Source organism: Triticum aestivum, chromosome 7B, assembly GCF_018294505.1.
Source record: "Triticum aestivum cultivar Chinese Spring chromosome 7B, IWGSC CS RefSeq v2.1, whole genome shotgun sequence".
NCBI lineage: Eukaryota > Viridiplantae > Streptophyta > Magnoliopsida > Poales > Poaceae > Triticum > Triticum aestivum.
The window spans coordinates 150,562,258-150,634,346 of record NC_057813.1 but is presented as its reverse complement, the minus strand read 5'-3'; the positions used below and the strand labels follow the sequence as shown (position 1 = coordinate 150,634,346).

Genomic DNA, 72,089 nt, shown 5'->3' with positions numbered 1-72,089 from the left:
GGATGCTAGTTTAACATCATTGGCCCTACATCCTTGTCAGTCTGCCTTGCTATACTATTGGGCCGTGATCACTCGGGAGGTGATCACGGGTATATACTATACTTACATACATACTATACAGATGGTGACTAAAGTCGGGTCAGCTCATTGAGTACCCGCAAGTGATTCTGACGAGGGGGCTGAAAGGACAGGTGGCTCCATCCCGGTAGAGGTGGGCCTGGGTTCCCGACGGCCCTCGACTGTTACTTTGTGGCGGAGCGACAGGGCAGGTTGAGACCACCTAGGAGACAGGTGGGCCTGGCCCTGTTCGGCGTTCGCGGATACTTAACACGCTTAACGAGATCTTGGTATTTGATCTGAGTCTGGCTACGAGCCTATACGCACTAACCATCTACGTGGGAGTAGTTATGGGTATCCCGACGTCGTGGTATCAGCCGAAGCACTTCAGACGTCAGCGACGGAGCGGCGCGCGCCGAATTGGACTGGAACGCCACTAGGCTAGGTCTGCTTTCGGCCGCCCTCGCAACGTGCAGGTGTGCTCAGGGCGATGGGCCCAGACCCCTGCGCGCTTAGGTTTAGACCGGCGTGCTGGCCTCTCTGTTTTGCCTAGGTGGGGCTGCGACGTGTTGATCTTCCGAGGCCGGGCATGACCCAGGAAAGTGTGTCCGGCCAAATGGGATCGAGCGTGTTGGGTTATGTGGTGCACCCCTGCAGGGAAGTTTAATCTATTCGAATAGTCGTGATCTTCGGTAACAGGACGACTTGGAGTTTTACCTTGACCTTATGACAACTAGAACCGGATACTTAATAAAACACACCCTTCCAAGTGCCAGATACAACCGGTGGTCGCTCTACCTCAGGGATATGAGGAGGGGATCGCCGGGTAGGATTATGCTATTTGGAGATGCTACTTGGAGGACTTCAATCTACTCTCTTCTACTTGATGCAAGACGGTGGCTGCGAGAAGCGTAGTCTTCGACAGGATTAGTTATCCCCCTCTTATTCTGGCATTCTGCAGTTCAGTCCACTGATATGGCCTCTTTACACATATACCCATGCATTTGTAGTGTAGCTCCTTGCTTGCGAGTACTTTGGATGAGTACTCACGGTTGCTTTCTCCCCCCTTTTTCCCCTTTCCCTTCTTTCTGGTTGTCGCAACCAGAGGCTGGAGTCCAGGAGCCAGACGCCACCGTCGACGACGACCCCTACTACACCGGAGGTGCCTACTACTACGTGCTGCCCGCTGACGACGACCTGGAGTAGTTTAGGAGGATCCCAGGCAGGAGGCCTGCGCCTCTTTCGATCTGTATCCCAGTTTGTGCTAGCTATCTTATGGCAACTTGTTAACTTATGTCTGTACTCAGATATTGTTGCTTCCGCTGACTCGTCTATGATCGAGCACTTGTATTCTAGCCCTCGAGGCCCCTGGCTTGTATTATGATGCTTGTATGACTTATTTTATTTGTAGAGTTGTGTTGTGATATCTTCCCGTGAGTCCCTGATCTTGATCATACACATTTGCGTGCATGATTAGTGTACGATTGAATCGGGGGCGTCACAAGTTGGTATCAGAGCCGACTGCCTGTAGGAATCCCCCTTCCACACTCCTTGGCCGAAGTCGAGTCTAGTCGTTGAAAAAAAAAAACTTTTACTAACATGGCGGTGTGGCCCATGGGCCCACGTCGCCATCGGGAGGTATTAGGATCTTTTACTCCTCGACCTTTACTCTGGGACTCTGAGCTCTCTTCTATTCGGGTTAAATGATTTTGCTAAAAACAAAACTAACTTTAGGTTCTCGCAAGTACTTTCTCCCGGAGAGCCACTTGTTACCGATGACCGCCTGCTGCCCCAGAAGATTCCGAAGATACTCTACGATGTGCTCTCGAGACTATGTGCCATCGCTTTTGCAATTCACTTCCATCGATAAATCCCTCTGGATAACTACTTACACCTATCGTTCATATTGTCATCCCCAGTTGCTCTTGTTATTACCAGATGTCCTGAAATACTCTTCGGTATACCGAGAATTCTTTACGCTTACTGCCCTGCAGTTCCTTGCTGCATGAATACCCCTACGGATAATTACTCGCGCTTGCCGAGTATCCGCTCATCCCCAGTTGTTCTTGTGTTTCACAAAAGTCTTCAAAATAATATTCGATCTTCCGAAAATCCTCTGGAGCCTTTGGCTCTTGAAATTCTTGCTTGCTTGCCTTATGGTTAATCCCATAACTCTCGTAGTCTTATTGACATTCCTTGTCATTATCATTTTTGAGTCTGTTGACTCAATATGTTTGCGAATGCACGCAATCATCTTTGATCCTTATAAGTTACTTTTCCGGCTGAGCTGCCATTCTTTTAACTGGAATTGGTTCTCGGCCAATCCAATTGTCGTTGATTGTACCATAAGGCTATTCAACTTATCCATCCCTAATCAGAGCATTGCTTCTGATCCCTTGATTTGGAAATCATATTTCCTTTGCATTTGACAAATGAGTTAGTCAGTTGTTTCTATAATCTGATCTCCTTGCATTCTTCTTCCTCTAGTTGAGTACCGATACTCGTATCAGATCCTTTGTGGACCATCAAGTCCTTTGTTGGATTGTTATCCGCCAGTGTCCTTCACATTTGATCACTTTGTGAGTTCTTCCCCTGATACATAATGCCTTTGTTAAGTTGTATCCTCTGCTTGGCCAACCATGCTCTGCTTTCGGGCTTGTGTTATTTCCTCTTGAAACTTGTGGTATATGCTTCTAAGAAGCCCCTATGGATTGAACATATGCCTTCTCTAAACCGTGTGAACCCGAAAGTTTTCACGAGTCATACTCTTCTGGTGCTTCACCAGATAAAATTTCAACACTGCAACTTCATCGAACGTGAGAAGTGAATGAAAGGTTATGCATTGGAGAAGTGGGAGTCGACCTTGAACTTTGTGTTCATGCCCATGGACACGATGTAGATCTTATCATGGAAGCTTCTCTTAAATTAATTATCCCCTTGGTATAATTTCATCTTATATCTGGGATTTGATGTTTTGCAATCGTGGTTCCGGCCATATTGTTCTTCTTTGATCCCGTTTCTCGGACAAGTTAAATTACTTGTCTTTTGCACATCATTTCACCTGTCAAGCTTCTATTCTACTCTATCTTCGAGTATTACCCCCCTGGTATCTCGAGATTATCATGGAACTGCATAACTTCTTATGAGTTCTTCATCAAGTACTACCTTCCCACTGATTCCAATTTTTCACGGGCTCTGAGTTATTAAACACTCAAAGACACCGATAACTGAACCGAGTCCGCTCTACGGTTCAACAACTCTTCAGTAAGCTTCTATAAGTACGAGTTTGTACCCGATCACGCCATTCCTAGCCTGTTTGGCTATATCATTGTCGTGACGATTCTAACGGTGCTACCTGGTCCTTATTCTCGGAGCACCAATTTTCGACGATGAACTAACCTTACGTCGATTTTCCTCGTCATACCCTTTCACCTTAAACAACAAGCTTGAGATCGAGTTTGTGTCGTAACTGTGGTTCCAATAACCTCTTGCTTCATCATTCCTTTGACTTGATGTCGTCGCTGATTGACTACATCTGCATGAAATCTCTCGACAATTGTGTCGTGGTCATCATCAACCTTATGAGCTCTTCTAGGAATTCAATTGAATTCATGATGGGTAATACCATCCTTGCCCCTCGATGATTCCTGTTCTCATCGACCACTTTATTGCCTTCCGTTCAACACAACTTGTTCGTGTTTTGTGTAAACCTTGAGATCACTGCTACCCAGCAGTTGATCTTCCTTACCTCGGAAGTATTACCATCTCTTTTTGTCAAGAATGTGGTGAGAATTTCACCACCTCTTAATAATTCTTGATATCATAATACTTCTTGCCATCTTCGTTCATTCCTTGGTCCCCGTATCGTTTTCAACCGGAATACCGACTATGGAGCTATGACGTGTGAATTCAAAACTTCTAACAACCCTATTGCTTTGAAGTGAATGGGCGATAGTTCATTCTAAGTCCTTCGCTAATTGAATCACCATTCTGACATTGGTCGTGCAACCCAACCCATATTTCGGGCGCACCTTTCAACCAATGTTTAATTGTCTATGTTTTCCTCGAGCATACTTCCTTATATCATTTGATCTGACAAATGTTATCTCCTTGTTCACTTAATGGTGTAAATCCATCTTTTGGGAATCTCGGTGAATTGCCGTTGAGTTCACCAGACACCTCCTTGTCCTCTCCTTGGGTTAATGATGGACTCTTGTTAACAGAAATCACTTCATAGTTCATTTCCCCGAGAATCTTACAATGTCATCTCGTCAATTTGCGTTGCACCTTTTCTTCTCAGGTATCCTAAGTCTGAGGTATCCTGACACCAATCGGATCTGAATCTCGGTCAGATATGATGGTTGGGACAACTTTCTAAGAGTCATGATGTTGATCCTTTGATGACCCGGTAGCATGATGTCATGCCTAGCACCCCCCCCCCGGCTGGAGGACCTATCATTATAGATTCCTTTTCAGCAGGGTTATCCATTCGTCCATGAGGAAATTGTAATACTGTTACTACAAGTTATTCCTGATGGGTCCTTCGTGATTCCAAAGTCTGATCTTCACCTGAAGACCATGTCAATGCTATCTCGAAGCATGTCTGTGGTACTCTGATTTTCAACAAGAACATTCGAAGCCCAATGCTAAATGTTTCTTGCTCAATTATCCAAACACCGTGGTAGGGGTAACGTCATGAAATTCTCTCCCCTCACCGAGAGGATTTTCTACGTTATATACTATCGTGGATATCATGCTCTGCTTGTCCTTGGGAAGGATATGCCCTTGAAATATGTGTTTAAACACATTTTCCTTTCCATTGTTCTGTTTAATATGATAATCATATTTTACTTTCGATTGGTTGTTTGAACCTTTCTTGGGAGATATATAATTTAAGCAGTGATAATCCCCTGCTTAGGTAAGCACCTCGTTGTACCACTCTGTAAGTAAGACCCTATTACTATTGTTGATGACATTCCGGTAACCACCGATGGACGAGAACCTTGCCTATTGGTCCGCCTCGTTCAACGAGCAGGAAAATGGTTCTCTTCGTCCCTCGCCCTTGGTACCGTCGTTGTTGTCGACATAATCGACAGGCTAGCCTCTGACTTGCCTTGCTTGCATGATCACGCAAGACGTCTCCACCCTTCCAACTTTTAACCCACATGGTGGGCCCATAACCCACAGTTCCACAGGATCAAAACCTGACTCTCCTGTACACCCCCGGTTTCCAAAGTTATTCTCCACGCTTGACTTCGTATGTAATTCACGGGTCACCTTCCTAATGCTCAATTCTGGCATCAGACACAATAATTATTCCGTGGCTTTAAAACCACTTTCACCTTCTGACTAGGCATTGAACGATTGCCTGGCTGCCTGAAACTTCTTATTGTACCTTCCAACTTTACTCTCGATGTGTTTATTTGTTCAACTCGAGAGGTACTCATATGCTCATTCATGGGTTAATCCCAGATCATTACCCTTATAACATACTATCGTTGCCAATATGCCTCGTTACCTATTCGTAAATACGATGAAGATCCCGAAGAAAGGATGCCGACTTCATCATGATGACCTAAAGCGGAGAAATGAAGACATCAATGTATTGGACCGATCTCTTCGAGAAGAGCAAGCCAGAATGAGAAGACCAGCTAGATTCGTTACCAAACTTTCCCCCCTTTCACTACCTCTTAAATCTCGGGACGAGATTTCTTGTAGTGGAGGAGAATTGTGACGCCCGGGTAAATAAGCTACAGTGATCCTCTGCTAATGATGCCACGTCACCTCAATTATAGTTGCTAATCTCGAGTTAGTTCGAAACCGATTCAAATTCAAGTTCAAAATCAGGCAAACAATAAAAGTCTTAAAATTTTAAAACTAAAATGTTCGGAGTGAACAAAATAATGCACAGGTAATTATTGTGGAGAAACCACAATTTTATGATATGTTAAAGGCTCTAGGGTAATTAAAACAACAGCTGTGACAATTAATTAAATGCCTTTTATAATTAATAATAATGCAAACTATTTTTATTAGGTGTCAAACTTTTTGGGGCAGTAGAATAAATTATAACATTAATTTAGGAGTTGTATTTATATTTTATAAAACAAAAGTTAAAAGAATAAAATAGAAAAAAAAAAAAAAAAAAGGAAAACAGGAAACAAGAAGAAAAAAAAAGAAAGAAGAAGAACCCCCCCCCTCGCTGGGCCACGGCCCAGCAGACCATCGGGCCGCCAGGCCGGCCCAGCCGCACCCCGCGCCCCAGCCTACTTACCGCCCCGGTCCACCCGACCGAAACCCTAACCGCCCCACTCCCCCCTCGATCCCCTTCTCCCCCCCCCCACCGATCCGGATCGGGATCGGCCCCGATCCCGTCGACCCCGACGCCGGCGCCCCACCCCCACCCGACGCCGCCCCGTCCTTCCCCCCCCCCTCCCCGACCGGCCACTCAGGACGCCGGCGCCCCCCCTCGCCGCACGCCCGACGCCCCCTCATCGCCTCGGATCCGTCCCCGTCTCCCACCTCGCCGGGACCACATCGCCGTCGAGCGCCGCTTCCTCGCCCTCCTCCTCGCCGGTCTTCTCCGGCCGCCCCCGAGCACGCTGCCTAGACCCTACGTGCCCCTTCCCCCCCCGTGAGCTCCCCCTTCGCTCCCCCTCTCCCCCTAGGTCGCCTCGGCCGTCGCCGCTCGACGTGCTCCGGCGCCACCGTCGCCCGTGCCGCGCCGGGCCGTCCCGTCCCCGACCCCTCCCCTCTCCCCCTCGCTCACTCACCGCGCCGTCCGGGCTCCGGCACGCCCGCACCTCGGCGGCGCCCGCACGCGCCCACGCGGCCACAGCCGCGGCCCCGCACGGCCGCGCCGCCCCCCCCCCCCTCGCACGGGCCTCGTCCCGGTTCTTCCCGCCCGCGCGGCTCGCCGTCCGCGCCCGGTGCGCGACCGCACCCCCGGCCTCCTCTCCCTCCGGCGACGCCGGCCCCTCCCCGCTTCCCCGTGCTGCTCCCTTGCCTCGGCCTCGCGCGAGCGCCCCCCCCCGGGAACCCCGGCCCGCGCCGTCCCGCTCAGGCCACGGCCACGCTGCGCCCCGCTCCGGCCATGACCTCGCCGTCGCCACCGGCGCCCCGCGACGCCTTGCTGGGCTGCGCCCGCAGCGCCCACGCCCGTTCGGGCGAGCGCCCGCACCCGCGCCCGGTCGGCCTCCTGGGCCACTGCCGGGTGGGGTCCGATGCCTCTGGGCCACTGACTAGCGGGCCCCAGCCCCAGAAACGTTTAAAAAAAAGGAAGAAAAAAAAATAAAAAAAATAATAATTAAATAAATAATAATTAAATAAATCAATTAATTAAGGAATTAATTAAGTTAATTAATCATAATTAGATTAACCTAATTAACTAATTAGGTTAATTAAACAGTAGTTAGATTAGTTAAACGCTGATTAGGTTAAACAGTCAATGACCAGTGGGACCCACACGTCAGGGTTGACTCAGTCAACCCTGTTGACTGCTGACGTCAGCATGACATCATGCTGATGTCATAAATGCATTTTCGAATTAATTAAATAATTAATTAAATTCCAGAAATTAATAAAATCTTTTAAAAATCATATCTTTTAATCCGTAATCCGGATTAAAATATTTTCAACATGAAAGTTGCTCAGAACGACGAGACGATTCCGGATACGCAGTCCGTTCGTCCGCCACACCCCCCTAACCTATCGAACCCGCAACTTTCCCCCTCCGGCTCCTCTGCCCGAAAACACGAAACACCGGGAATACTTTCCCGGATGATTCCCCCCTTAACCAGTACCACCTTATACCACGTTAGGGCGCGCCTAGCATCGCTTCTTGACATGTCATGCATCGATATGCATCTGTTTACTTGGTATTCATTGTTTCTTCCCCCTCTTCTCTCCGGTAGACTACGAGACCGACGCTGCTGCTGCCCAGTTCGACTACGGAGTTGACGACCCCTCTCTCTTGCCAGAGCAACCAGGCAAGCCCCCCCCCTTTGATCACCAGATATCGCCTACTCTTCTCTATACTGCTTGCATTAGAGTAGTGTAGCATGTTACTGCTTTCCGTTAATCCTATTCTGATGCATAGCCTGACATTGTCGCTACATCTGTTGATACCTTACCTGCAATCCTAAATGCTTAGTATAGGATGCTAGTTTAACATCATTGGCCCTACATCCTTGTCAGTCTGCCTTGCTATACTATTGGGCCGTGATCACTCGGGAGGTGATCACGGGTATATACTATACTTACATACATACTATACAGATGGTGACTAAAGTCGGGTCAGCTCATTGAGTACCCGCAAGTGATTCTGACGAGGGGGCTGAAAGGACAGGTGGCTCCATCCCGGTAGAGGTGGGCCTGGGTTCCCGACGGCCCTCGACTGTTACTTTGTGGCGGAGCGACAGGGCAGGTTGAGACCACCTAGGAGACAGGTGGGCCTGGCCCTGTTCGGCGTTCGCGGATACTTAACACGCTTAACGAGATCTTGGTATTTGATCTGAGTCTGGCTACGAGCCTATACGCACTAACCATCTACGTGGGAGTAGTTATGGGTATCCCGACGTCGTGGTATCAGCCGAAGCACTTCAGACGTCAGCGACGGAGCGGCGCGCGCCGAATTGGACTGGAACGCCACTAGGCTAGGTCTGCTTTCGGCCGCCCTCGCAACGTGCAGGTGTGCTCAGGGCGATGGGCCCAGACCCCTGCGCGCTTAGGTTTAGACCGGCGTGCTGGCCTCTCTGTTTTGCCTAGGTGGGGCTGCGACGTGTTGATCTTCCGAGGCCGGGCATGACCCAGGAAAGTGTGTCCGGCCAAATGGGATCGAGCGTGTTGGGTTATGTGGTGCACCCCTGCAGGGAAGTTTAATCTATTCGAATAGCCGTGATCTTCGGTAACAGGACGACTTGGAGTTTTACCTTGACCTTATGACAACTAGAACCGGATACTTAATAAAACACACCCTTCCAAGTGCCAGATACAACCGGTGGTCGCTCTACCTCAGGGATATGAGGAGGGGATCGCCGGGTAGGATTATGCTATTTGGAGATGCTACTTGGAGGACTTCAATCTACTCTCTTCTACTTGATGCAAGACGGTGGCTGCGAGAAGCGTAGTCTTCGACAGGATTAGTTATCCCCCTCTTATTCTGGCATTCTGCAGTTCAGTCCACTGATATGGCCTCTTTACACATATACCCATGCATTTGTAGTGTAGCTCCTTGCTTGCGAGTACTTTGGATGAGTACTCACGGTTGCTTTCTCCCCCCTTTTTCCCCTTTCCCTTCTTTCTGGTTGTCGCAACCAGAGGCTGGAGTCCAGGAGCCAGACGCCACCGTCGACGACGACCCCTACTACACCGGAGGTGCCTACTACTACGTGCTGCCCGCTGACGACGACCTGGAGTAGTTTAGGAGGATCCCAGGCAGGAGGCCTGCGCCTCTTTCGATCTGTATCCCAGTTTGTGCTAGCCATCTTATGGCAACTTGTTAACTTATGTCTGTACTCAGATATTGTTGCTTCCGCTGACTCGTCTATGATCGAGCACTTGTATTCTAGCCCTCGAGGCCCCTGGCTTGTATTATGATGCTTGTATGACTTATTTTATTTGTAGAGTTGTGTTGTGATATCTTCCCGTGAGTCCGTGATCTTGATCGTACACATTTGCGTGCATGATTAGTGTACGATTGAATCGGGGGCGTCACATCGGGCTGGGCCTCCGGTTAGTAGGTTAGTCCCAAAAATTATATAAATGTGTAGAGTAAATCCCATAAACATCCAAAATGGGTAATATAATAGCATGTAACAATAAAAAATTATAGATACGTTGGAGACGTATCAGCATGAGAAGTTTGAATGAACTCTCACTTCTGCAGGATTTGTCATTAACGAGGCTGATAGGTGTGTTTACTATCGCCATGGTCGGGGCTATAGTGTCATATTATGTTTGTACATGGATGACATACTGATCTTTGGTACAAACATTAATGCGATCAATGAAGTCAAGTCTTTTCTATCAAAAAGTTTTGACATGAAAGATCTGGGAGAAGTTGATGTAATTTTAAACATCAAACGTATTAAAGATGAGAGCCGGATTACTCTTAAAATAATCTCACTATGTTGAGAAGGTCTTGAGCCGGTTCGGCTTTATGGATAGCAAGCCTTCTCCAACACCTTATGATCCCAGTGTGACACTCAGAAAGAACAAAAAAGAAACGAGAGATCAACTAAGATACTCTCAAATTCTCGGTTCACTCATGTACTTAGCTAGCGCTACAACGCTAGATATTTCTTTTGTTGTGAGCAAACTGAGTAGGTTCATATCCAACCCAGGTGATGATCATTGGCATGCACTAGAAAGTGTCTTGCGCTATCTGAGAGGTACCACGAGTTATGGAATTCACTATTCTGGGCATCCCCCTGTGCTAGAAGGATATAGTGATTCGAATTGGATCTCCAATGTTGATGTACTATAAGCCACAAGTGTGTATGTATTTACTCATGGACGTGGCGCAGTGTCATGTAGGTCATGCAAACAAACCATATTGACGAGGTCAGCTATGGAAGCAGAACTAACTTCTTTAGACACAACCATTCTTGAGGTAGAATGGCTGCGTGAGCTCTTGATGGACTTGCATGTGGTTGAAAAACCTATACCGACTATTCTTGTGAATTGTGACAACCAAACGGTTATCACTAAAGTGAACAATTCTAAGGATAATGTGATCATCAAGACATGTGAGGAGACGTTTAAAGTATGTCAGGAAGTTGAGAAACTCCAAAGTAATAACTATTACGTATATTCAAACAGATAAAAACATGGCATAACCCTTTACAAAGGGAATATCACGAAATGTGATAGATATTGCATCAAGGGAGATGGGTTTGAGACCCATAGATGTTACACCATAGTAGTAACCCAACCTTTGTGATCGGAGATCCCATGAATTAGGATCTGGGAAGAACAAGCTATTGGTTAACTGAGGAGAGTAATAAGTGACTGTCTCTAGGTGAAGATGCAAAACTCTCAAAGCTGTAAGGTGGCTTGGCAACATGCCTTAATGTGGTTCTATTGGCTATTATAGCAAAGATGTTGTCCTACAAAGCTGTTTTGAAAGAACGCACCTATATGAGGTTCGATAACGTTGCAGTCTGTGAGACTTGGGTGATCTCTAGTAAGCTCACGAAGAGACCAGGGAGTATGACATATAACCTCCAAACCGCGGGGTAGCCTACTGGCAGCCAGGTACTGGTTAAGACTTTGAGTGAAACCTATTCACAAAAAACTAGCAATTCAAGGCATAGTCCATCATCAAGTTGTGAATGGATGTAGCTTAAAGTTCTAGACAGAAGTTCAACTTAACAGTCTCTGCTGAAACAGTACTATATTAAACAAGTGGTGAGAAAAGATAAAACTCTAAATGGGTATTTGAGATCTGGTGCGGGATTGTTAGAATTAATGGGCCTAGACCATTAAGAAAATCTAAAATCTCAAATGAGCCCATGTGTGAAATGGCAAGTGATGGTGCTAAAGTTTAGTCTCACCCTAGATGTTGAAGAAGAGTTGGACCTCTTCATATGGTGGGTTCTCTCCACCACTCTAAGTGGTGTGTTGAGAAGAGAAAGGGAAGACCACACATGCGCGCTCGCTGGCCTGGCTGGGCTGTGGCGTGGTGAGGCGTCGCATACGTGCGACATGCGTGAATGGTCCACTAAAATCATGTCCTTTGCCTTGCAGGGGCGGGGCTTCCTTTTGCCATTTTATTTGTATGTCTTGGAAGACAAGTTAATGATTTCTTGTCCTGTAAGTATATGACTTAGAGACCAAGTCAGTTTGGGATTGTGGTCGCGACACAATACAACCTCAGGTCTGCTACCACCGCGGCCATAGACATGGGGAAAACATCTAGGGTTTTGCGCCGCTACGGTAGTCTACCCTATTCTGAACGCCGACGTGCATTGGCGTGTGGGAGAGGCCTCCGGAACCGTTCATCTTTGTGATCCTGCACCAGGAGAGGACATATTAGGTTTTTTGGGAAGCGCTCTACACGACTGCTCAAGTTCATCATCACGGGTCGTCTTTCGTCCAAGTTGGGTGGTGCTACTTATCGTCATCTTCATCGTCGTCAACAACATATCATCGCCAAGATCATCATCAACACCGTCGCTCCTGCTGCAACTACCAGACAGTACATCAATCATGATATGTTCATGTCTCTCTCTGAAGTTGCTATTTTGTGGGCGATGTTGCTGTACATGATTTGTTGCTTTGATAGCTTGCTAGATTGTTGCATGCTAGTTTCTGTCTTAGTCATGAATTATTTACAGGAATTGATCATGAACTTGCCTAACATTCCAACAAAATGGAAGAGAGAGATGAAAGCATTTGATACTTTCTAAAGATCTATGATTAATAAGATTGCTTAGCATTTTCATGTTAGGGAGGGCAAGCGGAGACCGTTGAAAGATCTTGCTGCTCAAGAACTTTGTGTTAAGATACAACGGTAAGAGCGCAACCCGGTATGTGTGATATTGTAGTGAAACTATTTTTCTATGTGGTGTTCAAGCTTTGATTTCAGTTTTGGACCACTCAACGGCATTTTGGTTTGCTTTAGCACATGTAAACTTGAATTTGTTTAACCAATCCTTTTTGTTCCAGTTGCTAATAAATCAATGTTGTGACTACAAGTTTTGTGAAGTTGAACTAGAATGATTCTGGAGCTCAGTAAACAACGTTTGATGTTGAGCGCTTGTCTTATTATGAAATTCAAATTGTTTAATTATCATCTATGTGATTAGTCCGTAGCTAATAGTTCACATAGCTACTTGCTAGTAGACTTGCTATTAGGTCTTTATGTGGTTTGTGCACAAAGAAGTGATCTTGACTAATAACAACTTGGGAACACGTAGAAGGGAGGGTCTTGCAAAGGCTACAACAAGGACCACCTTGGAAGGCTAAATACTCCTGGGTGACCGATAGCGGGATATGAAGCTAGTGCTGTGTATTCTTGAAGAACTGTTGGGACTAAAGATTAACTTTCATAAGAGTGAATTGTTTTGCTTTGGTAGGGCCAAAGAGGAACAAGATGCATATCAACAATTGTTCAGATGTGAATTGGAATCCTTAACATTCAGTTATCTAGGTATTATGATTCATCATAGTAAACTAACTAATAAAGAATGAAAATGCATCGAAGATCGATTTGAAAAGAAAATTAAGCTGCTGGAAGGGTAAGCTTATGTCCTATGGAGGTTGGCTGATGCTGATTGAATTCATTACTAACTAGTGTGTCGATGTTCTTGTTATATATTTTTTGAAGTACCCAAAGGGTACGAATGAGACTGGATTTTTACCGATCTCGATTTGGAAATTAGATGATGTTAAGACGAAGTATCGATTAGCAAGATGGGATATTATCTGTTGACCCAAGGACCAGGGGGTCTTGGCATTGAGAACCTGGAGATTAAAAATAAATGCCTTATGAGTAAATGGCTATATAGGTTTATCAGTAGAGACTGGCGGTATGTGGACACGGATTTTACGTAACAAATATTTACATTCAAAATCTCTGGCTCAAGTTACCGTAAGACCTAATGATTCACCATTTTGCAAGGGACTCATGAGGACAAAAGATTCATTCTTCCATAGGGCCAAATTCATTGTTGGTAATCGGCCGACAACAAGATTTTGGGAGGATAGGTAGTTAGGAGAGACGCCTCTAGCCTTACAGTACCCCATCCTATATAATATTGTACAATGTAAGGATGATTACGTGGCTAAAATATTACATGCAATGCCCTTAAATATCCAGTTCAAGAGGTCTTAGTAGGGGAGCGTTGGAGCTCCTAGCTACACTTGGTGTGGAGGTTGATGGATGTTCAACTCTCCGACCAGCCTTATTCCTTTCACTGGAACTTAACTATTAGCGGAGTGTTTATGGTCAAATCTATGTATATGGATCTATTTAAGTCTGGCCCAATCCCGAGATCGATTTATATTTGGAAAGTCAAGGTTCCCTTGCGCATCAAAGTTTTCATGTGGTTTATGTACAAGCAAGCAATCCTGACCAAAGATAATTTACTTAAGCGATGTTGGGTAGGTAGTGCACGATGTTGTTCTTGTGATCAAGACGAAACAATACAACATCTCTTCATAGATTGCCCTCTGGCGAAGTTACTTTGGCGAACCATTCATATAACCTTTAACATTACTCCTCCAGCTAGTATTGATGAGTCATTTGGGGCGTGGCTGACCGGAGTAGAACATATGACTGCGGCTCGTATTCAGATTGGAATATGCACGTTACTTTGGGTTATATGGAACTACAGGAACGATATTATTTTTAACAGAAAAAATATCTTAAATTTCTTGCAGGTTATCTTCAGAGCTATGACATGGATCTGTATGTGGTCGTTACTCATTCCTACGGACTCCAGGGAGCCTTTGGTTACTAGGTGCAACTGGTGGGAGATGGTAGCATGGGGTATCTTTAACCGGTTTGGATGGCGGTCTCATAATAGGATAGGTGTTTAGCGATCTGGTTCTATTATCTTGCCGGTTGTAGCTTTGATGTTATTTTGTTTTCCTTTACTTTTTGCTCCGTTTGCGAGCTGTGCTGGATCACGGACTTTGTATTTTCTTGGCATTTTTAATAGTATGGCCGCATGCATCTCTCGGATGCAGAGGCCAGGGGTAAGCCTCCTTTTACAAAAGAAAAAAAATACGAAGAAGGGAGGGTAGTAAACGGTGTTGTTTTTGTGATCAAGATGAATCAATCCAACATATTTTTCTCAAATGCCCACAAGCCAGGTTATTGTGGCATACAATACATGTGCCATTTAATGTATGTCCTCCTAACAACATCTAAAGTTTATTTGGGACATGGTTAAATGGGGTAGAGCCTAAGGCATGCACATATTCGAGTTGGAGTGTGTGCATTACTTTGGGCCATTTGGAATTGCTTAAATGACGTTATATTTAATCGAAACATCACAATATTTTTTGCAGGTCATGGCATCTGGATGGATTTCCCGATGGTCATTACTCAGCCGTGCGGAAGTCAGGGAGCATATGGCCTATGGGTGCAATCGCTGGGAGACGGTAGCATGGGATACGTACAATTGGTTTGGATGACGGTCCAATAATAAAATATTTGTTTAGTCAGCTGGTCCTATTTTAACTGGTTGTGGCATTTTATTCCTTTACGTTTGAGTTTGCTTGCGAGCATGAGTTGAACTACATACTTTGTTGCTATCTTGCTTAATAAAATGGTTGTGTGTATCACTTGATGCAGAGGCCGAGGGTAATCCTCATTTTCGAAAAAACCTGCTAGTAGACTGAAAATTCATCATCCTTAGTCTAACGCCTCCATGCCAATATTAGTTCTATCCATAACTAGCTTCCATGGCCATTTACAAGAAGCGCAAGAAAGGTTGGGAGAAGAACAAAAAGGAGCAATTCAGGTTCAAATACAAGCACAAGAAGAGAGACAATAAGAAATCTGCTGAAGCCAATGATAAGGACCCCAGTGTCCCAATAGTTCTACTGTATGTAGAAAAATAGAAGTAGTGGGTTAGTATAGTGCTTAACATGGATTTCACGATAGGAATTCTGGATGGAACCATGTGAAAATCAGTATGCTAACCCGGCAGATGAACCATGAACTCCGCCCCAGGACTCCTCCCGACTCCCGACTCCTCCGTGTCGCCCCTGCGCGGCGACCGGGGGGAACCCTAGCGCCGCCGCGTCCTCGTCCCTCCCCCGACCTCTCCTCCTCGCTGCCACCGGGGCGCTCTGCCGGGCAAAGCCCGGTCGGCGTGGGCGGCGGCGGGATCTCTTCTCCCACGGCTCGCTGGATCTGGCGCGGGCAGATCACGGCGGTGGTCGGCGGCGCGCTGGAGGCAGGGCGCGCCGGCGCGGGTTTGGGGGAGACGACAGTTTCCCCTGGTGTGCGTGGAAGTCTGCTCGGGGCGTGCGGCGGCGGCCCTCGGCAAGCGGTGGCGGGCGCTGGGTTCTCGGCGGCGCTCCGACGTGTGCAGGCGGCGGTGGTCCCTGTGCGTGGTCGGCGGCTCCGTCTTTGACCCGGACAGCGCAGGGGATGGCGGCGGCCCCGCGTGGACGACGATCTGATGCGGTGGTGCCGGTGGCTCGCTGATTTGCCGGTGCTGCAGGGTTCTGCCTGGCGGTGCTGGTGGTGACGGCGGCCCGTGCATGAGAGTTGAATCCCTTCGAACTGATCTGGGTGAAAACTTGCCTTCGGCATCTGCTAAGGCCGGCGGTGGCGGCGCAATCTGCGTCGTTCCCTTCTTGAAGGCATCGCCGTGGAGAAGTTCAAGGCCACTCTCTGCTACCTCTGGGGGAAACCATAGGTCGGATGATCGGATGACGGTGGCGCTCTGGTGTCGTTCCTCCCTTGGGGGTGTGAGGGAGTCCTGGATTAGGGGGTGTCCGGTTGGCCGGACTATAGCCTTTGGCCGGACTCCTGGACTATGAAGATACAAGATTGAAGACTTCGTTCCGTGTCCAGATGGGACTTTCCTTGGCGTGGAAGGCAAGCTTGGTGATACGGATATGTAGATCTCATACCATTGTAACCGACTCTGTGTAACCCTAACCCTCTTCGGTGCCTATATAAACTGGAGGGTTTTAGTTCGTAGGACGAACAACAATCATACCATAGGCTAGCTTCTAGGGTTTAGCCTCTCTGATCTCGTGATAGATCTACTCTTGTACTACCCATATCATCAATATCAATCAAGCAGGAGTAGGGTTTTACCTCCATCGAGAGGGCCCGAACCTGGGTAAAAACATCGTGTCCCTTGTCTCCTGTTACCATCCACCTAGATGCACAGTTCGGGACACCCTACCCGTGATCCGCAGGTTTTGACACCGACATTGGTGCTTTCATTGAGAGTTCCTCTGTGTCGTCATCTTTAGGCCCGATGGCTCCTCCGATCATCAACAACGATGCGGTCCAGGGTGAGACTTTTCTCCGCGGACAGATCTTCGTATTCGGCGGCTTCGCACTGCGGGCCAATTCGCTTGGCCATCTGGAGCAGATTGAAAGCTACGCCCCTAGCCATCAGGTCAGATTTGGAAGTTTGAACTACACGGCTGACGTCCGCAGAGACTTGATCTTCGACGGGTTCGAGCCACAGCCAAGCGCGCCGCACTGTCACGATGGGCATGATCTAGCTCTGCCGCTGAACAGTGCCCTGGAGGCCGCACCAGTGTCCGCTCCGACCCTTAGCTCGGAGCCGACTGCGCCGATCGAGGATGGGTGGCTGGACACCGCCTCGGAGGCTGCGATCTCTACGGCGATTGAGCCGAACACCAACCCTGTCCTTTGCAAGGCTCGTAACTCCAAGGTGTCGGACTCCTCTCCGGACTCCGAACCTTCCGCGCCCCTGCCAATGGAAGCCGATTGGGTGCCGGTCATGGAATTCACCGCCGCGGACATCTTTCAGCACTCTCCCTGTGGCGACATCCTGAATTCACTAAAGTCTCTCTCTTTGTCGGGAGAGCCCTGGCCAGACTATGGTCAGGAAGGTTGGGATGCGGACGACGGAGAAATTCAAAGCCCACCCACCACCCACTTCGTAGCCACTGTCAATGATTTAACCGACATGCTCGACTTCGACTCCGAAGACATCGACGGTATGGACGACGATGCAGGAGACGACCAAGAACCAGCGCCTACAGGGCACTGGAAGGCCACCTCGTCATACGATATTTACATGGTGGACATCCCAAAAGATGCGAATGGCGATGGAACAACGGAGGATGACCCCTCCAAGAAACAGCCTAAGCGCCGGCGTCAGCGGCGCCGCTCTAAATCTGGCCACAGCAAAAACGGTGATTCCGACATGGGAGACAATAACATCCCAGAAAGTGCCGAAGACAACCCCCTCCAGCAGGATTCAGCGCAGGAGGATGGAGAAGCCAGCCCTCATGAGAGAGCGGCAGACAGAAAGGTAGAGGACGGTAATTACATGCCTCCTTCCGAAGACGAGGCAAGCCTCGATGACGATGAATTTGTCGTGCCTGAGGATCCCGTCGAACAAGAGCATTTCAAACGCAGGCTTATGGCCACGGCAAGCAGCCTCAAGAAAAAGCAGCAATAACTTAGAGCTGACCAAGACTTGCTAGCCGGCAGATGGACTGAAGTCCTTGCGGCCAAAGAGTATGAACTCGAACGCCCCTCCAAGAGCTACCCAAAACGCAGGTTGCTACCCCGATTAGAGGAGGAAGCACCTAAACCTACATCACCAGCGCATGATACGGCCGACCGGCCATCTCGTGGCCGAGACAGAGAGGCCTCTCGGCCCTCCACTCAAGCCGCACCCCGGCGCCGCTCAGAAAATACCAAGGCGCGGGAAAATGCACCAGACCTGCGGGATATACTGGAGGACAAGGAAAGGCAAACAAGATCGATCTACGGATCGCGTGGGCGCCCCACGATACGTAATGATAACCGTCACGCCGGATATGGCAATTCCGACAGGGCCGAACACAACAGACAAAGCTCATTGGAGCTGCGTCGTGATATAGCCCAATACAGAGGCGCCGCACACCCACTATGCTTCACAGACGAAGTGATGGATCATCAAATACCTGAGGGTTATAAACCCGTAAACATCAAATCATACGATGGCACAACAGATCCTGCGGTATGGATCGAGGACTACCTCCTTCATATCCACATGGCCCGCGGTGATGATCTACACGCCATCAAATACCTCCCACTCAAGCTTAAAGGACTAGCTCGGCATTGGCTTAACAGCTTGCCAGCAGAGTCAATCGGTTGTTGGGAAGACCTGGAAGCCGCATTCCTCGACAACTTCCAGGGCACATATGTGCGACCACCAGGCGCCGATGACCTAAGCCACATAATTTAGCAGCCAGAGGAATCATCCAGACAATTCTGGACATGGTTCCTAACCAAGGAAAATCAAATCGTCGACTGTCCGGATGTAGAGGCCCTTGTAGCCTTCAAACATAACATCCGCGACGAGTGGCTTGCCCGGCACCTAGGACAGGAAAAGCCGAAATCCATGGCAGCCCTCACAACACTCATGACCCGCTTTTGCACGGGAGAGGACAGCTGGCTAGCTCGTAGTAACAACATGACCAAGAGCCCTAGCAATTCAGATACCAAGGACAGCAACGGCAGGTCGCGTCGCAACAAGCACAAGCGCCGCATTAATGGCGATAATACTGAGGATACGGTAGTTAATGCCGGATTCAAAGGCTCTAAACCTGGTCAGCGGAAAAAGCCATTCAAAAGAAATACTCCGGGCCCGTCCAATTTGGACCGAATACTCGATCGCTCGTGCCAGATACACGGCACCCCCGAAAAACCAGCCAACCACACCAACAGGGATTGTTGGGTGTTCAAGCAGGCAGGCAAGTTAAATGCCGAAAACAATGACAAGGGGCTGCATAGCGACGATGAGGAGGAGCCCCGGCCGCCGAACAATAGAGGACAGAAGGGCTTCCCCCTACAAGTGCGGACGGTGAACATGATATACGCAACCCACATACCCAAAAGGGAGCGGAAGCGTGCACTAAGGGACGTATATGCGATGGAGCCAGTCGCCCCAAAGTTCAATCTGTGGTCCTCCTGCCCGATCACTTTTGATCGAAGGGACCACCCCACTAGCATCCGCCATGGCGGATTCTCCGCATTGGTTCTAGACCCAATTGTTGACGGATTTCACCTTACTAGAGTCCTGATGGACGGCGGCAGCAGCGTGAACCTGCTTTATCAGGATACAGTGTGCAAAATGGGCATAGACCCCTCAAGGATTAAACCCACAAAGACGACCTTTAAAGGCGTCATACCAGGTGTAGAGGCCAACTGTACAGGCTCAGTTACACTTGAAGCGGTCTTCGGATCCCCGGATAACTTCCGAAGCGAGGAGTTAATCTTCGACATAGTCTCGTTCCGCAGCGGCTATCACGCACTGCTCGGACGAACCACATTTGCAAAGTTCAATGCGGTGCCGCACTATGCATACCTCAAGCTCAAGATGCCAGGCCCTTGAGGAGTCATTACGGTCAACGAAAACACCGAACGCTCTCTCCGAACGGAGGAGCATACGGCGGCTCTCGCGGCGGAAGTACAAAGAAGCCTCTCAAGGCAATTCTTGAGTACGGCTATTAAACGTCCGGACACCGTCAAGCGCACCTAGAGTAACCTACAACAAGACCGCCAGGCACGTCCCGAGCACGCGTAGCAATGCGGCCCCAACCCCAGCCCTCGCGAAATTGCGAAACCAGTAATACGCGTACATAATTACGCTCTGGAAATACCATGGGCATAGGGGGAGGGGCACGACCACGACAGGCCCAGAATGCGGCTCAACCGCACCAGGGGCTCCCGATTGTGTAATTCTTTTTTCTTACTTTCAGGACTCCTTTATCAAGAAGCCCTGTCCGGCAATAGAACCGGCGAACACACGATGCAACAGCCAGGGAAGCAGAAAGCTATGTCGAGTGTACAGGTGGTCTCTATAACGAGCAGTATACTTGTTTTACATATCATCCCACAGCTCGCTCCTGGAGGGGGACATGTCAAATAGTCCCGTCCCTTGCTTATCGCACTATTTGTATCATTCTGCTTTTACAGCAGCTTTTTAAATAAACAATGCACAACTTTTGCCTATTATTGCATTCCCTTTTCTTATCTATATATGTTCACTTATGACATGTTGCATCCGTACGCTTTGGTACGGCCAAATACACCGGGGGCTTAAGTACCCCAAAATATGGTGTGATAAGTCCAAACACTTTCACAAGTGCGGCACCCCGAACTTATATCATTATATGCATTGGATCCGAATCATGTCTTGGGTCAATAGTTGGGTTTGCCCAGCTCCCATGTTTTGGTACCTTACGTTCCGTTATATCGGCTAAGGTAACCACTGCGATTGTGCCCCGGTTGAGCTGGGTTAAGCACCTCAGTGGAGAAAGATAAAACTGACCGTCATGATAGGGCGAGAGCCGGTCGCTGTTCGAGAGGTTTTCGAGTCCCTAAAGACTTATGCCGCTTAGAGCGAGGAATCGGCTTTGTCCGGCCCAGGCGTGGATAGCGCCCCGAACTCGGTCTTCCGAATACTAGAGGCTTCGCCGAAATTTAAAATTATAGAATTCTATGGCTAAGTGAGAGTGTTCAAGCATTATAGTCTGGTTGCCTCGTTCGTTGCATTCAGCGCCTCCCTCGAAGGACCCAAGAATGGGGAAAAGAGTGCTCAAGTTTATCCCGAACACCCCAGCACTCGCGGCATGGGGCAGAAGCCGACGACTCGCCATCTCTCAAATTTAATAAACGGCCGCACAGAAGGTAATATTTTAAATTCCCAAGCATTGCTTAGCGCATATGAACAAGTTTTCAAGCGTACAGGATAACAAATGCAAGTTTACTCAAAAATAGCATCTTTGGAGCATTCACCCGCTATAAGGCGGGCACCCTTCGGGATGCCCGCATAATACATCTCGGGCTTGCGATACTCCCTGCCCGGCGGTGGAGCATCCGTCACAAGCTTCTCAGCGTCCATCTTGCCCCAGTGCACTTCAGCACGGGCAAGGGCCCTACGGGCACCTTCGATACAGATGGAGCGTTTGACGACTTCAATCCAATGGACAGGCGTCCACCAGACGCCTCACCAGCCCGAAGTAGCTCCCAGGCATGGCTTTCTTAGGCCACAGCCGAACTATGAGGCCCTTCATGGCCTGTTCGGCCAGCTTATGGAGCTCGACCAGCTGCTTCAGCTGGTCGCTCAAGGGCACCGGGTGTCTGGCCTCAGCATACTGAGACCAGAACACCTTCTCCATCGAGCTCCCCTCCTCGGCCCGGTAGAATGCGGTAGCATCGGACACACTGCGGGGCAGATCTGCAAATGCTCCTGGAGAGCTCCGGATTCGGGTAAGTAACAAGTAATTCACTTTCACGTGCTTGCTTTGCATGAAGAATGCCATACCCGCCGCTATCTTCTTCATTGCCTCAATTTCCTGGAGGGCTTTTGGGCTTCGGCCTTAGCGGCTTTGGCGCTCTCAAGGGCCGAGGCGAGCTCGGACTCTCGAGTCTTTGAGTCACGCTCCAAACTCTCGTGTTTTTCCACGAGAGCCTGGATTTCTTGCCGCACCTCTGCCACCCGTGCCTCCTGCTTCTCTCGCTCGGTGCGCTCCGCGGCCGCATTCCTTTCGGCCTTGGACACCGCCTCCTTCAGGGTTGCCACCTCGTTCGTGGCCCCTGCAATTCTCACGTTATTCCTGTCATTTTTTGCAACCACATCTTTTATATACTTCCATAAGGTATTACTTAATTTCCTTGTCCTCGAGCTGCTTTTTGGCTAGGCCAAGCTCGTTCTCGGACCGCTCGAGGCTCTGCTTCAATGCATTGACCTCCGCAGTCAGTGCGGCAGAGGTCAGCAGCGCAGCCTGCATTCCCCATATTGACATACTTATGTTAGACTCCTGCGTACATCTTTTTAGATCCTCAGTTCGGCTTTTCTTTCCGAACACCAAACTGAGCATTAGGGGCTACTGTCTATGCGGTAATATTTTTACATATACATACCTCAAAGCCTATTAGAAGGCTGGCACAGGCTTCAGCCAACCCGCTCTTTGCGGAATGAACTTTCTGGATCAACACACTCATAACAGTGCGGTGCTCCTCGTCGATGGAGGCGCCGTTAAGCGCCTCCAGCAAATTATCCTATGCCTCCAGTTGGATGGAGGTCACCGGTGTCGCAGTCTCGCCCTTCTTACGAAGGGGCCGCCTGCCGGACTCCGGAACCACTGAAGGTTCCGGTGCGGAGTCCGGCCCAGGGCCGGACTTAGAGCCCTTTGGGGTTTGATCCCCCTTGTGCCCAGAGTCCGGGAGGTTTCCTTGCGGCGCCTCCGGGACCTCCTCCTCGTGGCTGGGCCCCTGTTGGGACCCCACCTCGGCGTCATCCGCAGCGCGAGGAGAGGAGACGGCCGGAAGGGAAGTACTATTCATGTCCGACGAAGCCAGGGAGCCGCTCGTTGAAGTGTCGAGCCCGTCCTTGGGCGGGCTGCAGGGCTATATTCGGCGTTAGGAGATTCTATGCGACAAAATGAAACGCCATGAGTTATTCTGGTATCCGGACACTTACGATGTCGCCAGGGGCTTAGCCCTCGGTGGCCACTCCTCTTCGCCGTTGTCGGCGTTGGTGGAGTAGTCCGGAGGAAGGGTCCTTCCCTTCTTGGACCCTCCGGCCTCCCCAGTTGGGGCGGCCTTCCTTTTCTTCTCTTCCCCCGCTGGGGGAGAGGCCTCGTTTTCCTCCTTCTCGTCTTCACGGGAGGAGTCCGCCTCGGAGTCATCGGACGATGAGTCTGATAACACCTAGCGCCGGGAACTCTTTTGGGTCCCCATGGCCTTCTTCTTGGCCTTCTTCTCCGGCACCACGTAAGCTGCCGGAACCGGCAGCCCCATCAATCGGGTGTCCGCTGGGTCTTCTGGCAAGGGAGCCGGACAGTCAATCTGCCCGGACGTCTTTTGCCAGGCCTGTCAAAGGTAGGGGAGTTTAGATCCCGCATAGAGTCAAACTATGGAAACAAGTGTCCTGTAAAGGGTAAAATAGCTTACCTCGCCGGCTTGACGTTGCGAGCTAAATCCGCGATCTTCGGTAGCGGATGCGGGAGCCTCGGCGCCCTTGAACAGCACCTTCCAAGCATCTTCATACGTAGTGTCGAAGAGCCTGCTCAACGTTTGGTGCTGCGACGGATCAAACTCCCACAAGCTGAAGGCCCGTTGTTGGCACGGGACGATCTGGCGGATGATCATGACCTGGACTACGTTGACAAGCTTGAGCTTCTTGCTCACCAGATTTTTGACGCAGGATTGGAGTCCGGTTAGCTCTTCCGAACTACCCCATGTTAGGCCCGTCTCTTTCCACGAGGTGAGCCGTGTAGGGAAGCCGGATCGGAATTTGGGGGCCACTGCCCATTTAGGGTCACGCGCCTCGGTGATGTAGAACCACCCCGATTGCCACCCCTTTATGGTCTCCACGAAGGAGCCCTCGAGCCATAGGACGTTGGGCATCTTGCCCACCATGGCACCTCCGCACTCCGCTTGGCAGCTGCCCACTACCTTCGGCTTGACATTGAAGGTCTTCAGCCATAAGCCGAAGTGGGGCTGGATCCATAGGAAGGCCTCGCACACGACAATGAACGTCGAGATGTTGAGGATGAAATTCGGAACCAGATCGTGGAAATCCAGGCCGTAGTAGAACATGAGCCCCTGGACAAATGGGTGAAGTGGAAAACCTAGTCAGCGGAGGAAGTGGGTGAGGAACACCACCCTCTCATGGGGCCCGGGGGTGGGGATGAGCTGCCCCTTGTTGGGGAGCCGATGCGCGATGTCGCTAGACAAGTATCCGGCCTTCTGCAGCCTCTTGATGTGCCCCTCCGTAATGGAGGAGGCCATCCACTTGCCTCCCGCTCCGGACATGACTGGGGAAGGTTGAGGCGAGATGTGCGGACTTGGGCGCTGGAGCTCGAGTGCACGGAAATGGATAAGCAAAGGAGGAAGAAGGCGTAGGCAAAAAGGTGGATCCTTATCCCCTTATATGGATGGACGAAGCTATGCGTCCCCACCAGCCTGGTAAAACTCGCTTATCTCCCGAGCGCCGTAGTCAATGGCGCGGTTGGGTTACCCACGCCCGTATTGATGAGAATCCCGGAATAAGGGGACACGATCTCTTCTTTGACAAGACGTGCCAAGAAAACCACCTCGCTAAACGCGCTGAGGTGGGACAGTGAAAACGATCCGAATAAAACTTGGCCGTGGTGTGATGCCACGGAATACGTCAGCAGATTGAAGTTGTGTAAATATTATTCTCTCTACGGTGGTATGTAGAACTTATTTTGCAGAGTCGGACACTATCCTTGTGTTCAAAATCTTCTATGGAGGAGGAACCCGCCTTGCAATGCCGAAGACAATATGCGCGCCGGACTCATCGTCATTGAAGCCTGGTTCAGGGCTACTAAGGGAGTCCTGGATTAGGGGGTGTCCGGATGGCCGGACTATAGCCTTTGGCCGGACTCCTGGACTAGGAAGATACAAGATTGAAGACTTCGTCCCGTGTCCGGATGTGACTTTCCTTGGCGTGGAAGGCAAGCTTGGCGATACGGATATGTAGATCTCCTACCATTGTAACCGACTCTATGTAACCCTAACCCTCTTTGGTGCCTATATAAACCGGAGGGTTTTAGTCCGTAGGACGAACAACAATCATACCATATGCTAGCTTCTAGGGTTTAGCCTCTCTGATCTCGTGGTAGATCTACTCTTGTACTACCCATATCATCAATATCAATCAAGCAGGAGTAGGGTTTTACCTCCATCGAGAGGGCCCGAACCTGGGTAAAAACATCGTGTCCCTTGTCTCCTGTTACCATCCGCCTAGACGCACAGTTCGGGACCTCCTACCCGAGATCCGCCGGTTTTGACACCGATAGGGCGTCATTCTTGGAGGTACACACGTGATCGAGGGACAAGAAGACAGATTCTTTGGTGGAGCGGTGCTTCATCCTACACACTGATGGCGATGGATCTTGACGGCGTGGCGCAGTGCAGATTCGGAGTTCGTTGTGGGAGGATGGACTCGCCAGGAGGACGACGCTGTCGGGCGTTGTGGTGGCGTCGATGACAGAGAGACCTGACATGGTACATGCAACAGTAGAACTCTGAAGATGAATTGGTGGCAGGTGGCTGCGGCGGCCTCATACCCGGTAGGCGTCCTGGTTGAGGAGTGCGTCGGACTGGTAGGTGCCCCATACCCGGCAGGCATCCTGGTTCAGGTCTTAGATGTTTAGCTTTGGCTGCGATGTCTGTTTGGTATTATGCCGAGACTATCTGCGCCCCTTCATCAATTGGATAGGTGTAGCGACAGTTGTTGCTTAGACGGTGGCTTTAGTCTTACTGTTGTATGGCTTTATAAGGTTTTGTGAGAATATTAATAAAGTGGCCGTATGCATCATCCAGATGCAGAGGCGAGGGGGTCATCCTCCTTTTCTTAAAAAAATATCGGTTCATTCAAAAAAATATCGGTTCATTCCGATTTCTCTGCATCGCATTTGTTTCAGGGATGGAATACTTGCAATGAGAATTGTGTGGCTGATCATTTCTCACATGTGACGGAACTTGGCACATACGTGCAGGTTCTGTAACAAAATATTTACATGGTCAACTGAAGAATGTTACAGGCGATAATATTGGGTTATTGATAATTGCATTTTGAGGACTTGGTTGGCTTGTAATCAGAGTAGATGCTAGAGCTCTCTGATCACGCCATTTCCTAACTGTGAACTGGTACTGGTGCAGGGGCAGGGAGTTGCTGTCCAGCATGTGTAGGACGAACACCATGAACAATGAGCAGACGAACATCGGTATCGGCCCGAATATCCACATCAGCAGCGTCGTTGCGAAGTAGAGTGCTCGGAGCCCCATGGACCAGAAGTTGCCGCCCCGGATCACCGCATGCTGCATGTAGCTCGCCGGGACGTCGGAGTCCAGCGTGGTCACCAGGAAGCTGGCTTGGACATAGTACCTGATCAGTTGCAGAGCAACCAGATGCTGAGTCGTCTTTGAGAAATCGGTCTTAATCTAAGGTTTGGTAGAGCGGCAAGCTACCTTGCGGAGTGGATGAAGCAAGTGAAGGACACCAGAAAGCAGACGAGGAGGGAGATATACTTGACCGCCGCCGTCGCCTGGCTGTTGTCGCCGTAGACGAGCTCCGTCATGAACACCTTGCTTGTGCTGCTGACCCAGGCGCCGATGAGCGAGCCCAGCGCGATGGACAGCGAGGCCAGGTTCGTGGACGCCGCGATACTGCTGGAGATCACGCTCAGTGCCAGCCCCGTCTCCTCCGGAGCCGCCTGCCAACAAGCAGGAGACCAGATGAAGGAAAGTCTTCATGGTTCCTGCAATGCAAGGGAACTGCTGCAGTTACCTGGGCCATGCGGCGAACCCACGCCAGCTTGTTGTGATTCTCGTAGCCGATGACGGTTGCGGCCGGATGCCGGAGGATCCGGTAGAGGAGGATGAGGTGGTAGCCGAACATGATGACCAGGCCGCACGGCACCAGCACCAGGTCCAGGGAGCCCTTGTCAAGCATCATCTTCTCCTCTTCCCTTATCTCACTTTCTCTCTTTTATGAATGAATGAACCATATGGTTCCATGACGAGTATGCGATATGGCCATATGGTCTTGGCCGGAGGAGTAATGAGCCGGTTGCTTATGTGTTTTGTTCTGCACAGACTAGTAGTACCCGTGCTGTCCGATTGTTGCTTTGGGTGCAAGATATACGAGCAAGGCAAGCAACTCCGGCGAGCTTTGCTTCGACGAAAGGCGGTGAGGTTGACGCTTCACTGGTTATTATTGGGTCTGACTGACATCTTTGGACCAGGCCTGGATCAACGTTTCCCGGCTTTCACAACCATGACTCGAGTTTAATCCAACTTGGTGCTTGAGAGGCTCGCAGTCGCTAGGGAATTTATAATCCCCGCCTCATAGATTGCGTCCTAATATGGCGCTTCTGAGCGCGCTGAAGCACGCAACGTTATATTGAGAGACAAAACAATATCCCGTACTAAAAGAGTCCTTCCGCGAAATAAAACAACGGTTTTACTATAACTCATCTAGTTGAGTTTTAGTTATGTCTCATTCACTTTTTATAGCCATTGAATGATACTATAAGATGCGTGTGTGCTGACGTGAGTTATAGTATTACTTTGTATCTGATTTTGTTTTTTCAAGTGAGTGAGACCAAATTATATCTCATCTAAATGAGTTCTAGGCATTTCCATAAAACAAATAAAAAAGAGGGCTCAAATACACTGAGACATGCAACATTAGGGCCTAGTACTTCCGTTCTTTTGAGCTGCGGCTTGTGCAGAGGCGGCTTCTCGAGAGCTGCTTAGAGATACTGCAGTGGAAATAAGCTCTTAAGGAACTTGCGGTCCAGTTCTTTTTGGCTTTAGTTTATTTTCATAGGTTTTTGAAGGCAAGTGTATTCTGCAATGCCCTTGAGCGCGAAGTCACTTTTAGGGTAGTTACCGGTGAAGTATCTATCGTTCACACATGCATCATGATTCGTGCAGGAATCTACCAATCAAACACAATAACAGTCGCGCAATGTGCGCACTCTGGTGGTTTTGGGCGCACGGGGCGTTGGCGAGGCGTTGTGCACACCCGAACGCTCGCGAGTGCCACGTCGTGTGCAGCGGTTGGGCGTAGCGATGGAAAAAAAATGACCTATTCAGGCTCTCCTCGCGACCCTCCTCTCCTTCCTAATCTCCTGCCGCCGCCACCCGGTCCTTCCTCCTCGCCTCTGCCATTCGATCTCCGCCGCTCGGTCTTCTCCCCTGCATGCGCTCCGTCCCTTCCTCCTCGTTGGCGCTCAACTGGCAGTTGATGAGCAGCGGCGGACGAGCAGCGGCGGACGAGATCGGCGCGTCACGAGAGCGAACACGGCAGCTATCACGGGCAGAGCAGAGCGAAGCCGGCGTGGCGGCCGGGCGCGATCTGGAGAACTAGTGGGCGGTGATGCCCGATATGGGCCGGCGCGACCTACGCAGCGGAGCGATCTGGACGAGATGACTGGTGCCGGTTTCCTCACCATGCTGCGACCAGTGCCTCGGCAGGTGAGTTGTGTTGTTGTCCTCTTCGACGACGACGGCGGGCGGCACGCCCATCAGTGCCCGTGTGCCCCGACCGATGTGGACTGCTTGCGTTGGGCCATAGCAGCTGCTTGCTCAAGCCGGCGTGTGGACTGCCTGGTAAGCTCTATCAATCCACTCTGAATCTGCTTGTTCTTGCAATCTTGCTCTGTCCAATTTGGGGTTTGATATGCAGGGTCGCGTCCAACCCACTGCCAGTGAATTTTATTCTTCTGAATTGATGTGTTGCAGTGATCGGCTGCCCCGCTGCCTAAAATATATGTGCCCTTAAGGCGTGGTTTCCATGGGGATAAGAAACTGAGTTGGTTTTCAAGTGGTACCTGAATGTCTACACCTTGACAAGCTTGACTAAGCACTAGTGGTTGGGGCACCACCCAGTGGCGCCGCTTGAGAGAAAGCCGTGCACGTTTTTTCATTTAAAAAAATACATAGAGTGCTCGCCTCCGTCTAAAAAACATGTCGGAAAGAAAATCCTCACCTTCATCTAAAAAAAAAGTAAAAAAGAAAAATTTTACCACCACAACTTACCATCGAGTGCCACTTTGCATAACCCTACAACAACAACAACAAAGCCTTTAGTCCCAAGCAAGTTGGGGTAGGCTAGAGGTGAAACCGATAAGATCTCGCAACCAACTTGCCCATTTTCCACCACACCCGGGTCCGATGTGGCGCGTCGCTGAGAGGGTTACGCCCCAACGAAAATCTTTTGGGTTTCATCTCCATAAGAGTGGCTGAGTTTTTACGTTGGCTCGCCAAGCCTATCACAACCCTCCTCCTTTACCCGGGCTTGGGACCGGCTATGTTGAGACAACATAGGCGGAGTTCCACTTTGCATAACCCTCCATTTAGAAAATATGAAAGGTCCCCACATCCATCTAAAAAATACATTTAGAAATAATCCACACCTTCATCTAAAAAATCCAAAAGATTTTTCACCGCGGCCAACCAGCTTGCGCCACGTGGCATAGCTGGTTGGCCGTCCTTCATGCGTAGCTTAATGGGTTTAATTCCCCTACTAAATTTCACAAGAGAGCCTTCTATTGTCGTTTTTAGGACTGAATATATTTGATGCGTGGTTCAATAGAAATGTGGACACACGGATAGTGCCTTTTCACTATCATACAGTCCCAACAAAAAGACTCTCTGCGAAATCAATTCTGGTGTCTTGTTTGTTGTTTTATTTGATGTGAGGTAATATTCTGTTGCAGTGTTTAGTATATTTTATCTTTTCGTTTTTTATTTGAAGAAAGATGTTTTTCTTCCTTAAGAAAATATTATTTCGTAAATAGAACAATAGTCACCACACATGATCTTCCACCAAGTAGAAATTTTTGTGTGTGCAACTAAGATTGATTTCCAGATCAATTTGTGAAGGTGCGGCCCCATTCCCCCACCCCTCTCTGGGTTTGCTAGGAGCGCACCCACTGCCCACACCCGACCTCGCCACCGGGCCGCATCTTGGCGGAGCTAACACCGTAGGCCTCCATCTCTGCCGAAGAAGGGTTATTATCACATCCATCCCCACCCAAGAGCGCTCTAATCCTCTCGACAATGCTCACCACAGTTGCAGTTGCGAGCGCGGAAGCCGCTGTCCCATACCGAGGATGTGCAGACTGCAGGCATGTTTTAGATTATGATTGTGAAAGGCAGACAATTATGGTCTGCGATACTTTTTTACCAGAAATAGTACTGAACATGTTCTGATTTTACTAGAAGATTCATGTGGGCATTCATGTTATTGAAGAATTTTTCGAAATGGAAAGCTGAAGGCTGAATGTTTTTCCATTAACATTCTACATGTGCTGCTATAGATTGGTCAATGAAGGCCTCAACCATTGGAGGCACAAAATTGTGAAGCTTAAGATTCCCCACCCTTGTTTCAATCTCCGAGGATTTCTCAATGGTGAGCATTGCTTTTGTTTCCCTTGTCCTAATCTCTACCTCAAGATGCAATAGTTCTTATTGTACTACTTGGATTGTTATCTCATTGTAGTCTCTACTGTTATTTAATATAATAATAGTCCTATATTTCTCATGCAGGAGGGTTTGTTTAACACGGATAAGCCTTTTTACCTTATTCTTGCTTTACACACTAATATCAGTTAAATGAATTTCTGATATGATTGCTTCAGTGATAATTTTTGCAGAAGCACATGCTGATGGTGCACTTGCCTTTGGAATAATTACTTTGCTCTACAACAGTATGAAGGGTAAGCTAATTCTATTGTCACTGTGCTTCACACTTCTCTGTCATGGTTTACAGATTCAGATCTAGCAATTATGCTAAAGGCAGAGACAGAGAAGGGGATTAGTGGAGTGGATTTTCATTTTCAGTACTGGCTTTTACCATGACCCTGTCGTTGCCTCGTACTACAGCAACATATATGGTCAGTACTACATCTATGAGAATGGATATTACGTGTTATGGACTTCAGATGCGGTACTTACAAGTTCATCTGGTTACTCGAAATTTCTCGATGTGTCATTTTCTTACAGATAAATACTTAATAGGTACAGAGCTGCTGAGAGAAGGGTAGACATATCTACAAAGTTACGTATTTCCTACAGTTATTTCTCTTTTGTGTGCTAAAATATGTTTTCTGAACCAAGGGTGATGAGCAATTATTAAAAATTAAGTACTCCCTCCGGTCAATTGACGCTGCTTTAGTACAAAGTTAGTGCAACTTTGTACTAAACCACCGTCAATTAATACGGATCGGAGGGAATATAATATTTGGTGACGTATGTTTTTCATTGATGATCTATTTCTTAAAATAAATATTTTAATTCCCCATTGATTTTGTTTTATTGCCACACTTGTTTAGGCGAGGCCCTTTGTAAAAGATTGTAGAACCTATACAGCCTACTATCTACAAACATGGTCCTGATTTGGGATGGAATCAAATGACGTTTCTGTTCTCTGAACCCCATTTGTAGAGCTATGCTAAAGTGTTAAAAAGTGTACATATGCCATGTTCTACAATCAACTTATCTTACTTATGAATGCCCTCGCAGAAAACATGTTAATATTTGTTCCATTGTCTTTCAGGAGGGCCACAAGCCTAGTATGATTTGTCAGAGCGACATCTACCCTCCCTGCCACAAATGATTGATCCTTTTAACCAGGTTTGGGAATAGAAACATTAGGGCTTTTGCTGAATGGATTGTAGCTTTTGTCTTGCACTGAACTTAACAAGTGCCTATGCAGATTCAGAATCCGAACTTTCGTTTCATTAAAAAAGAAAACCGAGGTTGGTCATCCATGATGCATTTATAGATCCATTTGATGATGAATCCCATCCCATCTTGAATACCCCTCCCTTCATTTCAAAGGTACTAGACTACTAGCTAGCATTACCTTGTTTGTGTTTGCCGATTAAGTTTTGAGATGAATAGCTATTATTTTTATTCTGAATCTTTTATATATGACAACTTCTGTACATACTGATGTCCAGATAAATCAGCTATGTAGTTTTGATATTTCATATATACCATCAATTTTTTCCTCAAGCAATGAGATTAAAATCAGTTCTGTGTTGTGCAACAAATATCATCAGAGTGATCACTCCAAGATTTTAATATTGGTAATTATGTATGGTCCTAGCCATTTTTGGTAGCATACTGTAGCCAAGATATAGTATGTACTGTCATTTTTCTTTTTGTGGTTGAAAGATATGACAGTTCAGTTGTCCAACAAGAATTTTAGAGGTTACTTCAGAACTTTGGGTCATTAGTTTGGAGAAACATTTTTGGCTTTCCCTCTTCTGCTGCTGTTCATGAGGATATCCCTTTTTTTAAAATTATTGCGTTAATTAAGAAAAGGCTATACCATGTTATTTGGAAATTTATCTCAGCTTTTTTGTTTGCAAATTGATTTGTTGAACTTTTGGTGTAAGGAGATCAACTACCTCTTGCTTGCATTGCATGTTAAAACGCTTTGGTGAAGAAATATGTAATATAAGAGGTATTCTCCTCTTCAGTTTGACTTCTTGACAAATGAAATAAAAGTGAATTCTTAATGGAAATACACCCGATCCTTTCTATATGGCAATGACAGTTCTAGGATTAGTAGTTCTACTTAATATTTCTTATTATTTGTTGTCAAATACACCTAAAGGCACCATAGTATTTATTTTTGTTAATAATCATTGACTTGATATTAGAGCTTTATCGTCTCAGTTTATATTTTTTCAAATGGATTTGCTTATCAAATGGTTGTCTCTTGGGTAATGTGTGCACTTAATTCAAGCCAAGTTATGAACTGGAATGCATTTGCAAGCAGAGGAGCGTGTCCGGCTGTTGTCGTACGAGAAGAAGCTAGTGTGTGCAGCTGAGGACCCAGGATGCTAACGGTGTAGAGTCGTTCACCATCGAGAGGACCAGGGCTTCCATCATGGTCCTCCGGACCAAGCTCAACATATCTGCCGCCTTCATCGACAACTTGTCCTGGAGGATCATTGCCGTCTGCAACGACTCACCTGAATGTACGCCTGTGATGGCATTTTAGTTTCTTCCCCACGTGATGCATCAATACAATAAGTTTATCAAGAATTGCATGAATGTGCTATCCAGATCCAAAAAGAAAATGAAGGTGTCGTTCCCCAACCTGGCACTGCCCAGTCCATTTTAGTCTTATTGTTTCACTCAGCAACTTTACAGCTACTTCCATATTCCTCTGCTTAGTCTTAGACAAATGCAGATAAGAAAGTGAGCATTCCTCTACTTAATCTGATCCATTAACAATACTTAGTATAGACAAGAAAGTGAAAGGGGCGCACCCCACCTGGCACCGCCCCAGCTTCCTTTCAGGCGGCGCACCAAGGGTGCGCCCCAACCACTAGTTAATTATCAGTTGTTGCCATACCAAGCCTATATGAGACTATATACAGCTCCTGGACCCCATAATGCATGCACGGTAGAAAAAAGTTGTCAGTCTCTCTCTTCTCTTACACACTAAATGAAGCCTTTTAGAGCAACTCCAATGGGGCGACCCATTTCGTCCGCCCGCGTCCGTTTGGGTCGGCACGGACAAAAGTGACAACCCAACGCACCGACCCAAACTCAAATCGTGTCCGCCTGGCGTCTGCGCCGACCCATTTCCGGCCCAAAATTGCGCCTGGAATGCGTCGGCGCGGACGCGAAGCACACGCTCCGCGCGTCTCCTCGTCGTCCGCCCCGTCCCCACCTGGCGACCACCCAACCGCCACCGATCGTCTTATTTATGATGACCACCGACAGTGGGCCCACGCGTCAGCCAATGCGCGCGTCCTTTTTTAACCACGCGTGCGGCAGGGTCGGCCTCATCCACTTCTCTCGTCCACATCTGGCCCCCCACCACTCCCTTTGCTTCCTCGCCGGCGACCGCAAACCCTAGCGCGCCCATGGGCCTCTTCGGCAGCAGCAAGGGCAAGGGCAAGGGCACCACCGGCGCCTCGTCATCCCGTGCTCCCCCTCCCCCTCCACTGCCGGCGCGTTTTCGCCCTGAATGCCGGCGCCTGCACATCCCCGTGCACCAGGCGCGGTGGCACTGGGAATACATGCAGCCCCTCCCCTACCCCGACGTGACGCTGCCGCATCATTGGCATTTGGATCCAAACCGGAGCCCGGTGCCGGCGGTTCCGCGGACCCAGCAGGCGCACGACGACGAGGTGCGCCGGCGCCGCGCACTGCTCACGCCGGAGCAGCGTCGGCTGCCCGAGTACGCCGCCGACTCTCCCAACTGGGAGGCTTGATTCGCCCTCAAACACGAGGAGCAACGGCGCTCGGGTGTCGACGTCGTCCCGCCGCCGTTCCCACCGCCGCCCCCAGAGGTAGAGCCGGAGGACATGGAGGCGGAGGCGGAGTACCAAGCCGCCCTCGAGGAGGCCCTGCAGCACATGCTGGAGGCTAGCCGCATCGACGAGGACGCGCACTGGGACGGGCTGGAGCAAGCCCTTGCACTGTCGGCGGCGGGGGACTCCGTCCACAGTCCGATCTTCGTGTCGTCGCCTCCACCATCACCGCCCGTCCAGCACAAGCCGGAGCCGGAGCCGTCGCGTAAGCGCTCCCTGTTGGGGAACGTAGTAATTTCAAAAAAAATCCTAGCACACACAAGATCATCGTGATGCATAGCAACGAGACGGGAGAGTGTGTCCACGTACCCTCGTAGACCGAAAGCGGAAGCGTTGGCACAACGCGGTTGATGTAGTCGTACGTCTTCACAGCCCGACCGATCAAGCACCGAAACTACGACACCTCCGAGTTCTTGCACACGTTCAGCTCGATGACGTTCCCCATACTCCGATCCAGCAGAATGTCTGGGAAGAGTTTCGTCAGCACGACGGCGTGGTGATGATCTTGATGTTCTACCGTCGCAGGGCTTCGCCTAAGCACCGCTACAATATTATCGAGGAGAACTATGGTGGAGGGGGGCACCGCACACGGCTAAGAGATCAATGATCAATTGTTGTGTCTATCGGGTGCCCCCCTCCCCCGTATATAAAGGAGTGGAGGAGGGGGCCGGCCAAGGGGAGTGGCGCGCCCTAGGGGGGAGTCCAATCCCAACTGGGAGTAGGACTCCCCCTTTCCTATTAGGAGAGGGAGAGGGAAGGAAGAGGTGGGAGGGAAGAAGGAAAGGGGGCCGACCCCCCTCCCAATTCGGTTTGGGGTTGGGGGGGCGCCCCCTCCTTTGCTTCTTCTCCCTCCTTTCCACTAAGGCCCAATAAGGCCCATATACCTCCCGGGGGCTTCCGATAACCTCCCGGAGCTCCGGTATTGTCCCAATCTCACCCGGAACCTTTCCGGTGTCCAAATATAGTCGTCCAATATATTGATCTTTATGTCTCGAACATTTTGAGACACCTCGTCAAGTCCGTGCTCATATCCGGGACTCCGAACAACCTTCGGTACATCAAAACTTATAAACTCATAATAAAAATGTCAACAAAACCTTAAGCATGCAGACCCTACGGGTTCGAGAACTATGTATACATGACCGAGACTCGTTTTCGGTCAATAACCAATAGTGGAACCTGGATGCTCATATTGGCTCCTACATATTCTACGAAGATCTTTATCGGTCAAACCGCATAACAACATACGTTGTTCCCTTTGTCATCGGTATGTTACTTGCCCGAGATTCGATCGTCGGTATCCAATACCTAGTTCAATCTCGTTACCGGTAAGTCTCTTTACTCGTTACGTAATGCATCATCTCGTCACTAACTCATTTGCTACATTGCTTGCAAGGCTTATAGTGATGTGCATTACCGAGAGGGCCCAGAGATACCTCTCCGACAATCAGAGTGACAAATCCTAATCTCAAAATACATCAACTCAACAAGTACCATTGGAGACACCTATAGAGAACCTTTATAATCACCCAGTTACGTTGTGACGTTTGGTAGCACACAAAGTGTTCCTCCGGTAAATGGCAGTTACATAATCTCATAGTCATAGGAACATGTATAAGTCATGAAGAAAGCAATAGCAACATACTAAATGATCAAGTGCTAAGCTAACGGAATGGGTCAAGTCAATCACATCATTCTCCTAATGATGTGATCCCGTTAGTCAAATGACAACCCATGTTTATGGTTAGGAAACTTAACCATCTTTGATTTACGAGCTAGTCAAGTAGATTCATACTAGTGACACTATGTTTGTCTATGTATTCACACATGTATTATGTTTCCAGATAATACAATTCTAGCATGAATAATAAACATTTATCATGATATAAGGAAATAAATAATAACTTTATTATTGCCTCTAGGGCATATTTCCTTCAGTCTCCCACTTGCACTAGAGTCAATAATCTAGATTACACAGTAATGATTCTAACACCCATGGAGCCTTGGTGTTGATCATGTTTTGCTCGTGGAAGAGACTTATTCAACGGGTCTGCAACATTTAGATCCGTATGTATCTTGCAAATCTCTATGTCTCCCACCTGGACTTGGTCCCGGATGGAATTGAAGCGTCTCTTAATGTGCTTGGTTCTGTTCTGAAATTTGGATTCCTTTGCCAAGGCAATTGCACCAGTATTGTCACAAAAGATTTTCATTGGACCCGGTACACTAGGTACGACACCTAGATCGGATATGAACTCCTTCATCCAGACTCCTTCATTTGCTGCTTCCGAAGCAGCTATGTACTCCGCTTCACATGTAGATCCCGCTACGACGCTTTGTTTAGAACTGCACCAACTGACAGCTCCACCGTTTAATATAAACACGTAGCCGGTTTGCGATTTAGAATCGTCCGGATCAGTGTCAAAGCTTGCATCGACGTAACCATTTACGACTAGCTCTTTGTCACCTCCATAAACGAGAAACATATCCTTAGTCCTTTTTAGGTATTTCAGGATGTTCTTGACCGCTGTCTAGTGATCCACTCCTGGATTACTTTGGTACCTCCCTGCTAAACTAATAGCAAGGCACACATCAGGTCTGGTACACAGCATTGCATACATGATAGAGCCTATGGCTGAAGCATAGGGAACTTCTTTCATTTTCTCTCTATCTTCTGCAGTGGTCGGGCATTGAGTCTGACTCAATTTCACACCCATTTTGAACTTTTTCAAAACTTTATCAAGGTATGTGCTTTGTGAAAGTCCAATTAAGCGTCTCGATCTATCTCTATAGATCTTGATGCCTAATATGTAAGCAGCTTCACCGAGGTCTTCCATTGAAAAACTTTTATTCAAGTATCCTTTTATGCTATCCAGAAACTCTATATCATTTCCAATCAATAATATGTCGTCCACATATAATATTAGAAATGCTACAGAGCTCCCACTCACTTTCTTGTAAATACAGGCTTCTCCAAAAGTCTGTATAAAACCATATGCTTTGATCACATTATCAAACTGTTTATTCCAACTCCGAGAGGCTTGCACCAGTCCATAAATGGATCGCTGGAGCTTCCACACTTTGTTAGCATCCTTTGGATTGACAAAACCTTCTGGTTGCATCATATACAACTCTTCTTCCAGAAATTCATTCAGGAATGCAGTTTTGACATCCATTTGCCAGATTTCATACTCATAAAATGCGGAAATTTCTAACATGATTCGGACAGACTTAAGCATCACTACGGGTGAGAAATTCTCATCGTAGTCAACCCCTTGAACTTGTCAAAAACCTTTTGCAACAAGTCGAGCTTTGTAGACAGTAACATTACCATCAGAGTCAGTCTTCTTCTTAAAAATCCATTTATTCTCGATGGCTTGCCGATCATAGGGCAAGTCAACCAAAGTCCACACTATGTTCTCATACATGGATCCCATCTCAGATTTCATGGCTTCAAGCCATTTTGCGGAATCTAGGCTCATCATCGCTTCCTCATAGTTCATAGGTTCGACATGGTCAAGTAACATGACCTCCAAAATAGGATTACCGTACCACTCTGGCGCGGATCTTACTCTGGTTGACCTAGGAGGTTCTGTAGTAACTTGTTCTGAAGTTTCATGATCATTATCATTAGCTTCCTCACTTATTGGTGTAGTCGTCACAGGAACCGGTTTCTGTGATGAGCTATTTTCCAATAAAGGAGAAGGTACAGTTACCTCATCAAGTTCTACTTTCCTCCTACTCACTTCTTTCGAGAGAAACTCCTTCTCTAGAAAGGATCCATTCTTTGCAACAAATGTCTTGAATTCGGATCTGTGATAGAAGGTGTACCCAACTGTTTCCTTTGGGTATCCTATGAAGACACATTTCTCCGATTTGGGTCCAAGCTTATCACGTTGATGTTTTTTCACATAAGCATCGCAGCCCCAAACTTTAAGAAATGACAACTTTGGTTTCTTGCCAAACCATAGTTCATAAGGCGGCGTCTCAACGGATTTTGATGGTGCCCTATTTAACGTGAATGCGGCCGTCTCTAAAGCATAACCCCAAAAAAATAGCGGTAAATCAGTAAGAGACATCATAGATCCCACCATATCTAGTAAAGTATGATTACGATGTTTGGACACACCATTACGCTGTGGTGTTCTGGGTGGCGTGAGTTGCGAAACTATTCCGCATTGCTTCAAATGTAAACCAAACTCGTAACTCAAATATTCTCCTCCACGATCAGATCGTAGAAACTTTATTTTCTTCTTACGATGATTTTCAACTTCACTCTGAAATTCTTTGAACTTTTCAAATGTTTCAGACTTATGTTTCATTAAGTAGATATACCCATATCTGCTCAAATCATCTGTGAAGGTGAGAAAATAACGATATCCGCCACGAGCCTCAACATTCATTGGACCAAATACATTAGTATGTATGATTTCCAAAAAAATCAGTTCCTCTCTCCATAGTACCGGAGAACGGCGTTTTAGTCATCTTGCCCATGAGGCATGGTTCGCAAGTACCAAGTGATTCATAATTAAGTGATTCCAAAAGTCCATCAGTATGGAGTTTCTTCATGCGCTTTACACCAATATGACTTAAACGGCAGTGCCACAAATAAATTGCACTATCATTATCAACTCTGCATCTTTTGGCTTCAACATTATGAATATGTGTATCACTACTATCGAGTTTCATCAAAAATAGACCACTCTTCAAAGGTTCATGACCATAAAAAATATTACTCATATAAATAGAACAACCATTATTCTCAGATTTAAATGAATAACCGTCTCGCATCAAACAAGATCCAGATATAATGTTCATGCTCAACGCTGGCACCAAATAACAATTATTTAGGTCTAAAACTAATCCCGAAGGTAGATGTAGAGGTAGCGTGCCGACGGCGATCACATCGACTTTGGAACCATTTCCCACGCGCATCGTCACCTCGTCCTTAGCCAGTGTCCGCTTAAACCGTACTCCCTGTTTCGAGTTGCAAATATTAGCAACAGAACCAGTATAAAATACCCAGGTGCTACTACGAGCTCTGGTAAGGTACACATCAATAACATGTATATCGCATATACCTTTGTTCACCTTGCCATCCTTCTTATCCGCCAAATACTTGGGGCAGTTCCGCTTCTAGTGACCAGTCTTCTTGCAGTAGAAGCACTCAGTCTCAGGCTTAGGTCCAGACTTGGGTTTCTTCTCTTGAGCAGCAACTTGTTTGCTGTTCTTCTTGAAGTTCCCCTTCTTTTTCCCTTTGCCCTTTTTCTTGAAACTGGTGGTCTTATTGACCATCAACGCTTGATGCTCCTTCTTGATTTCTACCTCCGTAGCTTTTAGCATTGCGAAGAGCTCGGGAATTGTCTTTTCCATCCCTTGCATATTATAGTTATAACGAAGCTCTTGTAGCTTGGTGGCAGTGATTGAAGAATTCTATCAATGACTATCATCCGGAAGATTAACTCCTAGTTGAATCAAGTGATTGTTATACCCAGAAATTCTGAGTATATGCTCACTGACAGAACTATTCTCCTCCATCTTGCAGCTATAGAACTTATTGCAGACTTCATATCTCTCAATCCGGGCATTTGCTTGAAATATTAACTTCAACTCCTGGAACATCTCATATGCTCCATGACGTTCAAAACATCGTTGAAGTCCCGGCTCTAAGCCGTAAAGCATGGCACACTGAACTATCGAGTAGTCCTCAGCTTTGCTCTGCCAGATGTTCACAACATCTGGTGTTGCTCCTGCAGCAGGTTTGGCACCCAGCGATGCTTCCAGGATGTAATTCTTCTGTGCAGAAATGAGGATAATCCTCAAGTTACGTAGCCAGTCCGTGTAATTGCTACCATCATCTTTCAACTTTGCTTTCTCAAGGAACGATTAAAATTCAACGGAACAACAGCACGAGCCATCTATCTACAACAAACATAGACAAACAAAATACTATCAGGTACTAAGTTCATGATAAATTTAAGTTCAATTAATCATATTACTTAAGAACTCCCACTTAGATAGACATCTCTCTAAAGTGATCACGTGATCCAAATCAACTAAACCATAACCGATCATCACGTGAAATGGAGTAGCTTTCAATGGTGAACATCACTATGTTGATCATATCTACTATATGATTCATGCTCGACCTTTCGGTCTCAGTGTTCCGAGGCCATATCTGCATATGCTAGGCTCGTCAAGTTTAACATGAGTATTCTGCGTGTGCAAAACTGGCTTGCACCCGTTGTAGATGGACGTAGAGCTTATCACACCTGATCATCACGTGGTGTCTGGGCACGACGAACTTTGGCAACGGTGCATACTCAGGGAGAACACGTTTATCTTGAAATTTAGTGAGAGATCATCTTATAATGCTACCGTCAATCAAGGCAAGATAAGATGCATAAATATAAGTGATATGATATGGCCATCATCATCTTGTGCTTGTGATCTCCATCTCCGAAGCACCGTCATGAGCACCATCGTCACCGGCGCGACACCTTGATCTCCATTGTAGCATCATTGTCGTCTCGCCAACTATTGCTTCTACGACTATCGCTACCGCTTAGAGATAAAGTAAAGCAATTACAGGGCGATTGCACTTCATACAATAAAGCGACAACCATATGGCTCCTGCCAGTTGCTGATAACTTCGGTTACAAAACATGATCATCTCATACAATAAAATATAGCATCACGTCTTGACCATATCACATCACAACATGCCCTGCAAAAACAAGTTAGACGTCCTCTACTTTGTTGTTGCAAGTTTTGCGTGGCTGTTACGGGCTTTAGCAAGAACCGTTCTTACCTACGCATCAAAACCAAAACGATAGTTTGTCAAGTTAGAGCTGTTTTAACCTTCGCAAGGACCGGGCGTAGCCACACTCGGTTCAACTAAAGTTGGAGAAACAGACACCCGCTAGTCACATGTGTGCAAAGCACGGCGGTAAAACCTGTCTCGCGTAAGCGTACGCGTAATGTCGGTCCGGGCCGCTTCATCCAACAATACCTCCAAACCAAAGTATGACATGTAGGTAAGCAGTATAACTTGTATCGCCCACAACTCACTTGTGTTCTACTCGTGCATAGAACATCAACGCATAAAACCTAGGCTCTGATGCCACTGTTAGGGAACGTAGTAATTTCAAAAAAATTCCTACGCACACACAAGATCATCGTGATGCATAGCAACGAGAGGGGAGAGTGTGTCCATGTACCCTCATAGACCGAAAGCTGAAGCGTTAGAAGAACGCGGTTGATGTAGACGTACGTCTTCACAGCCCGACCAATCAAGCACCGAAACTACGGCACCTCCGAGTTATTGCACACGTTCAGCTCGATGACGTTCCCCGTACTCCGATCCAGCAGAATGTCGAGGAAGAGTTTCGTCAGCACGACGGCGTGGTGATGATCTTGATGTTCTACCATCGCAGGGCTTCACCTAAGCACCGCTACAATATTATCAAGGAGAACTATGGTGGAGGGGGGCACCGCACATGGCTAAGAGATCAATGATCAATTGTTGTGTCTATGGGGTGCCCCCCTCCCCCGTATATAAAGGAGTGGAGGAGGGGGCCGGCCAAGGGGGGTGGCGCGCCCTAGGGGGGATTCCAATCCCAACCGGGAGTAGGACTCCCCCTTTCCTATTTGGATAGGGAGAAGGAAGGAAGAGGTGGGAGGGAAGAAGGAAAGGGGGGCCCGGCACCCCTCCCCATTCGGATTGGGCATGGGGGGCGCGCCCCCTCCTTTGCTTCTTCTCCCTCCTTTCCTCTAAGGCCCAATAAGGCCCATATACCTCCCGGGGGGTTCTGATAACCTCCCGGAGCTCCGGTATTGTCCCAATCTCACCCGGAACCTTTCCGGTGTCCAAATATAGTCGTCCAATATATTGATTTTTATGCCTCGAACATTTTGAGACTCCTTGTCAAGTCCGTGATCATATCCGGGACTCCGAACAACCTTCTGTACATCAAAACTTATAAACTCATAATAAAATTGTCAACGAAACCTTAAGTGTGCGGACCCTATGGGTTCGAGAACTATGTAGACAAGACCGAGACTCGTTTCCGGTCAATAACCAATAGCAGAACCTGGATGCTCATGTTGGCTGCTACATATTCTACGAAGATCTTTATCGGTCAAACCGCATAACAACATACGTTGTTCCCTTTGTCATCGGTATGTTAGTTTCCCGAGATTCGATCATCGGTATCCAATAGCTAGTTCAATCTCGTTACCGGTAAGTCTTTTTACTCGTTACGTAATGCATCATCTCGTAACTAACTCATTAGCTACATTGCTTGCAAGGCTTATAGTGATGTGCATTACCGAGAGGGCCCAGAGATACCTCTCCGACAATCGGAGTGACAAATCCTAATCTCGAAATACGTCAACTCAACAAGTACCATTGGAGACACCTGTAGAGCACCTCTATAATCACCCAGTTACGTTGTGAGGTTTGGTAGCACACAAAGTGTTCCTCCGATAAACGGGAGTTACATAATCTCATAGTCATAGGAACATGTATAAGTCATGAAGAAAGCAATAGCAACATACTAAACGATCAAGTGCTAAGCTAACGGAATGGGTGAAGTCAATCACATCATTCTCCTAATGATGTGATCATGTTAGTCAAATGACACCCCATGTCTATGGTTAGGAAACTTAACCATCTTTGATTTACGAGCTAGTCAAGTAGAGGCTTACTAGTGACACTATGTTTGTGTATGTATTCACACATGTATTATGTTTCCGGGTAATACAATTCTAGCATGAATAATAAACATTTATCATGATATAAGGAAATAAATAATAACTTTATTATTGCCTCTAGGGCATATTTCCTTCACTCCCCGCCTCCACCCACTTGGCCAGAGGAAGCCTACTCGTGGACGGGCCAGTAACATGAGTGGGTGAGTGCGCCTCCCATCCACTTCGCCGCCACGCCGGAGGAGGAGGCGGCCCACCTCGAGCGATGGAAGGAGCACTGGCTCCGCCAGGAGCAGGCCGACAGCGAGGAGCAGATGCGCTACGAGGCCATGCTCCAATGGGACGCGGAGGCGCTCCGGCTCGAGGAGGAGGAGGAGGAGCGCGCACGGCTTGCCGCAATGCCGCCGCCCAATAGACGCCGGAGGAGGCTGCCCTGGCAGCATACCAGGCGGCGTTCGGGTGGCCTGGCCTGCTCCGGTCTTCATCGACCTCACCGACGACGGCGGCGTCGAGGGCAAGGGCAAGGACAACGACATCTAGAGCAGCGTGCGGGGCGGCAGCAGGCGGGCGCAGACTTTTTTTAATGTTTTATTTAATGTTTATTAGATTTAGGTGGACTTTGGCCGGCGTTTGACCGGCCACTTTATGTTAATTATGTTTATTTATGTTTATTTCGTGCAACTTGTTTTTTTTCACGCCGGCACATTTGGGTCGGCCTCCCCATTGGGCGGTCGAGCCGACCCATTTTAAAATGCGGACGTGCACGTTCGCCTGGCCGACCCAAACGGACAAAAAGCGGACAAAGCGCGCGTCCGTTTGGGTCGCCCCGTTGGAGTTGCTCTTATTTCATTTTTTTCTCATTTAAATCATTCATATATTTTAGACCACAAACTCATGTTTGAAACTTTTTTATATATTTGAATTCTTAGCCCTTTATAATAAGACCAATTTTGATACATTTCAAAAGTGTTTAAATTTCAATGTTTCAATTCATTTGAAATTGGTTTTCATTTTAGTGAATTCTTTCTTTTTTTGGAATGAGTGAAACTTGTGTTTTTAAAACGAGAGAAGGATATTTAGTGAAATTAGTTTGTTTCCAAAGAGAGAAAATTTGAAAGTATTTTTGAAAAAGTGAAATATGTTATGAAATTATTGAAATGTATGAACTCATTTTTTTAATAGTGGAGTCTTATCCAAAATAAGTGAAATGGTTTCTGGATTAAGTGAAATATGCCTGAAATAACTGAAATGTTTTTATAAAAAAATTGAAACCGGATTCTTAATTTGAGTGGAATAAATTTGTGAATATATTTTTTGAAATAGTTGAAGTGAATACGATGTTGGGAGCTGCTTAGAACAAGACCAATGAGTGAAATATGTTCTCATTTTTTGTGAAATTATTTTTTTGGACTGCGAAACATGAGTTTTTGAAAAGCAGTGAAGCTTTTCTAGTGAAATTAGTTTGTTTCAAAAGAGTGATCTTTAAAAGTATTTTGAAAAAGTGAAATATGTTATGAAGTTATTGAAATATATTAGATCTTTAATTTTTGAAATAGCGGAGTCTTATCCGAAATAAATGAAATAGTATTTTGAGAAAGTGTAGTACATCAGAAAATTGAAATGGTTCTAAGAAAAAAAAATAAAACCAGATTCTTGAACCGAGTGAAATAATTTGTGAATCTGTTTTCTGAAATGATTGTTTGAAATTATTCTAAACTATATTTTGAAATAAATGAAATCAGAATTTCAACTCACTGAAATAGTTGAAGTGAAATAAATCGATTGAAACATTTAAATTTCAACGTGTTTGAAATATATTCAAGTTGGTCAGTCTGGACGCCATGAGTTTAAATATATAATGTGTTTCAATAAAAAAATGGTTTAAAAGATACGGTTGAGTTAAATTAGCAAAGGTAAAAATAAAAGTATGGATTTATTGTGTAAGAGAAGAGAGATGAGACTTGTCTACATGCATGTTGATGACATCATGTGGTGGGCCAGCGTGGTGAAATACCAACATTAGTAAATATGAGCAAACAATATTAAGTATACTGCATGTGGTATAAACTACAGTATGTGTGGTGCTGCGAGGTGATTGGCTGGAGCTGTGCCGCTAGCTACCGGTTCTGGTAGAAAAGCTTTTTCGTGCCCACCATGTAACATCATGCTGCTACCTAAGGGCATCTCTAACCGATTTCCTATTTGGCATTAGCAGAGGATAAATTTGGTTATCCTGTAATCATACTCCTATCTTTGTTAGAGTAAATTTATCCTCCTCGACACCCCCGACTTCTAATTATCCAAAACGTCATGGAGTAAAAAAAATTGACCTCTCCACCACCCCCTACGACGTCCCCACCCGCATTGCGTCATCGCCGGCATTGCTTCCAGCGACTACCCACTGTATCTGTCGACACTCCACTGCCTCCCTTCGCCCTCCGCACCGTCCTGCCCCACTCCGAGCAGATCGCCGGAATCAAGCTCAAACATCGTCACCACTGCATCGATCCCGTTCGATAGAGGCTCAGATCTTCTTTCTCCGAGCCTCTCCGTCCACTTCTGGCCATCTCGAAGCCCGCCGTCCATTATATGCTCAACGTCGCTGGCCAGCTGTAACACCTCCACCATGAGTCAAGTGTTCGATGGTTTTCCTAGATGATTTTTTGGTGCTTTTTTTCATCTTGTTTTTTGTTTTGTCAACCGAATTGAACTGAGTCATTTATGGTCAAGATGAAAAGGTTGAGAGAGATGATCTTCGAGGAGTCTTCGTTGGAGGAGGAGGAGGAAGAAGACAATGACGACTTCAAAATGGCCATTGTCATGATCCTCAATGAAGATTTTCAGTGGCATAGGAGAGGATCACAATTTGGCTGTATACACATCAATCGAGATAGAGCGGAGGGCCATGTCAAGATTATGAGAGATTTTTTCGACCCCAATCCAAGCTATCCGGAGAAGTATTTACGTCGGCGATTTTGAATGCATGGAGAAATCTTTCTCACCATTGCAAAAGCCGTGGAGAAGCCTGATGATTGGTCCAAACTCAGGAGAAGTGCGTCCGGAGAGATAAGTATGAGCCCTTTGATGAAGTGTATCATGACTGTTCCAGTGCTAGCATATGGGTGTCCGACTGACATTGTTGACGACTATGTTCGCATTGTAGCAGATGCAATCTTGGAGGTCGTTCGAAGGTACACAAAAGTCGTGATTGAGATCTTTGGGCCGGAGTACATGAGGGAACCCAATGATGAAGACACCGAGAGGCTGTTGGCATTGAGTGAAGAACGAGGATGGCCTGGGATGCTTGGATCAATTGACTGCATGCACTGGACATGGAAGAAATGTCCTCCATGATGGAAATGTTAGTACAAAAGCCACTAGAATTCCTGAGGTTGTTGCATCAGAGGATCTATATAATTTGACATCCTTTCTTTGGATTCCTGGCTCTCATAATGACCTAAATGTGATGTCGAGATCACCAATGTTAGCAAGGCCGTAGATGTTCCTCCTTGCAATATGTTGTCAATGGTCATGAGTACACGATGGGTTACTACCTCGCAGATGGCATCTACCCTTCATGGGCTATATTTGTCAAGACAATCCCGTGCGCTAAAGGTAACAAGAGATCTCACTTTGCAACGTGTCAAGAGTCAACAAGGAAGGTTGTGGAGAGAGCTTTCGGTGTGCTTCAGAAGCGCTTTTCATAATACGTGGCCTTGTCAAGTATTGGAACCCCAAGGCCCTATGGCAAATCATGACATGTGACATCATCTTGCATAATATGATCACTGAAGATGAGAGGCATGCTGAGAACTTCCGATACATCTCCAATGGGGATCCTATTGAGCCGCATCACGACGCAAATAGGATACAAAGATTTCTCAAAGCGCATCACAACATCGAGAACCATGAAGTTCATACCTAGCTCCAAGATAATCTTGTTGAGCCTCAGTGGCATCTCCATAGCACTTCGTAGGTGTCCTTTTATCATGCTCTTTACTTCATTGAAACCTTCTATGTGTTTGAATTTGAATAATTTGGTTTATAAACTATGAATTTGAACCCTTAATTATTATGTTTGAATTTAATATGTGTGCAAATATGTAATTGAAATGTACACCCTTGGTCCTTTTTAGTTTGCATATAAGAATTCCCTAGAGTCAAACTTCATAAAGTTTGACCATATTTATATGAAAAATATATCAATATCTACAATAGGAGAGTTATATGATATAAAAATTAAACTCAGGACACATCTAAATATTGATTTCATATTGGGAATGTTGATATTTTTTCTATAAATTCGGTCAAACTTTATGAAGTCTGACTTCAGGCAAATCTTATACTCAATCCGTCCGGAATTACTTGTCGGAGAAATAAATGTATCTAGATATATTTCAGTTCTAGATACAACCATTTTTATCCATTTATACGACAAGTAATTCTAGACAGAGGGAGTATGTGGAGTCAAAATGATCGGAGGGAGTACTATGTAAATGAAAATTAGAAAGATTTGGCATTCTTTTGCTCCATTATGTTTAAGTGATTGGTTAAAAATGACACTTTTTTAGATGAGTAAATATACTCACCTAAATGATATACTCACGTATCCTCCTCTAAAGTATAGGGGATCGATTAGATATACCCCAAGCATGCCCAAGCTTGCGAGTCAACGATTTTTGGCCAACAAGTCTCATACATAGCTTCCCCAAGCTCTTCGTCAAGGTGCTCACTACTCGATGCCACTGGAGATGACCAGGCTTGTGGGCTCGCACTAGAGTGCCTTCATCCAAGGGTGGTGTTTGCATGATAACTTCATGTTGGACCAGAGCAGAATAGGGAAATTGCACAGCTCTAGCACAGTTGCGGTTATGGTCAAGCTAGGCATAACCAAGGCATTTGTCATCGGATTGGGCCTTATTGCTCCAAGTTCTCAAGAGGCTAGGCTTTGGAGATAGGTGGATCACGTGGACGTGTGGCTTGTTGGCTTCGACCTCCACACGAGTCTTGATGAATTGGACGCCAGGGGAGATCATCATCAATAAGAGAGGCTTGCGGTAGGAGGACCCATTGTCACTGTTGTTGTTCGTTCTAGTGATGGATGGACTGCACTTCATATTGCGAAAGGTGTCAAACCATTGGCTTCTTCACACGCTTGCACGCTTAGGGTTGCATTACCAGGCATCCATTTATGCCGAAGACATGGTGACCTTCATTAAACTCAAATGAGCGAGTTTGCTCATCTATGCCACGATCGTGTTGGACTTCAGAGAGGCTTCCATCCTATGGACCAATGTGGAAATATCAGTGGCTCATTTCATCCGTCGCTCACCAGGACAAAGGGGAGGTTGCTCGTCAACCTTTAAGTTTCCCATTACTCCCCTTCCCGTGCAAGTATTTGGGCCTCTCCCCCCCTCCCTCATGCTATGAAAGCCAACTGTTGCCCAGCTTTAGCCTCTTGTGGATAAAGTTGCCGACAAGCTACCCGGATGGCGAGCATCTTTTCTATGCTCTGTCGTGGTGGTCATTTGATTCTGGTGAAGACCACTTTGTGTGCTTTACCAGTTCATCCTATGCTAGCATTGGACCTACCGGTTAAGACCATCATAGGGGTGGAGAATATTTGTTGTGGGTTCTTGTGGCGTGCCTTGAAGAACATGTGAGGCGATGTAACGCCCCGGATTTGATGCGCCAGGTGTCTGCCAGTTATTCGCCGTCGGTGCCATGTCATTTGCTTGCGTGTTGCATTTTATCATGTCATCATGTGCATCTCATTTTGCATACATGTTCGTCTCATGCATCCGAGCATTTTCCCCGTTGTCCGTTTTGCAATCCGGCACTCCTATGTCCTCCGTCGTTCCCCTTTTGTCTCCTGTTGTGAGCGGGTGTTAAACTTTCTCGGAATGGCCCGAGGTTTGCCAAGCGGCCTTGGTATAGCACCGGTAGACCGCCTGTCAAGTTTCGTGCCATTTGGAGGTTGTTTGATACTCCAACGGTTAACCGGGTAACCGTAAAAGCCCTCTTTGTGTTGCAGCCCAACACCCCTACAAAGTGGCCCAAAACCCATCCAAACCCCCTCTATGCTCTCGGTCGTTCGATCACGATCGTGTGGGCGAAAAGCGCTCTCCATTTGGAGCCCCCTATCTCCCTCTACCTATAAATTAGTCCCCCTCCCCCGAATTCGCGGATGAACCCTAGCCTAATCCTCCCCGCCGCCACCGGACACGTCCGGCCGCAGTCGGACGCGTTTGCCGCCGCGCCCCAGCCACTCCGGAGCCGCGACGTGGCACCCCCGCGCCCACATAGCCGCCGGCCCGCTTCGGCCCGTGCGGGGCCCCCCGCGCCCCGCATCGCCTCCGCCATCGCCCCGCGCCCCTCCACCAGACGCCGCCCCGCCGCCTCACCGCCGTCCGCCGCCACGGCCCCGTCGCCGGACGCCGCCACATCCCCTCATCGGCTGCCACCTGCGCCGCCTCGGCTCCCCGCCGGAGCCCGCGCACCTAGCCGTCCCGGCCGCCCCCGAACCCCGCGCCTCCGCCTCCGTCCCCGCCGCCGCCTCCCTGCAGGTCCCACGCCACCGAAGGTCGCCACCTCCCGCCTCCACGCGCCTCCCCGTCGTCGTCCTGCCTCGCCCCGGGCCGGATCCGGCGAGATCCGCCCGGAGCGCCCCGTCCCCGCCTTCTCGTGCGACCTCGCCGGAGTTACTCCGGTCAAATCCGGGGGAGTGGACGAGATCCACCACTCCCTCGAACCAAACACGCCTCCCCCACGCCCGGATCTCCTCGTCCCGCACGTCCTCGTCCCGTTGACTTTTTCCGGAGGTTGTTTTTCACTAAGTCCCTTAAATTTCTGCATTCTGGTGCCATGTTTGACATGTCATATTTCCATGTCTGTAGCTCCGCTTTTCGTTCATAATATATCAAAATGTTCGTTGTGAGATGCTATACATTTTGTTCCTTTGTGCCATGTTTGTTTGATGTCATCTTGATGCCCTAATCATCGTTGCAAGAGTGCTAATTGATGTTAATCTGCTGAAACTGTTATAACTTGATGATTTGTCATTTTTGTTGCATTTGATGTGTGCATCTTATGAGCTTGAGCCCTACATGTGTTTTGAATTATGTCATGACGTCTTCACAGTGGTGCAATCCATGTATTTTTGTGAGCCTTGTAATGAGTGCATCGAGCTCGTGAAGTAGGGTACTTGATGTTGCTGTTTTGCTAGTCTGAATCTGCTATATCATGATGCTATATAAACCTACTGCTACAAGTCATTCTATGCATAATCTGGAGATGTTCAATAAGGATGATTTGTTAAACATATCATGCTATATCCATTCATGCCCCTGTTTGCATTTATAGCCTACTGTAACATGTTGTTATCTTGCTCCAAACTTGCTAAATAATGTTGGTGTCAGCCTGTTAACATTAAGTTCAGTTTTGCCATGTGTGTTGCTAGTGATCCATGTACCCTATGAACTTGTTCTTGCCATGTTTAGCTTCATAAACATGTATTCTTACTGTTTTTTGCCTTGTCATGCCATGGATTTCTCTGTGGTGAGTGGTTCAAGCTCACCAACATGCCTACTTATTGTTGTTCCTACCATGTATGAATCTGTCATATCACTTGCTATGTTTACATGGGTGCCATCATATTTTCTGTGCCCTTTTGGCTCATGGTCAGTAAGGGACTTTTGTTATATGAGATTAGTATATTCATGCCATGCCTTTGTTTGCCATGTTATGTTCCTGTAGCATGATGTTTGCTAGCTCTAAACATTGCAACCTGATGTTATTTCTGTTATGACTAAAACTGTTATTATTTGCAATCTTACCATGTCCTTTTGAGCATGTTCTAGTGATTTTTGGAGATAACTCAGTGTTCATGTTTTGTCATGCTTTACTTGTACATCATGCCCATGCCTTTTGTTCTTACGTTGAGATGTTGTAGCATATTGTTTTGATGCTTGCAAGATGCCTAGTTGCTGTTTTGGACAGATTGTTGTTATATCTTGTTTGGAGTGTATGCGTTGAACCGTTGCTCCGTTTTGAGTGTGCTCTATATGAAACTTGCTTAGAATTGCATGAACTTTCATATTATCATGTTGCATCCTTGTTTTGAGGTGTTTGATTGATGTTTGTATGCATTTTGCATTAATGCCATATTTAACTTGTTTTGCTTTTATCTTCTAGGCCATAGCTCCGAATTAAATGAACTTTATATGTAACTTGACTAGAATCTCGTGTAGATCATCTTGGTTCATCTTAACTTGCTGTTTAACAACTTAAACGTAAGGTTTATTCAGATCTGGACCAATTTCTAAATTTGCATATGAGGACTTACCGGAATTGTTATATGTTGTTTCCGGCCTCATTTAAACTTGCTTTGATGTGTTGTTCTTGTTTGCATCCTATCTTGCCATGAGTAGCCTCATCTAGCTTTGTCATGCATCATGCTTGGTTGTGCATCATGTCTTGTCTATTATGTGGTGTGTTTACCATGTTGTGTGCTTCTTCTCGATAGTTCTCGTTTCGTTGCGATCGTGAGGATTCGTTCATCTACGCTTGGTTCGTCTTCGTGGCTTCATCTTCTTCATGGACGTGTTCTTCTTCCTTGCGGGATTTCAGGCAAGATGACCGCTACCTTGGATCTCACTACTATCATTGCTATGCTAGTTGCTCCGTTCTATCACTATGTTGCGCTACTATCATTTGCTCTTCAAGCCTCCCAATTTTCTATGTCAGCCTCTAACCTTGTCACCCCTCCTAGCAAACCGTTGTTTGGCTATGTTACCGCTTTGCTCAGCCCCTCTTATAGCATTGTTAGTTGCAGGTGAAGTTGAAGATTGCCCCATGATGGACAGGATTATGTTGGGATATCACAATATCTCTTATATTATTAATGCATCTATATACTTGGTAAAGGGTGGAAGACTCGGCCTTATGCCTGGTGTTTTGTTCCACTCTTGCCGCCCTCTAGTTTCTGTCATACCGATGTTATGTTCCCGGATTTTGCGTTCCTTACGCGGTCGGGTGATGTATGGGACCCCCTTGACAGTTCGCTTTGAATAAAACTCCTCCAGCAAGGCCCAACCTTGGTTTTACCATTTGCCTCACCTAGCCCTTTTTCCCTTGGGTTTCTGGAGCCCGAGGGTCATCTTTATTTTAGCCCCCCCCCCACCCGGGCCAGTGCTTCTCTAAGTGTTGATCCGAAACGAGCAACCTGCGGGGCCACCTCGGGGCAACTTGAGGGTTGGTTTTACTCATAGCTTGACTTATCCGGTGTTGCCCTGAGATCGAGATATGTGCAGCTCCTATCGGGATTGTCATCACATCGGGCGGCTTTGCTGGTCTTGTTTTACCATTGTCGAAATGTCTTGTAAACCGGGATTCCGAGACTGATCGGGTCTTCTTGGGAGAAGGAATATCCTTCGTTGATCGCGAGAGCTTATCATAGGCTAAGTTGGGATACCCCTGCAGGGTTTGAACTTTCGAAAGCCGTGCCCGCAGTTATGTGGCAGATGGGAATTTGTTAATGTCCGGTTGTAGATAACTTGACACCAGATACGAATTAAAATGCATCAACCGTGTGTGTAGCCGTGATGGTCTCTTTTCGGCGGAGTCCGGGAAGTGAACACGGTCTTTGGGTTATGTTTGACGTAAGTAGGAGTCCAGGATCACCTCTTGATCATTGCTAGCTTCATGACCGTTCCGTTGTTTCTCTTCTCGCTCTCATTTGCATATGTTAGCCACCATATCATGCTTAGTCGCTGCTGCAACCTCACCACTTTACCCCTTCCTTTCCCATTAAGCTTTGCTAGTTTTGATACCCATGGTAATGGGATTGCTGAGTCCTCGTGGCTCATAGATTACTAACAACAGTTGCAGGTACAGGTTATGTGATGATCATGACGTGAGAGCGATGTTTACTTGTTTTGGAGTTCTTCTTCTGCTTCTTCTTCGATCAGGGGATAGGTTCCAGGTCGGCAGCCTGGGTTAGCAGGGTGGATGTCGTTTGAGTTTCTGTTTGTGTTTCATCCATAGTCGGATGGTGCTCTTATGTAAGATGATGTTGTATTCGTGTGGCATTGTATGCCTTTTGTATGTATCCCCATCTATTATGTAATGTTGATGTAATGATATCCACCTTGCAAAAGCGTTTCAATATGTGGTTCTATCCTTGGTGGGACCTTCGAGTCTCTTTAGGATAGTATCGCATATTGGGCATCACAAGTTGGTATCAGAGCCTCAACCGACCATAGGAGCCCCCTTGATTGATCGTGTAGTTTGGCCGTTGTTGAGTCTAGAAGAAAACTGTTTTCGGAGTCTAGTTATATCAAAGAGTAGGAATTCTTTTTACTCCTCAGCCTCTTCGTCGCTCTGGTGAGGAATCTTGATGTAGGTGTTTTGAATTACTTCTCTTCCCCTTCAAATTTTTCTTTAGGTTCACGCAGTTGGTTTTTCGATTGTTGGTTCTCAGCTCTTTTCATCCGGTGCATTTCTCGTCAAGTTGACTCGAGCCTCTTCATCTTTGAGTTCAATCCTCAATTGCTTTGTTTTCCCACCCACCCACCCCTTTTTCTCCTCAGAGCTGGAGTCCGCAATCGAGTATCCATCCTACTCGTGCGAAGCATTTGCATTCTTTCAACCGGTGTTTCCTCTTGAAGTTATTCATCAGTTTCTCCCCTTCCAATTGTATTTGTTTTCCCACCCTCCCACCCTCTTCTTCCCGGAGTCTGAGTCTGTTTTGACCATCAATTTCATTCGTACGGAGTCTCTTTAGTCTTCCCTCAATTATTTCAACTGGTGATTTCTCGTCTCGTTTGTCATTCTTCAACTCTTTTCTTCTCCGGTGAACTCAATTCAAGTTTTTCGGGTTGATCATATTCTTTCCCTCGGCTCAAGTGTTTTCCCTGCTCGTTCGCCTCTCGCCAGTTTATCCTTCCGGAGTGCTCAAGACATCTCAGGAGATTCGTCAGTATTCCAATTAACTCAAGGTTGTCACCTCATTCAAATATTTTAATTGTTTCGGTGCATCATCTATCTGTTCAACAATCCTTTAAAACGGTGTTTTTCTTTAGTGGGTCCTAACCCACAGGTCTTTTCCCAAGATCTTACCTGACACTTCTAATTCCTCCGGAGTTATTCTCAATTCTTTTCAAGTGTGACGTGAGAATGGATTCCATCAGTCACATGCCTTCTCCAAGATCGCTTTCAAATTCTTTTCGTTGTTGGCTCAACCTTTTCGCCTTTCGTTTTCCCCGGAGTGTCTCAATAAATTTTGGTGTTGTTTCTTGTCATCATTCTTAACATTTGAAGACCGAAGAAGAGTTTTTTTCTCTCAATCTTGCTCGTTCTCCCGAAGATTCGTGGTTCTAGCTTCTTGTTACCCTCTCGAATTATTCCGTTTGTTGGAAATTCCTTTTTCTTACCCATTCGGAGTATGTCAGTAGTTGTTTTCCCGTTTCTTTTCACCGGAGGCCATTGTTCCAAAAGAATTCTTAGTCCTCACATTTCAGCTACCGTTATCCAATTATCTCGGTGCTTCATTCAAGTGTTCTTTATCAGCTCATGATCTCTTTGTTCTTTCGCATCTAAATCCCCTCTAGCATATTGGTTCTTCTAATTCTTCCCGGTGATGCATTCGCTTTCGTCAGTCATTTCCGAATTCTTACGGTGGTTCGTTCAAGATTCTTTTTCCTTGATTATCTTTTTAATCCATTCGTTCTTTCCAATCATACCGGTGGTTCAGTAAGACCTTCTCAAGTTCACGATATTCCCCTTAATCCTTTTCAAGAAGAATAAGTAGTATGCAAAATCCATTGTTTGTCATGAATTTAATTTGATGAAGGATAAGCATACAATAAATCTTATTCTTATTTCATCCAAGTGATTAATCCCTTCCTTCAGAGTTTGTTTTTGAGGAATAAATTCTAGTTCCAAGTGTTTTCATCTTTTCTTTTCCGGAGTTCAAATTTCCTCGGCCATCTCGTCAGAACCTCCATCTAAATCATCGCAAGGTTCATCTTATTCTTTCTTCCTTCGTTCTATCTCATCATCCTTTTGGTTCCGGAGTTCTTCACGGTGGTTCTTCATGATTTAATTAATTCTTCAAGTGTTCATCAAGGTTCTTTTGGAGGAGCTCAAGAATCTTTCTTTCTTGCGTCTCAAAGTGCATTTAATTCTTCCTTTTCTTCTGAAGTGGAGCTTTGAATTCCTTCGTTCTTCTCAGTTATTCAATCTATTCCGCTTGTGGTCGGTTATCACCTCATAATTTTGAGATGTTATCCATTAGTCCACAACAAGCTTATTCTTTTCGTTGTTGATTTTCTCAACAACTCCGGTTAAACCTTCCTTCTAAAGATGCTTTCAATTTCATTCGTGGCACCAGTGGTCTTTTTCTTCTCTATTCTTTTCATTCAACTCTTTAATTCTTTCCGGGGGTTTTGTGTCACGTCTTCATCAAGTATCATTCCAGCCTCTCAAGCTCGTGTTCTATTCCTCCTTGTTTCAGCCGGAGTGCTGCCTAAATCCTTTCAGTCTTATTTGTTTCTTATCTCGTTCTAACCAGAGTGGTTCATAGTCTATTTGATTCCGTCAGCTTTCATTTCTCGTCCTTCTCGTCGTTCCTCTCTTCTTCTCGAGTGCTCCCGATTCTTTGCTTCTTCTCTTGAGTTCTTGTTTCACCTCATCCCTTTTCTCTCCGTCTCGGTCCTGAGATCTCGGGACGAGATCTCTTGTTAGTAGAGGAGAGTTGTAACGCCCCGGATTCGATGCGCCAGGTGTCTGCCAGTTATTCGTCGTCGTTGCCATGTCATTTGCTTGCGTGTTGCATTTTATCATGTCATCATGTGCATCTCATTTTGCATACATGTTCGTCTCATGCATCCGAGCATTTTCCTCGTTGTCCGTTTTGCAATCCGGCACTCCTATGTCCTCCAGCGTTCCCCTTTTGTCTCCTATTGTGAGCGGGTGTTAAACTTTCTCGGAATGGCCCGAGGTTTTCCAAGCGGCCTTGGTATAGCATTGGTAGACTGCCTGTCAAGTTTCGTGCCATTTGGAGGTCGTTTGATACTCCAACGGTTAACCGGGTAACCGTAAAAGCCCTCTTTGTGTTGCAGCCCAACACCCCTCCAAAGTGGCCCAACACCCATCCAAACCCCCTCCATGCTCTCGGTCGTTTGATAGCGATCGTGTGGGCGAAAACCGCTCTCCATTTGGATCCCCCTAGCTCCCTCTACCTATAAATTAGTCCCCCTCCCCCGAATTCGCGGATGAACCCTAGCCTAATCCTCCCCGCCGCCAGCGGACACGTCCGGCCGCAGCCGGACGCGTCCGCCGCCGCGCCCCAGCCACTCCAGAGCCGCCACGTGGTGCCCCCGCGCCCACATCGCCGCCGGCCCACTTCGGCCCGTGCGGGGCCCCCCGCGGCTCGCATCGCCTCGGCCCGCGCCTCGCGCCCCTCTGCTGGACGCCGCCCCGCCGCCTCACCGCCGTCCGCCGCCACGGCCCCGTCGCCGGCCGCCGCCACGGCCCCTCGCCGGCTGCTGCCCGCGCCGCCTCAGCTCCCCGCCGGAGCCCGCGCACCTAGCCGCCCCGGCCGCCCCCGAACCCCGCGCCTCCGCCGTCGTCCAGTCGCGGCCCCGCCGCCGCGGATCCCCGCCACCGCCGCCTGCAGGTCCCGCGCCACCGGAGGTCGCCACCTCCCGCCTCCACGCGCCTCCCCGTCGCCGTCCTGCCTCGCCCCGGGCCGGATCCGGCGAGATCCGCCCGGAGCGCCCCGTCCCCGCCTTCTCCGGCGACCTCGTCGGAGTTACTCTGGTCAGATCCGGGGGAATGGACGAGAACCACCACTCCCTAGAACCAAACACGCCTCCCCCACGCCCGGATCTCCTCGTCCCACACGTCCTCGTCCCGTTGACTTTTTCCGGAGGTTGCTTTTCACTAAGTCCCTTAAATTTCTGCATTCTGGTGCCATGTTTGACATGCCATATCTCCATGTCTGTAGCTCTGTTTTCGTGCATAATATATCAAAATGTTCGTTGTGAGATGCTCTACATTTTGTTCCTTTGTGCCATGTTTGTTTGAGGTCATATTGATGCCCTAATCATTGTTGCAAGAGTGCTAATTGATGTTAATCTGCTGAAACTATTATAATTTGATGATTTGTCATTTTTGTTGCATTTGATGTGTGCATCTTATGAGCTTGAGCCCTACATGTGTTTTGAACTATGTCATGCCGTCTTCACAGTTGTGTAATCCATGTATTTTTGTGAGACTTTTACTGAGTGCATCGAGCTCGTGAAGTAGGGTACTTGCTGTTGCTGTTTTGCTAGTCTGAATCTGCTATATCATGATGCTATGTAAACCTGCCGCTACAAGTCATTCTATGCATAATCTGGAGATGTTCAATAAGGATGGTTTGTTATACATATCATGCTATATCCGTTCATGCCCCTGGTTGCATTTATAGCCTACTGTAACATGTTGTTATCTTGCTCCAAACTTGCTAAATAATGTTGCTGTCAGCCTGTTAACATTAAGTTCAGTTTTGTCATGTGTGTTGCTAGTGATCCATGTACCCTATGAACTTGTTGTTGCCATGTTTAGCTTCATAAACATGTATTCTTACTGTTGTTTGCCTTGTCATGCCATGTATTTCTCTGTGGTGAGTGGTTCAAGCTCACCAACATGCCTACTTATTGTTGTTCCTGCCATGTATGAATCTGTCATATCACTTGCTATGTTTACATGGGTGCCATCATATTTTCTGTGCCCTTTTGGCTCATGGTCAGTAAGGGACTTTTGTTATATGAGATTAGTACATTCATGCCATGCCTTTGTTTGCCATGTTATGTTCCTGTATCATGATGTTTGCTAGCTCTAAACATTACAACCTGATGTTATTTCTGTTATGACTGAAACTGTTATTATTTGCAATCTTGCCATGTCCTTTTGAGCATGTTCTAGTGATTTTTGGAGATAGCTCAGTGTTCATGTTTTGTCATGCTTTACCTGTACATCATGTCCATGCCTTTTGTTCTTACGTTGAGATGTTGTAGCATATTGTTTTGATGCTTGCAAGATGCCTAGTTGCTGTTTTGGATAGATTGTTGTTATATCTTGTTTGGAGTGTATGCGTTGAACCGTCGCTCCATTTTGAGTGTGCTCTATATGAAACTTGATTAGAATTGCATGAACTTTCATATTATCATGTTGCATCCTTGTTTTGAGGTGTTTGATTGATGTTTGTATGCATTTTGCATCAATGCCATGTTTAACTTGTTTTGCTCTTATCTTCTAGGCCGTAGCTTCGAATTAAATGAACTTTATATGTAACTTGACTAGAATCTCGTGTAGATCATCTTGGTGCATCTTAAATTGCTGTTTAACAACTTAAACCTAAGGTTTATTCAGATCTGGACCAATTTCTAAATTTGCATGAGGACTTACTGGAATTGTTATATGTTGTTTCCGGCCTCATTTAAACTTGCTTTGATGTGTTGTTCTTGTTTGCATCCTCTCTTGCCATGAGTAGCCTCATCTAGCTTTGTCATGCATCATGCTTGGTTGTGCATCATGTCTTGTCTATGTGTGGTGTGTTTACCATGTTGTGTGCTTCTTCTCGATAGTTCTCGTTTCGTTGCGATCGTGAGGATTCGTTCGTCTACGCTTGGTTTGTCTTCGTGGCTTCATCTTCTTCATGGACTCGTTCTTCTCCCTTGCGGGATTTCAGGCAAGGTGACCGCTACCTTGGATCTCACTACTATCATTGCTATGCTACTTGCTTCGTTCTATCGCTATGTTGTGCTACCTATCATTTGCTCTTCAAGCCTCCCAATTTGCCATGTCAGCCTCTAACCTTGTCACCCCTCCTAGCAAACCGTTGTTTGGATATGTTACCGCTTTGCTCAGCCCCTCTTATAGAGTTGTTAGTTGCAGGTGAAGTTGAAGATTGCCCCATGATGGACAGGATTATGTTGGGATATCACGATATCTCTTATATTATTAATGCATATATATACTTGGTAAAGGGTGGAAGACTCGGCCTTATGCCTGGTGTTTTGTTCCACTCTTGCCGCCCTAGTTTCTGTCATACCGGTGTTATGTTCCTGGATTTTGCGTTCCTTACGCGGTCGGGTGATTTATGGGACCCCCTTGACAGTTCGCTTTGAATAAAACTCCTCCAGCAAGGCCCAACTTTGGTTTTACCATTTGCCTCACCTAGCCCTTTTTCCCTTGGGTTTCCGGAGCCCGAGGGTCATCTTTATTTTAGCCCCCCCCAGGCCAGTGCTTCTCTAAGTGTTGGTCCTAACCGAGCAACCTGCGGAGCCACCTCGGGGCAACTTGAGGGCTGGTTTTACTCATAGCTTGACTTATCCGGCGTTGCCCTGAGAACGAGGTATGTGCAGCTCCTATCGGGATTGTCGGCACATCGGGTGGCTTTGCTGGTCTTGTTTTACCATTGTCGAAATGTCTTGTAAACCGGGATTCCGAGACTGATCGGGTCTTCCTGGGAGAAGGAATATCCTTCGTTGATCGCGAGAGCTTATCATGGGCTAAGTTGGGACACCCCTGCAGGGTTTGAACTTTCGAAAGCCGTGCCCGCGGTTATGTGGCAGATGGGAATTTGTTAATGTCCGGTTGTACATAACTTGACACCAGATATGAATTAAAACGCATCAACCATGTGTGTAGCCGTGATGGTCTCTTTTCGGCGGAGTCCGGGAAGTGAACACGGTCTTTGGGTTATGTTTGACGTAAGTAGGAGTCCAGGATCACCTCTTGATCATTGCTAGCTTCACGACCGTTACGTTATTTCTCTTCTAGCTCTCATTTGCGTATGTTAGCCACCATTTCATGCTTAGTCGCTGCTGCAACCTCACCACTTTACCCCTTCCTTTCCCATTAAGCTTTGCTAGTTTTGATACCCATGGTAATGGGATTGCTGAGTCCTCGTGGCTCACAGATTACTACAACAACAATTGCAGGTACAGGTTATGCGATGATCATGACGCGAGAGCGATGTTTACTTGTTTTGGAGTTCTTCTTCTGCTTCTTCTTCGATCAAGGGATAGGTTCCAGGTCCGCAGCCTGGGCTAGCAGGGTGGATGTCGTTTGAGTTTCTGTTTGTGTTTCATCCATAGTCGGATGGTGCTCTTATGTAAGATGATGTTGTATTCGTGTGGCATTGTATGCCTTTTGTATGTATCCCCATCTATTATGTAATGTTGATGTAATGATATCCACCTTGCAAAAGTGTTTCAATATGCGGTTCTATCCTTGGTGGGACCTTCGAGTCTCTTTAGGATAGTATCGCATATTGGGCGTCACAGGCGAACATTGCGTGTTGGCCCTGGAGAAGGTCTGCTGCCCCATGGAGCTAGTTGGGTTGGCATACCAAATCCCAGGCTCCTCAATGCCGCTCTTCGGGACGATGGCCCTAGCTTTAGCGCACCATCTTCGAGAAGCCATGGAAGGACTTCAACATTCAGGTGCCAAAGCTCTCCCCGGCTCTCTTTCGCGCCGCCACTAATACTGAGCTAGGCGATGCAGCCACCACTCTTTTCTAGACAGACAAGTTGCTTTAGGAAGGTATAATTAGTAAGTTTGCTCCCAACCTATTCTGGGTCGTGGGCAAGCGCGCTACTAAGACGAGAACGATGGACAGTCTAATAGGTGGTTGGTGGGAGGATGTGAATCCAAACATGGGTCTAGCGGCCCTAGACAAGTTTCTTCACCTAGGGGATCAAGTGATCAATGTCACGCTTACGGAAGGGGTTGAGGACAAACTTCTTTGGGCTTGGGAGCCCAGTGGTTGCTTCTCGGTCAGGTCTACATACTCGGTGTTGTTCGGTGGAGTTGTTCTTAACATTAGTGCCACACCGATCTAGCAATCTAGGATGCCTGTGTCTTGCAAGTCCTTTGGTTGGCAGGTGGCCCGGAAACAGTGTTGTACCGCAAACAGATTGAGGAGACGCGGTGCCCTGGCGCGTGCCCCCTTAGTGATTATTAACTAGAGACAATCCAACATATGTTACTAGGGGTGCGTCTTCTCTCGCGAAGTCTAGGAGTTGTGCTGGCGATTTGGGATAAAATGATTGGATGTCGAACTTGAGCACTAACTTGACCGGAGGAGTAGGACATACTCCGGCGACGAGGATGGCAAGGAGGGGCTTTGTGCCGGTGGTGGTGATGTTGTTGGGTCAGGACAACGGCAGAGTTAAGGAGGCAGTGCGGAGGAAGCAGAAGGGAGACATGAAGAGGGCATGCTAGTTTGTCGGATCCGATGTGACAGACGCATCCGAGGCTAGCGCTCCCCATATCCGCCCTAGATATGGGTTGATTTTGGGAATTGCTGGACAGCTCGGACGTGTAAGGCCCGTTTGAGGGGGTTCGTTGGATGGCATTTTCATGAACTTATCGTGCAGTTCTCCCGGAGCGTTCAGGGACGATACGAGGGGTGAGACTGTAGATGCTCTTGTTCCTGTATTGGCACCTTGATACCCGTTGGCTTTATCCAAAAATTTAGCTATGCCTCTTCTTTCTTGAAAAAACATACACTAAACAAAACATGGACGGCAGCGGAATCATTTTATTCCTTTTTTTTGAGGGGGAATCTGCGGGATCATAGTCTATTGGTGGTCCCTTGATTAATTACTTCCTTTCACACGTCGATAATTTTAAAATTCCACGAGTAAGGTGTCAAAAGGTCCATATATTTGGTACCGTACATGTCAACTTCACACTTACCGCTCCTATAGCAATGGCAGCACCAAACACGTCTTGCTCTTCCTGTTCCCAGCCCAAGGCCACCTTGGGGCGTTCATGTCCCTCGCCGAACTCCTCCACCGCGTCATCCCGTCCACCACCGTAACTCTGGTCTCCACCCCTCGAAACGTCGCTGCCCTCTCCGCCACGGCACCGCCATGGGTTGCCTTCCACTCGCTCCCCTTCAACCCAGCCGACCACGGCCTGCCGACCCACGCCGAGTCCGCCGACGCCCTCCCCGTCGGGTTCCCCTTGGTCACCCTCTTCGAAGCTTTCGAGGCTCTGCAGCCCGCCTTCGATGGCTACGTGGCCAGCATGGCCAAGGATGACGCCGTCGTCTCTGTAGAGAATTATGCAACTCACGATGTATAGATCGGGTGCAATATGCACGTATATATAAGTACAAAGGGTAGCCATGTCCTCTACTATACATGGAAGGAGGAGGGCTTATTGTACAAGAAATACACATATGTTATCTACATCTCAACACCCCCCCGCAGTTGAAGCGGCACCATGGTCGACGCAAAGACTGGATCGGAACTCCTCGAAAGACGCAGTAGACAAGCCCTTGGTCATGATGTCAGCAAACTGTTGGGATGTAGGGACATGTAGCACGCGTACATGACCAAGAGCTACCTGTTCCAGAACAAAGTGGATATCAATCTCAATGTGCTTGGTGCGTCGATGATGAACTGTGTTGGCGGAGAGGTAGACCGCAAAAACATTGTCACAATAGACAATCGTAGCTTTGTCAACCGGAGACAAGAGCTCATGCAGCAGCTGACGAAGCCAGGAACACTCGGCGACGACGTTGGCAACGGCGCGGTACTCTGCTTCAGCACTGGAGCGGGAGACAACGGGCTGCCGCTTGGACGACCAGGAGATGAGTGATGGTCCAAGGTAGACGCAATAACCAGAGGTCGAGCGGCGCGTGTCAGGGCAGTCGGCCCAATCGGCTCAGAATAAGCCGTCGTGTCCAGAGAGGATGAAGCCTGAAGTGACAACCCAATATCCAAGGTGCCACGGATATAACGCAGAATGCGCTTGACCGCGGTCCAGTGAGCATCACGTGGAGCATGCATATGGAGGCAAACTTGCTGCACAGCGTACTGGAGCTCCGGACGAGTAAGAGTGAGGTACTGAAGAGCACCAACAATCGACCTGTAGAACGGAGCATCTGAAGCAGGAGAACCATCTGTGGCAGAGAGCTTGGCCTTCGTATCAACAGGTGTGGCAGCCAGTTTGCAGTTAAGCATCCCGGCACGGTCCAGAAGCTCATGAGCATACTTCCGCTGATGAAGAAAGAAGCCATTTGCTCGACGAATAACCTCGATCCCGAGGAAATAGTGCAGAGGACCTAAATCCTTAATGGCAAACTCAGCACGAAGATGATCAGTGAGCTGTTGAAGAAGAGCAGGCGAGCATGCTGTCAAGATGATGTCGTCAACATAGAGCAGTAGGTAGGCAGTAGCATCACCCTGGTGGTAGACAAACAGTGAAACATCGGAGCGAGTGGAGCGGAAGCCAAGTTGAGTAAGGAATGCTGCGATGCGCTGGTACCAGGCGCGAGGAGCTTGCTTGAGTCCGTACAAAGAGCGAGAGAGCAAGCACACATGATCCGTAGAAGACTCATCAACAAATCCAGTCGGCTGCTGACAGAACACCTGTTCCTCAAGATGCCCATGAAGAAAAGCATTAGAAACATCCATCTGGTGCATAGGCCATGAGCGAGAAACCGCTAGCTGAAGAACAGTCTGAATCGTTCCGGGTTTGACAACTGGGGCGAAAGTGTCGGTGAAGTCAACACCTGCTCGTTGACGAAAACCCCGAACGACCCAACGAGCCTTGTGTCGGTCAAGAGTACCATCCGGATGAAACTTGTGCTTGAACACCCACTTCCCGGTAATGACGTTGGCATGAGGAGGACGGGGGACGAGCTGCCAAGTGTGATTGTGTTGCAATGCATCAAATTCCTCCTTCATCGCGGCGAACCACATGGGGTCGCGAAGCGCGGAACGGCCGGAGGTCGGCAAGGGTGCTGGTGACGAGGAAGATGTCGAAGCCACGCAGGTGTACTGGTCCGGAGGGTAGCGAGTGCTTGGCCGATGGACGCCCCGCCGCAACCGAGTGATAGGGCCAGCGGGTGGTGGCACAACAGCCGCTACCGGTGCCGGCGCCAAGACCGGTTGCAAAGAGGCCGGCGACACGCCCGACTGTGAAGAAGCCGAGGCAAAAGATGGCGTCCCCGGCGAGCGAGCCGGCCCATTGGCCGGTGAAGCCGGCGAGGCCGGGGACACCGGCTCAGAAGCCGGCGCGAAGCCCGGCGATGAAGCAGCCGGAGAGGCCGGCACGGTGCCTGGCGACAATGCGGCCGGAGAGGCCGGCGCGGTTCCTGGCGACCAAGCAGCCGGAGAGGCCGGCGCGGAGGCCGGCTCGGAGGCCAGGGAGGCTGGTGAAGCAGCGGGCAAGAGCTAGAGCACCGCACGTCCAGGGGGCTCCCTACGCCGGTGGGCAAAGCCAGGGCGGACAGGGTCGGTCAAAGAGGGACCGGGCGCCGATGAAGAAGCCTCCTGCTGTTCCTGTTTAAAAGGAAAACACAACTCGTCGAAATAAACATGCCGGGATGTGATGACACGGTGGGAAACCGGGTCATAGCATCTATAGCCCTTGATGTTAGCCGGGTAACCGAGGAAGACACACGGAAGGGAACGAAGAGCAAGTTTATGAGGAGTGGTGGCGACAATACTAGGATAACAGAGGCAACCAAAAATACGAAGACCGTCGTAGGAAGGAGGAGACCCGAAGAGAAGGTGGTGAGGGGTAAAGTTCCACCGGGTGCGACATGGACCAAGGTTAATGAGGAGGGTGGCAGTAGCGAGAGCGTCAGGCCAGAAGCGAGGTGGCATGTAGGCGTGGAAGAGGAGGGTGCGGATGCAATCATTAAGAGTGCGAAGAATGCATTCTGCCCGACCGTTCTGCTGTGAAGTGTATGGACAGGTAAGACGAAAAACAGTGCCATGTGTGGAGAGAAGATTGCGGATGGTAGTGTTGTCGAATTCTTTCCCGTTGTCGGTTTGCAAAGCTAGAATAGGACGACCGAATTGCGTGGATATGTAAGAGTAGAAGGCCGTAAGAGTGGCAGCAACTTCGGACTTCTTACGTAATGGAAAGGTCCACACAAAGTGAGAATAGTCATCTAAAATAACAAGATAATATGAAAAACTAGTGTTACTAGCAACAGGAGAGGTCCAGACATCACTATGAATTAACTCAAAAGGTAACGACGCAACTGTGGATGAAGTACTAAAGGGAAGGCGAACATGTTTGCCCAGACGGCATGCGTGACAAGAGTGCGCATCCGTTTTATTACATGTAAAAGAAAATTCCCTAATAATATGACGAAGAGCGGTGGAGCTAGGATGACCGAGACGGGCGTGCCAAAGATCAACACCGGCGGAAAGTGCAACTGGTCCAGCAGGTGAAGATGATGGAGGCTGGACGGAGTATGTATCGCCGGGACTGTCACAGCGGTGAAGAACCATCCGGGTGAGGGCGTCCTTAACAGAAAAACCAACTTCGTCAAATTCCACAGTTACAGAGTTATCACAAGAAAGTTTACGAACACAAACTAAATTCTGAATAAGCTCAGGAGACACAAGAACATTATTGAGATAAAGTGGTCTAGAGGTTGAGGGAAAACTTGTGGAACCAATATGAGTGATAGGAAGACCAGCACCATTACCGACAATGATACGAGAAGAAGTGTGAATAGGAGACACGGAGGAGAGGTTACCCGGGTAAGCGGCCATGTGCAAAGATGCACCGGTGTCCATAAACCAATCACCACCGCCGGAATAAGCCCCGGTCGGAGGCTGTTGATGAAGTGCAGCAAGTAGGGCTGAATCATAAGAGGCCGGCGCAGGGTAGCCCGAGTAGCCGGTCACGCCATTGCTAGCAGGTGGCCCGCCATAGCCAACTAGAGAAGGAGCATAGTACGTTGATGGAGCGACCGGACTGGTTTGTTGACCGGCGAAGAAGGCCTGATGGCCGGAAGGACCGGGCCCGAGGAGGCTTGGAGCAGGGGGGCGGGGCACGGGCATAGTGTAGGCGTGCACAACCCCGGTCCAGGGGTTGTGGCCACCCCCAAGGTGGTGTCGGCTGCTGTGGGACGGGCCCGGCGCGCGGCTGTTGCTGCTAATGTTGGCCTTTGCCGCGGCCACGGCGCCTCTAGCGCGGCTGCTGTTGCTGCGGCTGCTGCGTCAAGTGTTGGAAGAGCCGCAGGAGCAGCAGGAGCCGGAGGCCGCTGCTGGTACGGGGCGCCGTAGGCGCCATGCTGCGCTGGAGGAGCCGGTGGCCGGGGCGCCTGGAACGGCGCTGGAAAGCCAGGGGGCACCCGAGGGCGGAGGGCCACCGCGTGAGTAGCCGGCGGCGAAGGCGGTGTGAACGGCACGGGAGCGAAGATGCTTCAACCGGCGTTCCTCGAGACGAAGATAAGCCACCGCCCGCTCGTAGGTAGGGTTCGCCATGAGGGTGAGGTTGGAGGCAGCGTTGCTAAGGTCCTCATTCAGGCCGGCGGTGAGGGTAGAGAGGAGCAACTCATCGCCCACCTTGAAGCTGATGTCATTGAGCTCGTCGGAGAGGGTCTTGAGGCGCATGCAGTAGTCGTCGACGGAGGAGTCATTTTGATGACACCCGAAGAACTCATGCTGCAGGAAGACGATCCGTTGGAGCTTGTTGTCGGTGAAGAGACCGACGATCTTGTTCCACACCATGCATGCATCGTCCCTGTCGCGAACGACAGTGTGGAAGATGTCCTTGGACACGGTGAGGAAGATCCACCGGATGATGGTGGCGTCGATCGCCAGCCAGTCGGCGTCGCGGTTGAGGACGAAGAGGTTGGCGGTGCCGTCGATGTGGTCCTGCAGATTATACTCACGAAAGAGGAGATTGAAGTATGTCTTCCAAGCATAAAAATTCGCCTCTTTGTGGGAGAGGATCACCGGGATGCGACGTTCGATGGGAACATCACGGATGTAGGAGGGATCGGGAAGAGTGGCAGTGGAGGAGCCGGCGGAGGAGTCGAAGGGGTTCGGCGGCTTCACCACGGGAGGGGTGGAGGCGGCGGACCGGTCGGAGACCAGGTTGGAACCCGACATGGCTAGGGTTAGATGCGGCCGGGACGGGTTTTAGGGTTTCGGGTTTTGGAGAGTGCGGCTAGCGGCGAGGAGGCAGGTGGCTAGCGACAGCTTGGGAGGGATCGCGAGTGGGGCGGCGGCAGGGAGCCAGCGGCGCGAGGGAGGAGCTACGGCGGCGGCGAGGGCTCGGCGATGCGGGCGTAGGCAGGTAAGCGGCGGCGGCTGGGAGGCAACGGCGACGCGCTAGTGGAGGAGGGATTGGACTAAGGCTGATACCATGTAGAGAATTATGCAACTCACGATGTATAGATCGGGTGTAATATGCACGTATATATAAGTACAAAGGGTAGCCACGTCCTCTACTATATATGGAAGGAGAAGGGCTTGTTGTACAAGAAATACACATATGTTATCTACATCTCAACAGTCTCCATCGTCTCCGACCTGTTCGTCGCGTGGGCCGCCAGCGTCGCGCGGAGGAATGGGTGCTCCCACGCCTTCTTCGCCTCGTGTGGCGCGTTCGGCACGGCCATCCTGCACTCACTGTGGGAGAACGTGCCGCTCTCGGTCACCCCCACGGCAGAAATCACATATCTGACCTCAGGCAGAAATCAAATCACAAACTGACCTAGTCACGAAAAAATTTCACTCTGCTGATCCTTTGGTGTGGCGCCCGACAGCCGGGCGCCGCACCCTACTGTGCAGCGCCCTTCCCTTAGGCGTCGCACATCCTGCCAGCGTGGCAGCCCTGGTCCAGTTGCGGCCCCACACGCACCTGTGCAACGCCTAAGGTCTAGGCGCCACACACCTGTAATGTGCAGCGCCTAGCTCTTGGGCGTTGCACAGTCTGTGTTCCACTTGGGCTGGCCCCACCCTCTCTCCCCTCCCACCCCCACCCCACACACCCCCACCCGACCCAAACCCTTAGACTTGCGGCCCTCCTCTCTTCCCCTCTCCCCCTCTCAAATCCTTCTCAAATCTTGCAAATCCGCCACACACCGTGGATTTCGAAGCCAACCCCTCCCTTAAGGTAATCTCCTCCGATCCCCTCGTTTTCATCCATAGGAATTGTCACATTTTCTCAAATCTTGCTAGTTTGGGGAAACCCTAGATTTTGATAGGATTTGGAAATTTGTGTTGAATGATGTTATATTTCTTTGCTAATTTGGGTTGTTTAGGCTTCCATAGTATGCTAGGGTTAGGGTTATGTGTGTTTGATGTTGGTGTTAGGGTTATGTTGGTGTTAGGGTTGTGGTTATTGTTATGTGGGGGTTAGGGTTATTAATTCATATATATGTTAGGGCATATGTGTGCAAATATTTTTCTTAAGTATTTACTTGATATATGTGTGTTTTTGATTATTGTAGGGATGGGGAGAACATGTGTTTATGTTCATCATGTGGATAAAGAGGCCTTTTTGAAAGGCAATGTTGAGACGGACCCGGATGAGCTTGACATGGTGTTTGAGAGTAGTCCTAGCTATGCGGAGCTTTTGAAACAAGTGAGGAAAGATTTGAATTGGATGGACCCAAGTGACGTTGTTGACTTCGAGGGAAGGCATAATGTTGGTTTAGGAATGCACATCCGTTGGAAGACAATGCGTGTGAAGTCCGAGCAACATTGGGTTGCATACAAGGAGACGGTTGCGGAATCTCTAGACAAGGCTCTTGAGTTATTTGCCTCCAAGAAGGTTGAGTCTACTTTGAATTTAGACTTGAACCGGAACCCCTCCCCGTTGGTTGCTAGCACTCCCCCACCCATGAGCCAAGATCAAATGAGTGAACCTCAATTCACGCAAGAAGATTGGCCAACATTGAGCCCGACTCCAAACAACCAAAATGAAGGTTTTGAAGAGGAGAATGATGAGTACGAGGAGGATGACAACGAAGTTGACCTCCTGTTGGGGAACGTAGCAGAAATTCAAAAATTTTCCTACGAAACACCAAGATCTATCTATGGAGAGACCAGCAACGAGTAGAAAGGGGAGTGCATCTACATACCCTTGTAGATCGCTAAGCGGAAGCGTTCAAGTGAACGGGGTTGATGGAGTCGTACTCGTCATGATTCAAATCACCGATGATCAAGTGCCGAACGCACGGCACCTCCGCGTTCAACACACGTACAGCCCGGTGACGTCTCCCACGCCTTGATCCAGCAAGGAGAGAGGGAGAGGTTGAGGAAGACTCCATCCAACAGCAGCACAACGGCGTGGTGGTGATGGAGGAGCGTGGCAATCCTGCAGGGCTTCGCCGAGCACCTACGGGAGAGGAGATGTGTCACGGGAGGGAGAGGGAGGCAACCAAAGGCCTTAGGTCTGATTGCTCCTCCTTTTCCCCACTATATATAGGGCCAAGGGAGAGGGGGGAGGCGCAGCCTTGCCCCCTCCTCCAAGGAAGGGGTGCGGCTAAGGATGGGGAGGAGTCCATCCTCCCCAAGGCACCTCGGAGGTGCCTTCCCCCTTTAGGACTCTTCCCTCTCCAAGTTTCCTTGCGCATGGGCCTCTTGGGGCTGGTGCCCTTGGCCCATGTAGGCCAAGGCGCACCCCCTACAGCCCATGTGGCCCCCCGGGGCAGGTGGCCCCACCCGGTGGGCCCCCGGGACCCTTCCGGTGGTCCCGGTACAATACCGATGACCCCGAAACTTGTCCCGATGGCCGAAACAGGACTTCCTATATATAAATCTTTACCTCCGGACCATTCCGGAACTCCTCGTGACGTCCGGGATCTCATCCGGGACTCCGAACAACATTCGGTAACCACATACAAGCTTCCTTTATAACCCTAGCGTCATCGAACCTTAAGTGTGTAGACCCTACGGGTTCGGGAGACATGCAGACATGACCGAGACGTTCTCCGGTCAATAACCAACAGCGGGATCTGGATACCCATGATGGCTCCCACATGTTCCACGATGATCTCATCGGATGAACCACGATGTCAAGGACTCAATCGATCCCGTATTCAATTCCCTTTGTCTATCGGTATGTTACTTGCCCGAGATTCGATCGTCGGTATACCGATACCTTGTTCAATCTCGTTACCGGCAAGTCTCTTTACTCGTTCCGTAACACATCATCCCGTGATCAACTCCTTGGTCACATTTGCGCAAATGATGATGTCCTACCGAGTGGGCCCAGAGATACCTCTCCGTTTACATGGAGTGACAAATTCCAGTCTCGATCCGCATAAAACAATAGATACTTTCGGAGATACCTGTAGTGCACCTTTATAGTCAGCCAGTTACGTTGTGACGTTTGATACACCCAAAGCACTCCTACGGTATCCAGGAGTTACACGATCTCATGGTCAAAGGAAGAGATACTTGACATTGGCAAAGCTCTAGCAAACGAACTACACGATCTTTGTGCTAGTCTTAGGATTGGGTCTTGTCCATCACATCATTCTCCTAATGATGTGATCCCGTTATCAATGACATCCAATGTCCATAGCCAAGAAACCATGACTATCTGTTGATCACAACGAGCTAGTCAACTAGAGGCTCACTAGGGACATATTGTGGTCTATGTATTCACACGTGTATTACGATTTCCGGATAATACAGTTATAGCATGAATAAAAGACAATTATCATGAACAAGGAAATATAATAATAATACTTTTATTATTGCCTCTAGGGCATATTTCCAACAGTCTCCCACTTGCACTAGAGTCAATAATCTAGTTCACATCGCCATGTGATTAACACTCACAGGTCACATCGCCATGTGACTAATACCCAAGAGTTTACTAGAGTCATTAGTCTAGTTCACATCACTATGTGATTAACACTCAATGAGTTTTATGTTTAATCATGTTGCTTGTGAGAGAGGTTTTAGTCAACGGGTCTGAACCTTTCAGATCCGTGTGTGCTTTACAAATCTCTATGTCATCTCCTAGATGCAGCTACCACGCTCTATTTGGAGCTATTCCAAACAACTGTTCTACTTGGAGCTATCCTAAATTATTGCTCCATTATATGTATCCGGTCTCTCTACTCAGAGCTATCCGGATAGGTGTCAAGCTTGCATCGTCGTAACCTTTACGACGAACTCTTTTACCACCTCCATAATCGAGAAAATTCCTTAGTCCACTAGTTACTAAGGATAACTTTGACCGCTGTCCTGTGAGCCATTCTTGGATCACTCTTGTACCCCTTGACTGACTCATGGCAAGGCACACTTCAGGTGCGGTACACAGCATAGCATACTGAAGAGCCTACGTCTTAAGCATAGGGGACGACCTTCGTCCTTTCTCTCTATTCTGCCGTGGTCGAGCTTTAAGTCTTAACTTCGTACCTTGCAACTTAGGCAAGAACTTCTTCTTTGACTGATCCATCTTGAACACCTTCAAGATCATGTCAAGGTATGTGCTCATTTGAAAGTACCATTAAGCGTTTTGATCTATCCTTATAGATCTTGATGCTCAATGCTCAAGTAGCTTAATCCAGGTTTTCTATTGAAAAACACTTTCAAAATAACCCTATATGCTTTCCAGAAATTCTACGTCATTTCTGATCAACAATATGTCAACAACATATACTCATCAGAAATTCTATAGTGCTCCCACTCACTTCTTTGGAAATACAAGTTTCTCATAAACTTTGTACAAACCCAAAATCTTTGATCATCATCAAAGCATACATTCCAACTCCGAGATGCTCACTCCAGTCCTTAGAAGGATTGCTGGAGCTTTGCATACTTATTAGCATCTTTCGGGATTGACAAAACCTTCCGGTTGTATCACATACAACCTTTCCTCATTAAAATCGTCGAGGAAACAATGTTTTGACATCCTATCTGCAAGATTTCATGAATAATACAGTAATCGCTAATATAATTCCAACAGACTCTTAGCATCGCTACGAG

At 47.9% G+C, this 72,089-nt stretch overlaps 1 protein-coding gene and 1 long non-coding RNA gene across 10 annotated transcripts; one reads left to right on the top strand and one right to left on the bottom strand.

The window, feature by feature from the left end:
* Positions 1-26,189: 26,189 nt before the first annotated feature.
* LOC123159771 (uncharacterized) lies at positions 26,190-27,476 on the bottom strand. Its single transcript, XM_044577585.1, has 3 exons — positions 27,048-27,476; positions 26,729-26,973; positions 26,190-26,645 (listed from the first exon to the last, which is right to left on the bottom strand). The coding sequence occupies exons 1-3, from the start codon at positions 27,213-27,215 to the stop codon at positions 26,282-26,284; spliced, it is 777 nt and encodes a 258-aa protein (XP_044433520.1). The 5' UTR covers positions 27,216-27,476; the 3' UTR covers positions 26,190-26,281.
* An 806-nt stretch (positions 27,477-28,282) lies between these two features.
* On the top strand, positions 28,283-33,499 carry LOC123157233 (uncharacterized). 9 transcript variants are annotated; one of them, XR_006478827.1, is made up of 7 exons: positions 28,285-28,876; positions 30,589-30,680; positions 30,818-31,164; positions 31,274-31,327; positions 31,827-31,903; positions 31,986-32,110; positions 33,060-33,499. It is a non-coding gene; the product is annotated as an uncharacterized lncRNA (long non-coding RNA). The 9 variants fall into 9 exon arrangements; XR_006478829.1 differs by having other exon boundaries at positions 28,283-28,876; positions 30,818-31,217; positions 31,289-31,327; positions 31,986-33,499; XR_006478824.1 differs by having other exon boundaries at positions 31,986-33,499.
* The last annotated feature ends 38,590 nt before the right edge of the window (positions 33,500-72,089 follow it).

Bases quoted from the DNA above. Each gene is read 5' to 3' on its own strand.
- LOC123159771 (XM_044577585.1), bottom strand. From the start codon at position 27,215: ATGATGCTTGACAAGGGCTCCCTGGACCTGGTGCTGGTGCCGTGCGGC. The intron at 26,974-27,047 runs GTAACTGCAGCA...GCTTGTTGGCAG, and splicing joins GGGTTCGCCGCATGGCCCAG to GCGGCTCCGGAGGAGACGGG. The intron at 26,646-26,728 runs GTAGCTTGCCGC...GCAACTGATCAG, and splicing joins TGCTTCATCCACTCCGCAAG to GTACTATGTCCAAGCCAGCT.